Raw genomic sequence first — 72,089 nt, forward strand, 5'->3', positions numbered from 1 at the left:
TCTTTAGTTTCGTCACACACTCCTAAGACATACATGTTTGTAGATTAATTGGCTTGGTATAAATGTAAAATTGTCCCTAGTATGTGTCGGGTCGTGTTAATGTGCGGTAATCGCTGGTCGGTGCGGACTCAGTGGGCCGAAGGGCCTATTTCCGCGCTGGCACCCCGCCGGCTATGGGAGTAAGATCATTCTGTGAACGGAAGGATAGAGGCCCGCGGCGGCTGGAGGACAAAGAAGGGAGAGTTTGAACGTTTTTTCGCCTTCCATCACAGTGAGGAATGTGAAGCAGTCACAGTGGTGGATGTTTATGTTAAAATATATTTTGTGTGTTCTGTTGCATTTTATTAGTATGACTGTATGGCAAATCAAATTCCTCGTATGTTGCAAAACATACTTGGCTAATAAAGTATGATTGTGATTACCTCTAAACTAAACTAAAATTAACTAAATCGTTCAGTCCTCATTGCTGCAAATGGTGCCTCAGCAGGTTAGGAACTGCTCAACTAATGTAAGACCCTGCAATTCCTTTTGAACAATGTGAACAAACGCCATTCCTGCAGCTCGGCATTGCTGCAGCAGGACTGTGCCGTTCACCATTACATTTTGAAACATGGCAGGAACGTGCATGAACAGATGTGGTATCAATTTCCGATTTTCATATGTGTTCGAGAAGGAACTGCAGATGCTGGAAAATCGGACTGAAGAAGGCCCGAAAAGTTACCTATTTCCCTTCTGCTGCTGCACCCGCTGAGTTTCTCCAGCATTTTTGTGTACCTCCGATTTTCATGTATTGGCTTCAAAGTCCTGCTCCTTTTCATTGAAGGCAGGCTATAAAATCCTATAACTATTATGGCACAGAATGTTGTCATAATAGTTGGGTATTTTTTGAGTAATCCCATTATTATTACCTTTGCACCAAGCTTCCCTGTAAAATATCTTCCTTCGTGCCAATCATTTTTATGAAAACTCATTGACCCTGAGTTCAAAATCCTTGCACATTCAGCATCTTTTTAACTTCTGCATAAAAATACAAGTAAATCCACCGGTAGTCATTCGTCCTCACGTTAATTCAATGTTGCTGGTCCTTGAAAATCTACTAATGAAGAGAGCTTCCTCTATTTACCCTATACAAACGAGTCATAATCTTACACATTTCATTAACATTTGCTCATAATTTACTTCCTCTAGCTGAAGCCTTTTATCCACTATTTGAAAGCCCTCATCCACAATGTTTGACTAGTTACTGAAAAGCATTTCATAAGGAAATTCACTTGATGGTCTCCAGAGATGCTGCCTGACACACAGAGTTACTCCAGCACTCTATGTCTTTTTTTTGTAAACAAGCATCTGCAGTCCCTTGTGTCTTCATTTGATTCACATTATACTTTCTGTACATAAATCCTCATCTGAATCCCTGCTGTGTGATTATGCAGTCTAACAACCCTGAATCATTTCCTGGAGATTTTTCATGGCCTGTCTCTCACCAGTAAATTATCACAGGTGCATATTTCACCTCAGTACAGTAAATCAGGTCTCATCGACTAAGATATGTTAAAAGATAGTCTCAAACAGAGAAAATACTGGAATCGTTCAGAAGATCAGGCAGCATCTGTGGAAAGTGAAACAGGGTTAATGTTAGAACTGGGAAAGAGAGAAAAAAACATTGGTTCTAATTCGTAGAGAAGATGGAGAAGGGATGGACAGAACAAAGGAAAAATATGTAGGAAGTAACTGCAGGTGCTGGTTTACACTGAGGAGAGACACAAAATGCTGGAGTAACTCACCCTTTCCTTCTATACAGAGATGATGCCTGTCCCGCTGAGTTACTCCAGCATTTTGTGTCTATCTTCAAAGGAAAAATATGTGATGGGTTGATGCCAAGATTGCTATAGGGACGAGTTGTTAATGGAATAGTTAGAGGGTGACAGTGTGATGTGTTACAAATAGCAGGTCCGTATGTGCAAGTGGAGAGGAGGAAAGAAAACAAATGATTTTTTTTGAGCAAATATGGCCCGTTCTGATATAGATATGGATTGCAGGTCATCAGAAGTTGGATAATTTGATATTGAATCCAGACAGCTATGATGTATCCAGATAGAAGATGAGGTGTTGTTTCTCAAGCCTGCATTGGACCTCATTGTGGCAGTGCAGGAAGCTACAGAAAGGCTGGTCAGAATGGCAACGTGATGGAGAATTCAAGAGTCAAATGTTATTTGCTTCCATGGCTGGAGCAAAAAAAATTACATTTTTAAAGCTCAATTTCTTTAACTCAGAACTCCTATGACTGCTTGCTGTTACTATTTTCATTTGCAGGTACAGGATACCTCTCTTAGTTTGCACCTCTTACACAAAGCCTTTAGACTTTAGAGTTTAGAAATACAGCGTGGAAACAGGCCCTTCTGCCCACCGAGTCTGTCCCGGCCGGCGAGCACCACGCACTCGCATTAACCTACACACGAGGGACAATTTACAATTTTACCAAAACCAATTAACCTACAAACCTGAATGTCTTTGGAATGTGGGAGGAAACCAGACCATGCGGAGGAAACCCACGCAGTCACAAGGAAAACGCACAAACTCCAAAGAGACAGCGCCCGAAGTCAGGATTGAACTTGGATCTCTGGTGTTTTAAGAGAGCAACCTTACCGCTGCATCCTGTGCCACAGTAAAACCCTCCAGTACAGGTCCTTAAAGATACAGAGCCCAAGTTGCTCCTTTGATCAAAGTTTCCCAAGTCAGGTTCAGTTGTTAAACACCCACCACCACTTGCTCCAGCATGTTCAGCTCCCCCTTTAAGAGGTGCAGACTAGCTCTAAGCAGTGCAGGATAATTAAACTGAAGACAGTCGCTCCCAAAATTGCTCACGTCATGTTGGTCCCTGACCATGAACAGTGCGACTAATGCCAAAGTAGATGTGCTATCTGTATTGCAATCAACAAGCAGTGGCTAATTGTTTATCATTTTCCTTGTCCATGCTGTTGGAAACTGTAAAATATAGACCTCATTTCACAGTAGAGTTTCTTTCAATTAGTTGGTTAACAAAATATATAATTTCTTCCCCATTTCTATATGAGTAGATCCCCTGTAGGGGATGCTACAACTGCATCCAAGAATCACATTCCATTGTAATGGCATGTCGGAACTGTGTGGCCAAGTGTTTGGAATGAACAGCTGCTGCCATTTGTTCACTGCTGTCTGCAAAATCCATGCCAATATTGAAATTCTTCAATCATCTTCTCTGAGGCAAAGGGCTCAGGAATGATTTTGACCCTCTGTTGCAACCCCAATAAACCTTAAAGAAGGAGGTTCAGAATGGTTTTACTGAGTGGTGCCAGTCACTCATGAAATCAAACTCAATGGCGGTGCACTTAGACAACGGACAGTGTAGTTAACATGGATTGGATGCTTGGACTGTGATAAGGGTAATGGGTTCATCACGTTGAACTGTGCACAGTTCGTACCAAAATCCAATTTAGACCTTGTAATAACAAGGAACGTCCGATGCTGGTTTACAAAATTCGACACAAAGTGCTGGTGTAACTCAGAGTTTCAGGCTGCACCCCTGGTGGCAGCTTCCACAAAGGGAAACATCACCTATCAACATTCTCCAGGCATGCTGTCTGACCTGCCAGTTACTACCAGTCTTTTTTTCCAGTTTAGCCTCTGCAAGTTTGTTACCATCCCCTCGTTGCTTATTGTCTACTATGCATGCTTTCAAATTATACCTTACATAACCAAACCCGGGTAATCATGTATAGTCTTTCCGCTGACTGGATAGCACGCAACAATTTCTGTCATTCCAACATTCAGTGATAGGAGCAGAATTAGGCCATTTGACCTATCAAGTCTACTGCGCGATTCAATCATGGCTGATCTATCGCTCCCTTCTAACCCCATTCTCCTGCCTTCTTCCCATAACCTCTGACACACATAATCATTTTAGGGAACTTAGGTTATCTTAGGGAACTGATGTCTTGCAGAGATGCTACCTGACACACTGAGTTACTTTGTGTCTTTTTTCGTAAACTAGCACCTGCAGTCCCTTGTGTCTTCATTTCCAAACAAAAGAGGTATAACTTCTATCCCTGGGTTATGCTGACACATTATTGGACATTGTGTACCCTATTCCCATTTGTGTTTCTTATGCAGTTACCTGGACCCCAAAAAGACTGACCTGCACACAAAAGGAATCTCTGAACCTAGAGAACAAGTGAAATTTATCTCAATGGTATCTGAGATAGAAAGAGACAATAGACAATAGACAATAGGTGCAGGAGTAGGCCATTTGGCCCTTTGAGCCAGCGCCGCCATTCAATGTGATCATGGCTGATCATCCCCAATCAGTGCCCCGTTCCTGCCTTCTCCCCATATCCCCTGACTCCGCTATCTTTAAAAGCCCTATCTAGCTCTCTCTTGAAAGTATCCAGAGAACCGGCCTCCACCGCCCTATGAGGCAGAGAATTCCACAGACTCACAACTCTCTGTATTGCTGTTAAGATGAACTGGGAAATCAGACAGTCACATAACTACAATTAAGTTCAAGCAAATAATATAGTGATTGCTAATATTCAGACAATTGAATTATTGAGCCAGAGGCGTGAGTGTGAACCCCATGAAGAAGTTGGGAAATGTAAATTCAAGTACCTAAATAAATCTGTAATAAAAAGCTAACATCAGAAACTCATTTGGTTCAATAATGAACTCAAATGGTGGTGGGTATATGGAACAAGGTGTCAGAGGACGTGGTTGAGGCAAGTATTATAAGAGCATTGAAAAGACATATGGACAGATACATGGATAGGAAAGGTTTAGATGGATATAGGCCAAAATAGCACACTATTGGTAAACTGAGACTTTAATGTCAATGTTAGGATTATTCCAACAGGTTGATCCATTGTAGCTTAACAGTTATATTAGAATACATCACCTCATAAATACTGTTCCACCCCATCAAGGACCTCTTGACAAACTTTTGGGTGATCTGAAGAAGGGTCCCAACTGGAAATGTCACCTATTCATTTTCTCCAGCGATGCTACCTGATTCACTGAGTTACTCCAGCATTTTGTGCATATGTTAGGTATAAATCAGCATCTGCAGTTCCTTTTTATTACACTTATGGATGAGCTCGAACCTCCCACATTGGCTTCATCTGTCAGTTCAGAACCCACAGAACCAGAGTGCAAGTACATCATCCTCAGTCATGAAGGACCACTGGCTAAGAAGCTGATATCAAAACTGATTACAGTCTTCTGTAATTTGCAAAACTTCATTGCATCTAAAGGACAAAGTGAGATCTAATTGTTGAACAGAAACAGAAGAGAATGAGGATAAATGGACTTTGCAGGGAGCAACCAGGAAGCTCAGTGCAGAATACATTAATATATATGAGTACAAAGGAACTGCATATGGTGGTTTACACCGAAGAGATGCAAAATGCTGGAGTATCTCAGTGGGTCAGGCAGCATCTCTGAAGAAAGGGAATAGGTGATATTTCAGGTTGAGAACCCTTCATCAGACAGAGAGCCAGGGAGAGGGATACTGGAGGTATGGGAAGGTACAGAACAAAGCAGAGCCTGCATCGATGACTTAAGGAAGGTGGAGCCCACAATGATCCTGTGTTGGCTGGGGACAAAGTGATAACGAAGGAATACAAACGGTGAAATTAGCAAGAGGTCCAGTGTGGGGGAGGGACAGAGAGCGAGGGAATGCATGGGTTACGAAGTTAGAGAAATCATTATTCATGCCGAAGATAAACACAAAAAAGGTGGAGAAACTCAGTGGGACAGGCAGCATCTCTGTAGAGAAGGAATGACTGACGTTTCGAGTTGAGACATGCCGTTGGGTTGTAAGCTGCCCAAGCAAAATATGAGGTACTGTTCCTTCAATTTACATGTGGCCTCATTCTGACAGTGGAGGAGGCCCAGGACAGAAAGGTCAGAATGGGAGTGGGAAGGGGCGTTAAAATGTTTGGCAACTGAGAGATCGCATAGGCCAATGCGGACTGAGCGTAGGTGATAGTTGCCTTCAGTAATTCCTAGATCCGGCCTGCACAACTACTGACAAATTATCACTTAGAAGAGTTCCTGGTGGCTGCTGTGCTGTACAAAGGCAATCACATCATCCCAACACACATGCAATTGCACTCTAGCATCTGTTGATGCCATAACATAGCTCAGGCGATGAATGCAAGGCTACAGACCACTACTACCGGGCAAAATGTAGCTGTGTTAACTTTGCTTCTCCTATATCCTAACCACGTTACATCAATGTGCTCACACAGATCCTGCTTCAACATCTGTCTTGCTGCTGTGTGCTCCAGAGCCAGATGTTTTATCATACCACATCTGTTGCAAAAATGCTCCATGGAGAAAAAGAAAAGGATGAGGAGGCGGAGGAGTTGAAAGGATGTAAACTTACCAGGTTGCATAGGGGAGGTCCGGTCACACCTTCTGTTTTACTCACATCTCCATACGCCTGCAAGGCATCAAACCTCTGCCTGAAATATAGATAGAAGTTACAGAGGCTGTGTTTCACTTGGAACACTTTCAATGAACTTTGCTACATGGCAGAAACATACAGGCACACTTCATCATGACAGGCATTGCAGTGGGTGTAAAGATTGCCACCGCATTAGGTTTCCCTAGTTCAAGACATATGAAGTTATGTTTTGGACCATGCAATGGAATGATGGAGCTGATCTGGCAAAGGAAAGGACCGCATTTGCAATTGTTTAAAGTGGACACATAGTAAAATAAGTTTGGATTATCTTTCAGAGATGCTTTTAATGATGTGTTGGTTTTAACAATTTCTATTGTAGATTTTTCTGCTTTGATTTTCCTTTCCTTTGAACCTCTTTACTTGCCTTTTTAAACTTAGTTTAGTTTAGAGATTCAGCACGGAAACAGACCCTTCGGCTCACTGAGTCTGCTCCAACCTGCGATCCTAGTACACTAGCACCATCCTACACACTGGAGATAATTTACAATTTTATCTAAGCCAATTATCCTATAAACCTGTACGTCTTTGGAGAAAAGACGGAGAAAACTGGAGCATCTGGGGAAACCCCATGTGATCACGGGGAGAACGTAAAACTGCGTACAGACAGCACCTATAGTCAGGATCAGACCCGGGTCTCTGGTGCTCTAAGGCAGCAACTCTACCGCTGCGCCACTGTGCCACCCCTTGAGTTGACTAAATTAATTCACTGAAAGTTACACTTCTTAATCCTTGCATATTTTGAAGTTCTTCAATCTATCTGGATCAGTAGACATACATTTACAAACGCATGGGTAAAGGCAGGTCAGTTATCGTGACAATAATGGCAATAAAGTTGTAACTATCACTATTATTTTGGGGACTGGTCTAGTTTGCTCTTTCAAGCTATTCTAAATATATATTAGCAATCTCATCAATTAACCACTGTCTACACAGAGCAAAGAGTAGGCATGGCAGTGCAGTGGCAGAGTAGCTGCCTTACAGTGCTTTAGACTTGAGTTCGATCCTGACCAAGGGTGCTATCTGTACGGAGTTTGTACGTTCTCCACGTGACCGCATTGGTATTCTCTGGGACGTTCCAAAGACGGACAGGTTTATAGTTTAATTTACATTGGTAAGAGTTGTAAATTGTCCCTAGTGTGTAGGATAGCGCTCGTGTATGGGGATTAAATCAATGCCTATAAAATTAGGCCGCACTGTTGATATTCATCTTAATGCAGGGTAGAATAATTTTGTGCCCATTTGTGGCTCCCCATTTGCCTCCACATTTTTCATTCTGCCTAACACAATTATTCCAGGGTTAAAATCCCCCAAATTATGTTAGCTCCAGTGCAGCACACAGATTGGTTTGAAATGAGATTTACAACTCACTGAAAAAAAGTAGTTCTTGACCAACCACATTTTATTAATATGTTTAAGAAAGAACTGCAGATGCTGGAAAAATCAAAGGTAGATAAAAAATGCTGGAGAAACTCAGCGGGTGAGGCAGCATCTATGGAGAGAAGGAATTGATAACGTTTTGGGTTGAGACAATTTTTCAGACCTTCTGAAGAAGGGTCTCGACCCGAATCATCGCCAATTCCTTCTCTCCATAGATGCTGCCTCACCCGCTGAGTTTCTCCAGCATTTTTTGTCTACATTTTATTAATAGTTTTCCCTGAAGCCATACTACATTTAATAGGCTAACATTCAAACTGCAGTTTTTGTCCGACTGTGAGCTGTGGCTTCATATTAACTCAAATACAGCCTTAAAATGTGTGCATTCCTTAAATGGATTCATTTGCCCATGATGGACACTCTCATCTTTCTAGACTCTGGATTACTCCAGGCAGCTCCTGCTCATCTCTGCCACTTGTCATGTTTGACTGTGCATGGCTGCACCAGGGACATCAACCAATCTCAATAATCAATGAGAAGAGCCTATTATGTTTCTGCTCTTTGGGGTGAGTAGAGTAAGCATGAGCATTTGATTTGTTTCACTTGCAGGCATCCCCAAAATCAGGCACTCATAGACCATGGTCATCCTTTACAAAGACCTCCCGAGCAAAGTCCTTCCAACTTCTTGGGAACAATTTTCCCACCTCATCTCTCATCATTGCAACATTCATTCATTCATCAGCTGCACTCCCCTGTAGCTTCTGGGGTGCTACTTGCATTGTATTAATTCCCTTTGAGTGTTTGCTGCAAAGAATGAACCCACTGACTTACATCCTGACAACAGCGGCTCTTCAGTTGGAAATGTTGAGCCTCAGTGTCAAGTTCAATCTGCTGTTGCACAAGGAAATCCACTAGTATCATTCTGAGACCCTTGCTATTGATGTCATCATTTTTTATAGAACTTTCACAAATAGCATTAGGGTGACTCCTGACACTATTTACGACAAACAAACATGGCATACAGCAATTTCTAAATAGTAGTCCCTATTACTAGGTTAGTTTCCAGCTTTAAATTGACAGACTGCCTGTGAGACACCCATTTCTGGATGAACCAAATCTTGCTCCATTTGAATGGGAAAACCAAACTTGTTCGGGTGGATTCCAGCAAAACTTTTTATACTGTTACCACAGACATTATTCTCTTCTCCAACAGTTTACTAATATAAAATTCTGCTTACCCGAATTAAGTTTCAAACCTCATAAGATTATTCATCTCCACCTTTGCAATAATATGCATTTAAAGAACATTGCAAACTTTTCCATCTCCATTACTTCAATGTTGCAGTTTGCCTACTCCTTCTTTATCCTCAACACATTTCAAGTATCCAGGCAACTAATAGCTGCAATCCATTTGCTCATCATTAAAGTACTCACTAATCTACACTAACTCCTTGTGTTATACTTGGAATCCTTGTCCTTATCTCTAGTTTTCTACATTCTTTCTTCATCCACTATTTATGCAATTCGTTTGAGCCTATGGTGCCTCTGAAATGCCTTCTGTGCTTCATTCTTCATGCAACTTCCATTACAGGTAGTTCTGCTGATGGTTGAGTTCCTAAGAAATATCATGTTACAGAAAATCACACTGTAAAGACAATAGTGTCAATTTGAAAAAAGGGTAGAGAGTTTTGGAGTCACAATAACAAAACTATTTTTCCTGAAAGATTTTCAATAATAAAGGCATTTTAAATAGCAATAAGTTTATTTTTGTGACTGCAAACTAAACATGATAAAAGTTGCATGGAACATTGTTTAATAGATTATTGTTGCACAAGAGTTAATAGAAGCGCTTGCTTCCCAATTTCAATGGCCACCCACAATTAAAGCAGCACTTGCAATCTTAAGACAGTGTCTGATTGCTGTGGGGAGGTTACATGGAATCATTTTCTCCAAGACAGCCTTTTTTCTGTTTGTCGCTTTCCAAAGTAACTTTTAAGTGGTGCTCTATTTCCTGATCAAAATCACGCTGTAACCAATTCAACCCACGTAATGCAAATAATATCCCCTAATTCATCACTAACATCTTATCTAATTAATTATATGGAAATACGCATTATAGCAGAGCTACCTGCATTTCAGCCTTCTGGTAATTCCATTCTTCTATTTCTATGTTATCTTTACCCCTCTCTCCATGATTAAAAGTCTCCATAAAATATTAAATTCTTGACCAATGTCTCCATGTTCCTCCCAATTTATTTGTTCCTCCCAATTTCTTTTCTGATCGACATCTATTTTTTGTATGGCCATTTGTTAACAACCATAGACTATTTCGTTATGAATTAAGAATGTCGTCTTTGTTCAAAATGGAGAAATCAACCACAACCTGTACATAGAAATCTGATCATTAATCCAGACCTACGATTCATAACATCAGGTAATTTTATACCTATTCAGACTTTACACACTTTTCTCTATATCATTAAAATACATTGGAATTTTACATCTATGTTGTTTGCCTAAAAAAAATCAATCAAATGTCTCAATACAGTTCATTTTTTTGAAAACCCTTCCTGGGTTAATATATACGTTGCAAACATTTTTGATGAGGTTTCTTTGAAAGAATAAGAAATAAATTATTAAAGTACTAATGCAGACGAAGAGTAAAGTTGCTTACTTTCCAAATATATTGTTCAACCAATTTACCAATGATGGGAATTTCAAGCCAGCCAGATGACAGCAAAGCTGATGGTAGCCAATGTGAAAGATTTTGATAATTCTACACAGCTATCAGAATCATGAAAAGGATAAGAAAGCAACAAGCTTATATTTCTCAAATAATTCTCTGGAGTTCTCCCCTTCTTGCTGCTCTTTCGTGCAGTCTTTCAATCCACATGTCAACTGATACTCAATTTGTAGCACTCTTACCTCAGAAGATCAGGGTTCAGAGAATGAAGTCTGTAAATCCAGGACGTGTTGCCCTATTGTACATATTGCCTTCCCATTCATGTGGAGGTAAAAGACCCTGTGCCGGTATCGTGAAGAAAAGCAGAAATGTAATTCTGGTGTCTTGACCAGTATTTATATCCCATTCAATTCCTGGTCACATTGGTGTTTAATGAAGACCACTATGTACTGTTTCCACTGCATAACAACAGTGACTACATGTTATAAAGGATTTCATTTAGTATATTTTAGGATATATTCTGAAAGGGGTGTGAATAGAACTATATAAATACAAACTTTAAAAAAAATAGTTGTAACCAGATTTAACATCCCCAATGAATTTCATTATATTTCAAAGACCTTATTTTATATGTATATGTCCTAGCATTTCATTCACTATATAAATTATTTCAACACATTGTCTAGAGTTTGTCTAGACATAGTAACTAATGAGTCTGCCATCACCACAAGTCCCTTTCTAAGCTTGTTTCTGTTGTCATTACCATTTACTGTGTCTTTATGATGCAAACCATTGCAACGAGTGTGTAACAGTTAACATTCATCAATGCTATATTTGCTGATGTATAGTTGATCTGCACTGCCCTGGAAAGCTTTTATGGCATTCTACAGCTCTATAGCTGGCCTTACATTTTCCTCTTCAGCATTGCTGACAGGCTTACAGATTAGAAACAATGGGAGTTCTCTGCATTAAAACCCGAGGAAACTTCACTCAGCATCTCTCCTCTCGCTGATATTAGTGCTAGAATTCTTTAAAATTAATTCAGAAGAATGGATTTATGATCTTGGTAGAAACCTGACCAGTGGAAATCTTCCCTTTGTTCTATTTACTTCACCTAATTGTCCCAGCAAGGACTATTGCTCACATTTCAGACAATACTATTGCTTCAATGCGGGGCAAGTTTTTTACTCAGAGAGTGGTGGGGGCCTGGAACGCATTGCTAAGGGTGGTGGTGGAGGCAGATACAATAGTGACATTTAAGGGGCTTTGAGATAGGCACATGGAAGTGCAAGGAATAGAAAGATATGGTTCATGTACAGGCTGATGAGATCAGTTTAACTCGGCATCAAGTTTGCTGTAAACATTGTGGGCCGAAGGGCCTATTCCTCTCTTGTGTTGTCCCATGTTCTATATTCTATATTCTACTCCATTAAAAATATTCCACGTGTAATTTTATTAACAACTTTTTGTTATTTAACATAAATCAAATCATGGGAATATCATTTACTTATTTTTTTGTACCTATTTCTCAAAAATGTTTGTCAAGCAGATTCATCTTCCCACCAAATCAATACTAGTTGTTTCACGTTGAGTAGTCACAGCTGCTCCACCACACAACTGTGTAGGAAGGAACTGCAGATGCTGGTTTAAAACAAAGATAGACACAAAATGCTGGAGTATCTCAGTGGGACAGGCAGCATCCCTGGGGAGAAGGAGATACTCCAGCATTTTGTGTCTATCCAACTAACAAGTGGACTATTTTGAAGCCCTTTCATCCTTTTAAATGTGATTGACGGTAAGCCATTGAGTCAGTTACACCCTGAGCACAAGTTGCCACCTTTCACAACGTAGGAATGAATTATGTTCCTAACACCAATGAGGTTCAGAAATGGAACCTTATCAATTGCCCAGCCTCCAAACCTTAGATATATGCCACCTTACTCAGGGATATTGCTAGTCTTAACTGGCTTATCAAGTCTCTGATTCAAAAATGATTGGTTTAAATATGATGAATTGTAAAATAAACTAAAGGAAAATAGGGAAAAAAAAAATAAATGATTGCAAAGGTGTTAACTAGAAAAAATAAGTCCCATTTTGGTCTGTAAGGACACCTACATCTCCTCTGGTTCAAACACATGTTTTTGGCCATACTTTTAGTACTAAAACTAACCTGCTGGAGAGTGAAACTCATGCATGCAAACGGTAGATATTTAAAACTGTAAAATATTGAATATAACTTGGGTTTACACATCGTATATCACTTGCTACAAATAGTGTTAAAACTGGAAGCTTACGGTACAGCTGAATTAACCTGTTGTCTGTCAATAGTTATCTTATCACTGCGTCATTAAAAGGTAATTAAAAACTCACCTTGGGTTCATGTGGACATATTTTACTTTAAGTACTTGTACTCAGAAGATTGGATTAATATTTCTTCGCGATACTGTACATTGATTTGAATCATAAATGCAAGTTCTCATCAGAGAGTAGATTTTAATGTGCAATTTGCAATGTAAAGGTTTTGATTCAACCAGTCCTGAGTGAATCTTGTATTTCTTGATCAGATTTTTTTTTACACGTGTTAGTTATGAGCTGTAGGCCACAAGAGCTCCTTGTGTTGAGAATGTAAATGAAGTGCTGGTTACTGGGTTTTCTGCAGGGTTCTGATAAAGGAGCAACAGAGCCCCTTTCAGGTAGCTGAGAAATATACTCCCTCAGAGCCCAGTTGTTTTACTAATAGCAGCAACTGGGAAGAGTTATGTTAATATAAATAACTATGATTCTCTACCTGGCTGCCTTGGTACACAAACTCACTCACAGCAGACATTCCTTTCCCTTGGCCTTCTCTCTCGTTGTGACAGAATAAGCCTATGGGCTACATAGAAGACCTAGCTGATCTAGAAGGCTTGGAAAAGTTGACCAATGGATTTAATCAACTGTCAAAGCCCCAAAGAAGGTTCTGACCCAAAATGGTGCTTATCCATATTCTCCAGAGATGCCTCCTGACCCATTGAGTTACTCCAGCACTTTGTGGCATTCTAAAGCAACAATTAATAGTAAGATTAAACGAGAACTTACCAGTTTGAAGTTTGATCTGTATTTTATGAAGAGTTACGATGAGGGATTACGTGAAGAAGCCCGCCAGGACGCATGCGTGTCATTCTTCAAAGCAGCGGTGTGAAATCACAGATAACTGTAATGACTAAACATAGTAAGATTAGAGAAGAGATACCAGTTGAGTATATGATCAAGGTTGGGAGCGGAGGGCACGTAATCCCTCATCGTACCTCCTCATAAAATACAGATCAAACTTCAAACTGGTAAGTTCTCGTTTAATCTTACTATTTTACTTCGGAGTCACGTGAGTGACTACGTGAAGATTTTAAAGCTCTGTGATTTCATGCCGTGGAGACGAGTCCATGCATCACGTCTGCCTTGATGACTGTAGGAGGAATTGTGTTAACATAATTTGTACATGAATTCGACATTGAAATCATAAAATTTATGAACACAAAATTATAACCCCTTTTAATGGGTTTAAATTAATTTACAGAACTTAAAATTGTTTCTGCAAACGTTCCAGGTTTCATTACTGGTTTGTTGTAAAATAGTTGGAATGTTTTTTCCCCTGACCATCCTGCTGCCTTGAGGATTTGGTCCATTGGTACATCCAACTGTATCGCTGCCGATGTAGCTGCAGCCCTGGTGGAATGAGATTTTAAAATATTAGTATCCACCCCAGCCTGTGTTAGCACCTGTTTCAGCCATCTTGAGATGGTCTGGACCGTCACTCTTGGTGTGGTTGCTTGTTGCTGACCAGAAGTGCCTTCTCATTGCCTCTTATGATTTTCGTTTTCTCCATGTATAACGACAAATGTCTTACTATACAGAGACGGTCATCTGTTGGGTATGACCTAAATTGTATATTGAGGCCTGCTGATCCCTGTCTGTTCTGCTTTACTAATTCATAGATATGAAACGTAATATTTTCAGTTGAGGAAGTCATGTTGTCCAGTCTTAGTTTATGCAGTGACTGTACCCTCTGTGCCGTGACCAATGCCATTAGCATGACTGTTTTTAATGTCAGTCTGTGTAGGGACAGAGCTGTTGCTGGAGACCAATTCCTGAGCATCTTCAGGACAATACTTACATCCCATATTTGGGAGTACCTGGTTCTTGGGGGATTAGTATTAAAAATTCCCCTCATAAGTTTTGTTACCAGTGGGTGTGTCCCAACAGAGTAACGCTCTGTCCCCTGCCATAGGGCACTTCTGGCGCAGTTGATGGCACTGTAACTGAGCCCCTCATCATAGTGGAGGCCTGCCAGATATTCCAGAACAGACAGGATGTTCATGTCTCTGTGGGTGATGTTGTTTTTGTAACAATGCATCTCCTACTTCCTGATATAGACCAGATAATGTTTTTTTTGTTTTTTTTTTGACTGTCTTTGGGCCGCCGAGATCATGTTCACTGTTCGGTCCGTCAGTCCCAGTTGTAGTAGAGGTGTTTTTAAACTCTACAAATTAATAAGTTCAAATGGTTATGGCATGGGTGGCTATCCCTTGTTACGGGATGTAGCAATAAATCTGGTCTATGTGGGATGGTGATACATGGTTCTAATACCATGTTTAGTACCACTGGGAACCATGGTTGAGTAGGCCAATCGGGTACTACCAAAATACCAGACGCAGAGTCTTGTTGTATTTTCCTTAATACCCGACTGATGAGGCAGAAAGGAGGGAATGCGTAAATAAACAATTTCCCCCAATGCAGCGAAAATGCATCTGTCGCCGCTGCCCCAGGGTCTGGGTCCCATGAAACATAATTTGCTAACTGGTGGTTAAGTCTGGATGCGAATAGATCGATATCTGGTGTTCCATATCTTGCTGTAATATCAGCAAATACTTTTTTATTCAACATCCATTCGGTGTTTTCATTAAATTTGCGTGACCTGGTGTCTGCCACTAAATTTAGTCTTCCTGGTAGGTAAGTGGCTGATATCCAAATATCTCTCTGGATACACCATTGCCAAATTGTATTAGCCAGATTGTCACATGATGTCGATGTGTTTCCACCCATGTGGTTAATGTATGCTACCACGGTGGTATTGTCTATCTGTAGTCTAACATGCTGGTGATATGACCCAGTACAATATGACTTTAGGCCATGGAATGCACACAACATTTCCAGGTAGTTTATGCCCAGTGTGAGTAATAATGATGCCTCCTGAGCAGTCCATCTACCTCCACAGCTGGTGATGGTATTGGTGGCTCCCCACCCAAGTGCACTGGCATCAGTTTGTAGTACCATGGAAGGGTTACTGACAATGATTGGATTGGAACAAAGCCAGATGTTATCTATCCACCATTTTAGTTCCATTTTAGCTTTGATTGGTAGTTTCATAGGTCTGTCAAAGTGACCTGCATTGATTTTGAGTGCTTGTATTTTTGCTCTCTGTAAGTTTTGGTAATGTAGAGGTCCAAATTGTTTGGCTGGAAAGGCAGCCACCATTTTGCCAATTACTTTTGCTACCAATCTGATGGATGGTTTGCTGATGTCAATGAGGTTATTGCAAGCCTCTATTAAATCTCTAGCCTTTCCCTTAGGCAGAGTCACCGACATGTGAACTGAGTCAATGGTGAACCCCAAATAGTCCATAGTAGTGGAAGGCGTTAGTTTAGATTTAACTGGATGGATAATATATCCCAGTTTTTCAAATAACTGTTTTGTGGCTGTTACGGTTTGTTTGGCCAATTCCAAAGTTTTGCCCACAATGAGTATGTCATCTAAATATGCCATGACCATGTGTTTTCGTTTCCGTAGAAACGTTAGGGCTGGTTTCAAAATTTTGTGAACAGCCTGGGGGCTGATGATAAACCATTTGGCAGTGCTTTATACTGCCAGTGTTGTCCCATCCAGTTGAATTTTAAGTAACATCTGTGGTCACCTCGTATAGGCACTGAATAGTAAGCATCTTTTAAATCGATGCTGGCCATGAAGTAACCTTTGGAAATTAATTGTTTGGCAGTTACAAAGGTTTCCATTTTGAAGTGAATATATTGTACAAATATATTCAATTTTGTCAGGTCTATGATGATGCGACAACCACCATCTTTTTTGTTTTTGGTAAATATATTGGACACGAATTCTAATGGTTCGTGTTGAGTTTGCTCAATTACACCTTTTACGTAAAGCCGCTCCAGTTCAGCTTGCGCTTCTGATTTTTCTTTATCAGAAAGCACGAACATTCGGTTCGGTATATGTTGAACTGGAGGGCTGTACTTGTGTATAAACTCTATTGTATATCCCTGGGTACTGCTTAAGATGTAAGTATCGGTTGTTAACATGCTCCATGCATTCAGAAAAGAGTGTAATCTCCCACCAACCTCCATGCTCCCTGTATTTTGTAGGGAACCAGACCCACCTACCTCCATAGTTACCAGTGGCAGGTTTACTTCTTTTTATAGGTTCTTCGCTGCTGTTGTTGCGCTGGTGTCTGGATTTTTGGTTTGGTTGGCGTTGGAGGTCCGCGCATCTTCCAAGAAGGCCGGCCTGGGCCATGGCCTAAAAAAGACTCATGTTTTGAGTACCGGGCCTTCGAGCTTTCACCAGTCATTCTTGTTCTGCTGGTGGGTGCGTAGGGGTGCTGTCTTTGGCTGTAGTGGGTTTTTGATGGAGTCTCTTTCATCCACTGTGCGTGCAAATGCTGTTATCCCTGCTGTTAGGAGTTTCAATACTTTTTGTAATTTGACGTCCATACTTCTGACTCCTATTCCAATGTGTTTCCATATACAGGTGTTTACTATTGGAACATTCAGGGATATGCAGTTGCCCAGTGCCAGGTGTCTTGATGTGGTGTCAAGTACAGCCTGTTCTTGTAACTGGTTTAGAGACATATAGTCTATACTGGCAGCTAGCTTTGGTTCCAGATTTTGACCAGTCTGGTCTGGCTGTATGAAATTGGACACCATGTCCAGTAGATTATTTCGTTCCTGCACCCCTTGCACACTTGTCTTTCCTTCTACGGACCCCTCTTCCAGGTCAGCCCAGAACTGACCCGCAGTGCTCCCCTCTGATGAGGTAGAAGCACTGTGCAGCCCTTCAAGAGGTACTGCTGTGGGTTTATCATAGGGCCCACTGTGACCCAACTCCATCTCCCGGAGTCTGTCACTTTGGAGCAAATGCTCCACACACCGCTCCATCCGGCTCCAGCGCTCACGGTCGCTGGCCGCCCGCGGTTGTTCAAAGTCGGACTCCTCTGAGTCCATGACCTTGTTTGTTTTTTGTCTAGCCTTACCGCCCGGCCGCGTGGATCTGGCCGGTGCGGAGGCGACATCGGGCACAGCTGATCGCACTATCGGTGATCCAAGTGCCGCTGGCTGCTGCTGGCTGCCCGCTGCTCCGCAGTCCTCCCTCACCAGCTTTGTCGCAGGCCTTGTCTTCTTTGTTTTGTCCATGTTCCCACCTGTAGTTGGAAATGGAAACAAAAAAGACCGCAGAGTAAACTCTTACCTGCAAGTTGCGGCTGTTAAACTGCCGCTGCGGGGGAACGTCGTTCCACCGCGTCTGACGTTTCGCAATGCGTGTAGCGATATGACACGCATGCGTCCTGGCGGGCTTCTTCACGTAGTCACTCACGTGACTTCGAAGTAAAATCTATATTATGGTTGAGACCAGGCACGTGCCGTCAGGGGAGGCAAGGTAGGCACTGCCTACCCTGACTAAAATTATAACATGGTAATTACTAAATATAAATAGTAAAGGCATGGGAGAATTATGCCTATCTAAGAGATCGATCTCTTAGGTAGGCACAATTCTCCGTGCCTTTCATCCGCAGAGCTTGTAACGCTTGAAGGTCTGTGCAGCCCACGTGCCGTCAGCGCTGCTGGAAGCTGTCAATTTCAAGTGTGGCTGAAGGCAGCTGAAATTCTGCCTTTGCAGCACTGTGCATGCACAGCAGCATACTGCACATGTGCAGCGCTAGTTTCTTGGCGGGGTTTTCAAATATGGATCGGCATTATTTTAAGTGTATCTTAGGAAAGAGAGAGGGAAGAATGGAGCACGTGTACCAATGATGTAGTAAGTACATTTCTTGGTGATGTTTTTAAATACTATTTCCCGGGGTGTGGGGGTGGGGGGAGAGCTCCTTTCACAGCATTTGGGGAGACTGGCCTGGGGTAAAGTTGCAGGGAGGGTTGGAGCGTTGTGAAGGAGGGGATCTGGATCATACCAGTAACCAATTTGCGACGCTCCTTGCACGGAACCACTGCATTGTGGATGGGGGGAGAAGTAGCTCGGGTGGCTGCGAGCAGCCGCCGGGCTGGACAGAGGAACCGGCCGCCACTTCAGCACCTTCTGCTGGCCCCCGCTCACCTCTGGCAGCTCTCCGTCTAAAAACCTCTCTCCTGCTGCTCGCTGGCCTCAATCATGTCAGCCGCTTCCCACAAATCCTTAAATTCCGACAGTGCGATTGAGGTTACTCGGCTATGGGAATTTAAGGATTTGCAGAAAGCGGCTGACATGAGCGAGCGGCAGGTGAGAGGTGTTCAGACGGAGAGCGGGCCGGCAGAAGGCGCTGTAGTGGCGGCCAGTTCTGCTGTCGGGTTCCGGCGGCCGCTCGCAACTCCCCGAGCTGCTTCTATCCCCGGCTACAAGCGGTGGCTCCGTGTCCAAAGAGCTGCGGCAGCGGTGAGTGAGTGAGTTACTGGCATTATCCCCGATCCCCTCCTTCTCAACACTCCTGCTCTCCCCGCAACTTTACCCCTGGCACAGACTCTTCACACGCTGTGAAAGGAACTCTACCCCAAATTGGTCCCTTGAACTAGTGTTGTCATTCAATTAGATGACAACTGATTCAACTTTTCCATGTGCTCCCGTTTTTCCCACCATCTCTACAGCTGCCATCACCTTTCCTACCTTGTGTAATTACTCACAGCACATGCCTGGTTGAGACGGTTCAGCTGTGAGACTAACATGATAAATGGGAAAACTATTTTCACTAGTTGGTGAATTGGTAACTATAAAGTAGAAACAAGGAACTGCAGGTGGTGGTTTAAAAAAAAAAAGGACACACTGTGCTGGAATAATTCAGCAAGTCAGGAGGCATCTCTGGAGAATATGGATAGGTGACATTTCAGGTTGGGACCCTTCTTCTGATGCAAAGTGTGAATCTCAGGAAAGGAATGTGGATGGAAGATAGGGGAAGGGGAGAAAGAGCTATGAGACCAAACTAGAGGAATGGTGCCTCATATGCAGCTTTGGTTGTTTACAACCTAATGGTATGGTATGAACATTGAATGCTCCAATTTTAGGTAACTTCTAACAACCCCACCTTCCTCACTCCTTTCTCCCCCTTCTCCCCCCACCCCTCCCCTCCATCCTCCTTCCCTCATCACCCCTTCCCCCTCCATGCATATTCCTTCCTCTGGCTTCACAATTCACAACACCAATCCTTTTTCTCTCACACTTTCTTTTTTAGTCTCTGGCCTTGGTTCCAACCATCCGCCTATGGGAATAAGCTGGAGAAGCTCATGTGGCCGCAGCATGAATGTGCAAACACCACACAGACAGCACCCATAGGCAGGAATGAACCCATGTCTCTGGCACTGTGAGGGTCGCGGCTCTAATTGATGCAGCACTGTGCCACCCACATAACTATCCAGGAGAGTCCAGTTACACTTTCACCACAGACCCAAAAACTTTTTTTCAAGTATTTAGATATAGGCAAAGTAGATTGAAAGGTGCATTCTATAAAATCCTAGTGGGATCTGATCTGCAAGATGGATTTGTCATTGATACTTTTTATTTAATCATTTTCACTGCAGAACCAAAAGTAGAATTGCTGGCAGTTTTTGAATTAGAAATTACTGAAAAGGATGTGATTGTAAAAAGCAAGAGATTTATTTTCTAGGCAGTCTAAGAACATTCCAAAGAATTTTGATTTGAACATGATATGATACATTTTTTGGCATTTCTAGCCAAGTAAAATTCTGAACATACATAAGTGTAGTTTAAATTTTTTTCAATATCACTCCAGGCCAATTTCCTATGTCTGCTCCAAATCCCAGGAATTCATGCAAGTACAGTGATGGGAAGGCTCAAACAAAGCCAGTCAAAGTATTTATTTAGCTCTATCCTTATCACAAAGAGTGGTGTGGCTAGTTCAGAAGCAACTAATCTTCAGACATTAGCCAGTAGCCAAACATGCCCCAGGAAGTTTCAAGAAAAGAATTGAAACATTTACGAAGCTCCATTTTAATGACCTATTTGTTTAATCTACGTCACTAAACGAGCACTAAATAAACAAACTTACAACTACAACTCACATTTTAAATACTGTTGCACATATTTTTGCAAATATGGCTAAAAGCAAAATTTATAGAGAAATTTAAAGGAAGAAGGGCAAAAAGATTTGCAAGTTATTTTCTAAATGGCTGCAATGTTGATTGACTGAAATCCAATACTGCCAAAGGTTACTTCAGACTGGTATTCAACCTCAGATTATAACATTTAAATTGTATCCTGAAGAAGTCAGGCCAAAGAAATGGCACTAAGTATTTTATTGATAAGGAAACTGTATTTCTTCTATTTGTTCTTAGAAGTGCAATTTAAACCCTCTTATTTCATAATGTGTAAGAAAATTGTTGAAACCAACTTTTGCCCTTTCCATAGGTAAAGCCATTTATTATGTTTAGTTTAGAGATACAATGCGTAAACAGGCCCTTCGACCCACTGAGTCCACAATGACCAGTGATCCCCACACATTAACACTATCCTACACAAACTAGGGACATTTTTTAAAAAACATTTTATACCAAGCCAATTAACCTACAGACCTGCATGTCTTTGGAGTGTGGGAGGAAACCAAAGATCTCGGAGAAAACCCACGCTGGTCACGGGGAGAATGCAAAAAGCTCCGTATAGACAAGCACCCGTAGTCAGGATCGAACCCGGGTCTCTGGCACTGTAAGGCAGTAGCTCCATCACTAAGCCACTGTGCCGCCCCTGTTATAAGACACAGGCCCATCCCATGGGCGAGAGACATTAAATGAAAATCAAACCTCACCAGGGCCTGTACTCACTGGAGTTTAGATGGATGAGAGAGGACATAATTGAAACTTAGCAAATAGTGAAAGTCCTGGATAGAGTAAATATGGAGAGGATGTTTCCACTTGTGGGAGTGTCTAGAACCAGAGGCTTTAGCCTCAGAATAAAAGGACGTACCTTCAGAAAGGAAATGGGAAGGAATTTCCTTAGTCAGAGGGTGGTGAATCAGTGGAATTCATTACCACAGATGGCTGTGGAGGCCAATGTATATTAAGACGGAGATTGACATAATTCGGATTAGTGAGGGTGTCAGGGGTTATGGGGGGGTTAAGAGGAAAAGCTAGATCAGCCATGATTTAATGGCTGAATGGACTTGATGGGCTGAATGGCCTTAGTCTGCTTCTAGAACTTATAAACCTATGGACATGCAGTTAAAAGCAGGGTTTCTAGCAATCCCAAATTTTAAAAATGCTGAAATTAATAAACAGGTCAGGCTGCATTTTTTGGAGAGAGAAACAGAATGAATATTTCAGGGCAACATTCTTAATCAGAATTGGGGAAACATTGGAAATGTTTTTAGTCAATTACAGGTAATTATATAAATCTGGAATAAAAACTATTACCAGTAATGTTCATCGTGAAAATATTGGATTGACATTAATATCCCACTAGCTTGAGTAATATGTTCATACCCTCAGTAAGTGATTGAGTCTTAACCGTCTCTCTGAAAATGGCTTGGCAATGGCTTGTCAAGGGCAATCAGGGATTAGCAACAAATGCTGTCCTTGCAACTGACACCCACACACCAATAATGAATAAAATGAATGGAAAATCATGGTCAGCCTGTCAAAGAACCATACAATCTTCGAAAGTCATTAAGGTAATCTGAATTTGAACCTTAAATGCACTTTCATGGAAATATTTAATTAAAAAATAGAGAAACATAGAAATTAGGTGCAGGAGTAGGCCATTCGGCCCTTCGAGCCTGCAACGCCATTCAATATGATCATGGCTGATCATCCAACTCAGTATCCCGTACCTGCCTTCTCTCCATACCCTCTGATCCCTTTAGCCACAAGGACCACATCTAACTCCCTCTTAAATATAGCCAATGAACTGGCCTCGACTACCCTCTGTGGCAGTGAGTTCCAGAGATTCACCACTCTCTGTGTGAAAAAAGTTCTTCTCATCTTGGTTTTATAGGATTTCCCCCTTATCCTTAAGCTGTGACCCCTTGTCCTGGACTTCCCCAACAACGGGAGCAATCTTCCTGCATCTAGCCTGTCCAACCCCTTAAGAATTTTGTAAGTTTCTATTAGATCCCCTCTCAATCTCCTAAATTCTAGAGAGTATAAACCAAGTCTATCCAGTCTTTCTTCATAAGACAGTCCTGACATCCCAGGAATCAGTCTGGTGAACCTTCTCTGCACTCCCTCTATGGCAATAATGTCCTTCCTCAGATTTGGAGACCAAAACTGTACGCAATACTCCAGGTGTGGTCTCACCAAGACCCTGTACAACTGCAGTAGAACTTCCATGCTCCTATACTCAAATCCTTTTGCTATGAAAGCTAACATACCATTCGCTTTCTTCACTGCCTGCTGCACCTGCATGCCCACTTTCAATGACTGGTGTACCATGACACCCAGGTCTCGCTGCATCTCCCCTTTTCCTAGTCGGCCACCATTTAGATAATAGTCTGCTTTCCTGTTTTTGCCACCAAAATGGATATCCTCACATTTATCCACATTATACTGCATCTGCCAAACATTTGCCCACTCACCCAGCCTATCCAAGTCACCTTGCAGTCTCTTAGCATCCTCCTCACAGCTAACACTGCCCCCCAGCTTAGTGTCATCCGCAAACTTGGAGATATTGCCTTCAATTCCCTCATCCAGATCATTAATATATATTGTAAATAGCTGGGGTCCCAGCACTGAGCCTTGCGGTACCCCACTAGTCACTGCCTGCCATTGTGAAAAGGACCCGTTTACTCCTACTCTTTGCTTCCTGTTTGCCAGCCAGTTCTCTATCCACATCAATACTGAACCCCCAATGCCGTGTGCTTTAAGTTTGTAAACTTATCTCTTATGTGGGACCTTGTCGAAAGCCTTCTGGAAGTCCAGATACACCACATCCACTGGTTCTCCCCTATCCACGCTACTAGTTACATCCTCGAAAAATTCTATAAGATTCGTCAGACATGATTTACCTTTTGTAAATCCATGCTGACTTTGTCCAATGATTTCACCACTTTCCAAATGTGCTGCTATCCCATCTTTAATAACTGACTCTAGCAGTTTCCCCACTACCGATGTTAGACTAACTGGTCTGTAATTCCCCGTTTTCTCTCTCCCTCCCTTCTTAAAAAGTGGGGTTACGTTTGCTACCCGCCAATCCTCAGGAACTACTCCAGAATCTAAAGAGTTTTGAAAGATTATTACTAATGCATCCACTATTTCTGGAGCTACTTCCTTAAGTACTCTGGGATGCAGCCTATCTGGCCCTGGGGATTTATCGGCCTTTAATCCATTTAATTTACCCAACACCTCTTCCCGGCTAACCTGGATTTCACTCGATTCCTCCAACTCCTTTGACCCGCGGTCCCCTGCTATTTCCGGCAGATTATTTATGTCTTCCTTAGTGAAGACGGAACCAAAGTAGTTATTCAATTGGTCCGCCATATCCTTGTTCCCCATGATCAACTCACCTGTTTCTGACTGCAAGGGACCTACATTTGTTTTAACTAATCTCTTTCTTTTCACATATCTATAAAAACTTTTGCAGTCAGTTTTTATGTTCCCTGCCAGTTTTCTTTCATAATCTATTTTTCCTTTCCTAATTAAGCCCTTTGTCCTCCTCTGCTGGTCTCTGAATTTCTCCCAGTCCTCCGGTATGCTGCTTTTTCTGGCTAATTTGTACGCATCATCCTTCGCTTTGATACTATCCCTGATTTCCCTTGTTATCCACGGATGCACTACCTTCCTTGATTTATTCTTTTGCCAAACTGGGATGAACAATTTTTGTAGTTCATCCATGCAGTCTTTAAATGTCTTCAATATGTTGAAATAAAAGTTAAAATGGTGTGATATTTGACATATGCACATGCAAATGTAAGAATTTGTGCAAGTTGATGACAACAACATATTTATTTGAGGGAGTTTCAATTAATATAAAATGTGCTAAATGAACTATCATTTTCAGGTGGTTTTCCTTTCTGGAATTCCTATATTATTGAAGGGTTTTTAATTGATCAGAGACGAGTGTTGTGGAAAGATATGAAGGTGCTTGAATATTTACAAGCAAAAATTAAGGTGCATTTTGGAAGAGTGAAATGACACCTTCTGTGGTTATGTGGGACTAAGAGTGGTAGCTGAGGACAGAAGAACAGACAGAGGGCTGTGAATGGAGCAATTCCCTCCAAATATTTAGACTGGATAATGTATTCTATGACAGCATATTTTTTTTGTCTTTCAGGTTATTCATTTGAATGGTTTTGTTCTATTTGTAACAAAAAAAATCCTTCTACTGGAAACAGAGAAAGAATATTTAATTACGTATCAAGCACCTTTCATGTCACCGATGCTTTATGTTTTTTTAGAATGATGTGGGTCAACTTTGCATACAAAGTCCTACAAAGGTCAATGAGATGAATGTGTAGTAGATGTTCTTAGTGCCGCATGCGGTAGGGTAATTTTTGGCCAGAACACCAAATCACCTTGCTGTTTAGTTTAGTTTAGAGATACAGTGTGGAAACAGGCCATGCGGCCCAATGTGTTTGTGCTGACCAGCGATCAACCATACACCAGTTCTAGTCCTACACACCAGGGACAATTTACAGAAGCCAATTAACCTACAAACCTGTACTTCTTTGGAATGTGAGGGGAAGCCAGAGCATCCGTAGGAAAACCGCGCGGTCAAAGGGAGAAGGTGCAAGCACCGTAACGACAACACCCGTGGTCAGGATCGAATCCGGGTATTTGGCGCTGTAAGGCAGCAATTCTACCACTGAGCCACTGTGCCACCCTCAGTTCATTTTAGTACTGTGGGACCTTATGTAATCACATGAAAAAGTCGCTAGGGCCTTGGTTGAGCATCCCCAAATGTCAGTGCGTCCTTTGAATAGCGTCAGTGGATTGATTTTAAATCTACAATCACTTGTAATTGAATAATTTACAAAAAAAAAGGAACTGTATTATTAATCTGAAGTTGATATCTAACTCAAAAAATATTTTGAGCCAAGGCAAAGTTAGGCTAAATGTGATTTTGTTAAAATATATGTTGAAACTTAACATTTCCAGCATCAATTGAACAATGATGCCATTATTTATTAATCTGATCTATGCTGTAGTTTTAAACAAGCAATGCCATATAATTTATACATTGAATTTATTTCACTTTTGCTTAGATGTTCATTTTCATTATTTTAATTACATGGAATATGTCACATACAAGTAACTTTAGAGGAGATTAAGCTGAACAGAATAATATACAACATGTCAAATTTATAATGACTTGGCCTTAGAAAACTGAATTAATTTTACAAAGGCAAACAAAACAATTGAAGAACTCGCAATTGAATTTAAAATAAGGGCACTTGTTTCAACTTAGTCCTTTTAATTTCTCCTTTATTTTGCATCTTTTCATTTCCCTTTTAGTGTCAATCTCATGCTCCTCTATTAGTCACTTCCAATGTAATAATAATGTCATAATAGATGTTATTAGTTCTGCCTAGGAAGGAAGTGCATATGCTGGTTTAAACCGAAAATAAGACACACACGCTGGAGTAACTCAACGGGACAGGCAGCATCTCTGGAGAGAAGGAATGGGCGATGTTTCGGGTTGAGACACTTCAGACTGAGAGCCATGGGAGAGGGAAAATGGAGATATCAATGAGTGCAAAGAGAATGGAAGTTGTTAAAATGACAGATCATGGCAGATGATGATCAAGGAAATGTACAATGGTTCATTGTTGGCTGAGGGGAAAGTGACGAGGTATACAAACAGTAAAATTAATCAGGAGGACAGTGAAATTAGTTGGAGAACTAGGGTGGGGGAGGAAAGGTTTAGAGGATATAGGCCAAATGTAGGCAGGTGGGACTAGCGAAGATGGGGCATGTTGGTCGGCGTGGGCAAGTTGGGCTGAAGGGCCTGTTGCAGTATGCGGTATGACTCTAATATAATGTGATGAGGAATCTGCTCAGATTAGATTGTAGAAGGCTATTTTCTTTAGTGGAGTAGGCTTGAGGATTAGAGGTCACAGGTATAAAATAAAGGAAAAATTATGAAAATATTGATAAGATGCAGTGTGTGATTGGAATCTGGAATGTGCCGCCCACCAATGTGGTTCCTGTGTGGCTTTCAAGATGAAACTAGAAGGAACATGGTGAGGAAATACCTGCATAGCTACAGGGAAAAGGTTGGTTGATAGAACTGGAGAGTTGCTCTGGTAGAGATAGTGCAGACATGATAGACCAAATGGCCATTTGGCCATTCTGTCATACTAAGATAAGGCACATTTGCAGCCAAATCAGTTTGGTTCAGTTTGGCTGCAAATGAACCCAAACAGAATGGAACGAAAGAACTGTGTAGGAATGAACTGCAGATGCTGGTTTAAACCGAAGATAAAAGCTAGAGTAACTCAGCGGGTCAGGCAGCATCTCTGGAAAAAATGAAGAAGTCTGAAGAAGGGTCTCGACCCGAAATGTCACCTATTCCTTTTCTCCAGAGATGCTATCCAACCCGCTGTGTTGCTCTATCTTTTCGTGTCTATCTTTGGAAGAAAAAAACTGTTGTTTTCCAATCAGCAGCAGAGAACAGGGGAGTCCAGGAAGGGTATCTACTTGGAAAGGAAAAAAGCTTTCAAGACCGGTGGAGGATGGACATCAGAAGAGACTGGGGGCATTCAGGGGAGAAAGGGGGTACTGACTGAGTAAGAGAGATTTCAGCTTTTGGGAAAGGAAAGGGGCTAGAAGAGATAATCGGGAGAAAGTCAAGCGGGAGGCAATGGCCTTTCAACAAGTGAAGCTTTGAGTTGCCACTTTGGCGCAATCTATAAGGTTAAGCTGTAATGAAACCAGCAGGACTTGAAATTCAGTGGTCAGTGTGATGTGTTGAGCTGGGCCCATGTATCATTTATGGGTTGGAAGCAGAGTTATCACCATGGATATATTAGAATGGAAAATAAAGGGTTTTGGGGCGATCCTTACCAGAACCAGGCACAGTCTTGTATGAGGTTTGAAGAAGGTCTGAAGAAGGGTTTTGGCCCGAAATGTTGCCTATTTCCTTCGCTCCATAGATGCTGCCTCACTTGCTGAGTTTCTCCAGTCTACCTTCGATTTTCCAGCATCTGCAGTTCCTTCTTAAACAGTCTTGTATGAGCCTGCTTATATGTACCTGAAGGTAGAATTATGGCCACATTGAAGTCAGCCACATTGCATGCTCTGCTTAAAAAAAAGTAAAGAAACTGGTTAGCCAAGTAAGTGCTGATGCACTGCAAAAGGTAAACTTAGTTTTCACATTTTAAGCACAGCTATAAGCACATATTATCCAAAGCTGAGAAACAAGTAACTGCAGATACTGGAACCTTGACCAAAACACAAATGCTGGAGTGTTCATCATCATCAGTGGTCACTCGGAACTAGTATGACTGTCTTCTGTGGAGGACGCCTGTGTGTGACTTGGGGAAAGTGGTGCACAGACAGCCACCACACGATTCTTGACAGACCTGGGTCAGGATCCAGTGGCATGGAGTCCAAGCCAACCAGGGATCCTTTTCTGCTGCAGCCTTCATCCGCCTTCCCTGCCGTTGTGACGCTTCACTAAAGTCAGCCATCATCCTCTGCCTGTTCCATGGTTGTGGTCTTGGTTGGATTGCTCTTTGTCAGGGACCTCCCCCCTCGACCTTACCGCTATGGGTGGCCCTACCAGGAGCATAGCTCCAGACGGCATCGCTTTCAAGATCTCAGGACCACACAAGCTTCACCGGCACGGTGACAAGGTGACAATCCATGGAGTAAGCTGGAGTATTATACCAATGGCACGAGTGCTGGAGTAACTCAGGCAAGCAGCATCTCTGGAGAACATGGATATGTGACATTCCTGGTCATGACCCTTCTCCAGACTAATTGTAGGAGGGAAGAGAAAGCTGGAAGAGAGCTGGGGGTAGTTGCAGTCTACATTTGGAACCAGGACTGTTCAATATAATCGACAAAAAAAAACGTAGGCATGGCTTGGACCCACGTGAGTGAGTGCCCATGGCTACACCTCTCAACTTGCTGGAGTAACTCAGCGGGTTAGGCGGCATCTCCGGAAGGATCTACAGAGTTAGTCTGGCACGTTGTGCTTTACTATTCGAAGTGGGCTGGTTTGGAAAGAGTTCGAATGGCATTGTTCCCATTGCTCGGAAACCTTGCCCCTGAAAATAAACCCAGGGATCGAAATCTCTGAAATCCTCCGTTAAATAGGCGAGTTAACAAAGGAATGAATACATAACAGCATAATGTTATAACATAGAAACAAAGAACTGCAGATGCTGGTTTACAGAAAAATTGTTATACTGTATTGTAAGTGTAACAGCACGGGTAACAGATACACGGCGTGTTTGTGGTCATGATAAAAAATAATAAAAGAGCGCACGCCTAAAGGTGAAGCTGAAACTATTCAGTGTTGTGAATGGGAGGCGTCTGTGGATATTTTGTCCAATGAAACTGACGGTGCTTTGCCCAATGAGGAGTGATCCCAGACTGTACAGGCGGAGTTGCTGATGCTCCGATCAATCAGCTCCAAACTTTACCGAGTCCCGGCAGCCGACAGGCGGAGGGTACTCGCATTGTCTTTATGCTAATAATTCGCACCTCTCTCTCTCTCTTGCCCTCTGTGTTCGCGTCTCCAGAGCGCACTTATAAAAAGCGAGGATGCGTGGGTCAAGGATCGATTGAGTTTTAAGCTGCATTTGTCGCCACCGTTCAATCCGAGTGACTAGGTCGGTCATGAGTTGTCTGGATGTTATGTATCATAAGTCTTATGGAGCGCACCAGTACCTACCATCAGCAGCCGCAGCCGCCTACACCGCAGCGTATTATCACCATCACCACTCGCAGCAGGTAAGAGAGCTGCCAGGCTATCTCTGACTGCTAACGGATTGAGACGAGCTGGCCGAAGGGAGGGGGGGGGGGGGGGGGGGGGGGGGGGTGCGGGAGAGAGAGAGAGAGAGAGAAAAGGGAGAGGCGAGTTAGCAGCTGCCTTGTAAACTGGCTACAAGTCAGCTGTCACATTCCGCTGTGGTTTCTTCATTCCGTTTGACAACACATGACGCGATCTCTTTGATATGTCTGACAAGCTTGCGCTGAAATTCCCTGCATAGCAGTCCGCGGTCGGAGGGTGTGCTCTTCAAAAGTTTCAGTCGCAAGACCAAAAACACACTCAGAAGAGGGGAAAAAACAAGTCTGATTCATGTATATATTATTCCCGCCCTGGGGAAAAAAACTGCAACTTATCTTCCTCCATGTAAATGTATCGAGATGAAACCCCCGCTGGATTTAATGTATCGAAACGTCATTCTAAAATAATTGGTGTTTTTTTAAATATATTATTGAGGCGCTTATTGTGGTGTTCAGTGAAATTGATTAAAATACAACATAAAGAGGAGACGCAAGGAACTGCAGATGTTGAAGTCTTGACCAAATGCAGGATCTTAAATGTAAAATAAATTAATTAATTTGGCAAATCCATTATCAACGCGATGAAGAGTCACAATTTGAGTAGATTCGAAATGCATCGTTGAATTACAACTACGGTAACAGTGATAATCACTGCAGTCATTTTCAATGGTCACTGAATCACAACGGGGAATAAGTATGAAATCAATCAACAACCGTATCGTTGAAATCAACACACAACACAATGTCAAAAAATAAGCGATTGAGCAAGTCTAAATAACTGAATGGATAGTCCACATCAATAATGTGACCAGGATAACACGGAACTGGTGTTGTTTAAAATAGCAGAGTGATGCGAATAATATTATCACTTCACTGTACATAAAGCCACGTTAAACGTATTCAAGATGTGAATAGTTCTGGGAGCAGACACACTGGACTACAGTAGCAAACCGTGGGAAAGCGACACATTTTAAAGGCAATGATATTGGATATTATGGGAAATGATATTCTAGAAACCATAACCAGATATTTGCATTTAATTTGCATTGAAAATGAAAGGAGAACTGTGGCCCTGGAGCACTGGCGGTTTCGCGTTTTATTTAAAATGAACCCAACACGCTATTTCTCCCTTCGTGAAATGACTCGGTGCACACGCAATGCCGAGCTAAAGACTCATCTTGAACACTTCCATTATCAGAACCGGGTTAGTTGATGATATGGGGCTCAAGTGCATTCCCATTAAATAAAGATCCAAAGCATTTTTACCATCCGATGTATAAAGGTACAGTCATAATGCTACCCAGCATTTAGTTCCACTAAAACAGATCACCGAAATACTTTGTGTTTAAGAAGGAACTGCAGATGCTGGAAAAGCGAAGGTACACAAAAATGCCTTCTGGGTTTCGGCCCGAAACGTTGCCTATTTCCTTCGCTCCATAGATGCTGCTGCACCCGCTGAGTTTCTCCAGCAATTTTGTGTACCACCGAAATACTTTGAATACCGATGTAACCGCTTTAGCGGTTCTTCCTGTATCTCAATTACTCCAAATCTATGGCAGGTTCATACTATAATTTGAAGCGTCTCCTTGTAAATGATAACGATTATTTACTATAAGGAGTGTTCTGTCTTGTATACCCAAGAATTCAATGTCAGGTTTTTTTTTTGTTTGGACGTTAACGCCTGTAACTTGTTCCCGACGCAAGCAGGCCAGGGGAACTTTAGATAGCGGTTTCGTGGCGCGATATTGCTGGGTATGAAGCAGGAACTCTAACCCTGAACTGCCTTTGGTTTCTATGTCCCCCACAGCAGAAGTTAGCCCTGTATAGTAAGATGCAGGAGTCCATGGAGAACAATTCGCAAGGCAAAGAGAGCGAGAAGGAGCAGGCTCCCGAGGCAGAGTACATCAGTTCCAGATGTATTCTGCTCACTTACGTCCAGGGAGACGTGGGCGCCGTGGTAGATGAACATTTCAACAGAGCCCTGAGCCACTTCAACGCGGACAGCCCGAGCTCAAAGACCCGCGCTTCATCCAGCACCTTGTGGAAAGGTAGGGGAAACGGGAAAACCTCGAATCCAATGAATATTTGGCGAATATTTTCCCAAAGACGTTTTGTTGTTTAAAAATAAAAGAATACTCACCTTACAGCATCCTGGAATACTCACCGCTCGAAATCTATTTAACATTAGATATACACAAAATGCTGGAGTAACTCAGCGGGACAGGCAGCATCTCTGGAGAGAAGGAGTGGGTGACGTTTCGGGTCGAGACCCTTCTTCAGACCGGCCATCCATTTAACATTACTACAGGTGCAATATTCGAGAATGTTATTCAACTGATGGTGGTGGTTATAACATTCGGTTTTACCGACCACCATTTCACAACAAACTTCGTGTAGAAATCAGCGACAAAGTGAGCGAAATGTAATTTCGACAATTCCACTAATATTTACAAAAATCAGCTTCACGTTTCCAAGGAGAGAGGCAGATAGCCAGAAAATTAATTAGTTCTGGTGGTACAGCCCAGTGGTATGAATATTAATGTCTCTCACTTCAGGTAGCCCCGGCATTCCCTCTCTCTCTAGCCCTCCCCCACCCAAGTCGCACTAGCTTCTCATTTTCACCCCACAAACAGCTTACATAAACAGCCTGGTTCTTTTATTAACTTTACTTTTTTTGCATCATTGTTCTGTATTTCTCCACATCAGCGTCTACATCTCTCGTTTCCATTATCCCTAGTGTGAAGAAGGGTCTCGACCCGAAACGTCGCCCATTCCTTCTCTCCAGAGATGCTGCCTGTCGCGCTGAGTTACTCCTACTTTTCGTGTCTTTCTTCGGTTTAAACCAGCATCTGCAGTTCCTTCTTATACTGTACATAGTTCTGCTGGTATTGGGAAAGAGAATGTGTTTGTTTTCTTTCGACATTTTGTTTGTTTTATTCATTTCTAGTATGGTGCAGAATTTACATTTGAAAGGGGTTTTTTTTGCTGACTGTAACTAAACTCTGCAAATCCTAAAAAAGTGTTTTTATGTGATGCCTCTTACCCAGGATGTCCCTTGTCTTTCTATTAACACTCAGCCAATGGACCCGTTCTGTTTAGAACACCGAGGCGATGGCATTTACCGCCCCCCCCCCCCCCCCCCCCCCCCCTAGTCGCAACAGAGACAGAGTCCCCCATCAGCCGTCGCATTCAACTCCGACATTTTCGCCACCTCCAACGGGATCCCAACACTAGTCACATCTTCCCATCTCCACCCCCTTTCCCCCTTTTCCAGAGACCGGTCCCTCCGCAACTCCCTGGTTAATTCATCCCTTCCCACCCAAACCACCCCCTCCCCTGGTAACTTCCTCTGCAACCGCAGAAGATGCAACACCTTCTCCTGCTCCCTCGACCCTGTCCAGGGACCCCGACAGTCCTTTCAGGTTAGGCAGAGGTTCACTTGCATCTCCTCCAACCGCATCGACTGTATCCGTTGTTCAAGATGTGGCGCAACCGGTGTTTAGTGAAATTCTCCAACTCATGTAGAAACGAGAATGACAAAACAAGACATAGACTGCTGGAGTAACTACTCAGCGGGTCAGGGCTACTGGAGTAACTCAGCGCTGAGCTACTCCAGCACTTTGGGTCCTAAAGAGTACGTGATAACGATTACTATAGATTTTAGACCAGTCTAAGATCCGCCAATGAAAGATACGATGTGTTATTCCATGGCCATCACGTTGGTTTTGAATTCATTTCGTAGCAGTGGCGTGAAACATTGATGGAAGTGGCGAAGGGATATGAAGATTTTTTAAATCAATGTTGGTTTTCTTGGCTACATTATATCTCTAAAACCTTTTATTAGACTAGAAGTGTTTATGGGGGCTTGTATTATATGCATGTATGGCTTTAAGCAACATTTATGCGTTTATTCGCCTCCCTTAATATAAATGTAATAAATGACACATCATTCACTCTGACGAGCTTGTTCAGGATTCTGCAAGGAAACTTCAAAACGTATATTAAATGTCGATTTCACGGTGATTTTTTTTCCAGAAGGATTGACGGTTTCTGCAAATCAGAAGAACAGCTTCCCTGCTTCCTTCTGGAGTAGCACTTACCAGCCCCCCGCACCGTCCTGTCTGAGTGGCAACCATCACGATTTCTCCGCTGCGACCGGCGGCGTCTTTCATTCCCCCGATTCCATGGCTTGGCCTGGACATGGACTACACCAGGCGGGCGCGCCGCCGCCAAATGCCGAGGCGTGGTCCTACACGTTGGCATCGCAGGGGAGTCCCAGCTACCCACTAGTGCACGACGTTTACCCGCACATGCACCACCCACACGCCCACCATCATAATCCGCACCTAGACCCTCGGTATGGGTCGCTGCTGGTGCCGTCCGTAAGGGCAGCCCGCATTGCCGCAGCGCCGGCTGAGATCACAAAGACAGAGGCTACTGCAGCCGCCGCTTCTCCCTGGACTGGAGCCTTTCATGGGACCCTGGACATGGTGCAGGGGGTTGACACAGGTGAAGAGATTGTTTTAATCTTTTAGATCGACCGTGGAATGTATCAACATTTTGTGTAAGAAGGAACTGCAGATGCTGGTTTAAACCAAGGCTGGAGTAACTCAGCGGGACAGACAGCATCTCTACTGAGAAGGAATTGGCGACGTTTCGGGTCGAGACTTCTTCAGACTTTTCTCTAGAGATTCTGTCTGACCCGCTAAGTTACTCCAGCTTTTTGTGTCAAATGGTTTCATTTTGTTTTACGTCGTGTTATTTCAAATAATTAAAGATGACAACCCATGTAAGTCACAGTGGAATGTTAGAATGAGAAGCACTCACATTTCTTGAGTGTTTCTCACAACTCCCACAACTTCACCACCATTGCAAATATAGTCATTGGTGTTATGAAGGAATCGAAGCAGCTATTTTACACAAGCTTTGTTCATCCAAACGGCAATGTGATAGAAGGACTAGATAGATTCATAGAGCTGTACAGCACAGAAACAGGCTCTTAGGCCTAACTCGTCTATACAGATTTACAGATGCTGCCTGTCCAGCTGAGTTACTCCAGCATTTTGTGTCTACCTTCGATTTAAACCACAAATCGCAGTTCTTTTACACAATTTACCTAACCTAGCTAGTCTCATTTGCCTGCACCTGCCCCATTATCCCTCCAACCCTTTCCTTTTCATGTACCTGTTCAAGGATCTCTTAAATGTCCTAATTGTACTCGCCCATACCACTTCCTCTGGTAACTCGTCCCATGTGCGTGCCTACGCTCTGTGTGAAAATGTTTCTCCTTTAAAACATTTTCCCTTTCACTTTTCACATGTACCCTCTAGTTTTAGACATTTTAGACCCTGGGGAAAAGACTGTGACCATTCATCTTATCTAAGCTATTCATCTTATCTAAGCCTTCATTATTTTATAAACTCCTGGAAGATCACCCCTCAGCCTCTTGCACCCCTTCCAGTTTAACGACATCCTTGATATGATTTAGTGATACTGATTGAGAGAAAGATTGTCCATGATGATATACTATTGTTCTTTGAAATATTGGACTCTTTGTGTCTATTCAAGAGACCAGCCAACTGGTGGGATTTAACACATCATCTGAAAGATACCACCTCCTATAGCACTGTTTCAATATCTTATTAGAAAGCCAGTCTCGATTTTTGCTCCAATACATGTTTGCAGCAAAAATCGGAAACATGGAATGTAATTATCAAAGGGGCAGTATTATTTAAATATTTTCACAGAATAGCAAAATAATAAAGGATGCAGTCAATGATATAATATGAATCATAGACATTTGCTGCACATAAGAAACCCTATAGAGCACATCATATCTGTATTCATTCTTTGCTAATCCCATTGCTCTGATGGCTCTGCAATCCTTCTTCATACCATCAATTTTATCCAAATTTATGGCAAACCATGCCACAATCATCCTCAATTAGATGCATAAAATGTTTTTTTTCTTACTGTTGATTGTTAATGTTTATTTTAAACTATCCAACAAGGGTATTTCTGTATTCATACAACCTGAACATTGTCAGTATTTTAAAAGCATGTAGTAGATAAATTGATGAATTGAAATAGCCCCTGTATCACAATTATAGCTTCCCAATATTCACATCATTCTGATTACGCTGCACCAATTTAATTTCCTTTTTGTAATAATTTATCCAGTGATTTTCATCTATTATTTTTTTTGGATGTGGATATTCCTGGTAATGCCAATATTTATTATTCTTCTCAAACACAATTAGGGACAGGCGGTTCTTCTGGTGAAGGTATTCTCAAAATACAGTTGAGATGGGAGTCCTATGATTTTGACCCAGCAATGATAATAATAAAGTGAAATACATCTTAGAATGGTGTAGGAGTTGGAGAGGACACAACATGTGTCCTGCAGATGCAAATGCTGGTTTAAACTCAAGATAGACACAAAAAGCTAGAGTAACTCAGCAGTCAGACAGCATCTCTGGAGAAAATGATTAGATGATGTTTTGACTCAGTTTGAAGAAGGGTTACTCCAGATTTGTGTGTCTATCTCGTAGTTGGAGAGGTTACCATGCGCCTGCTGTCCTTCCTTCCTACTGGTAAATGTCATGGTTTTGTGCTGTCAGAGAAGCCCATGCAAGTAATTTCAGTGCACATTATAAACGATACCTCCTGCCACCACAATGCCCTGTTGGTGGAGGGAGTGGAAGTCTGGTGTGCGGAGATGTGAGTTAATCAAGCAGGCTGCTTTGTATTGGACAGTGTTAAACTTGTTGAGTACTGTCAGAGGCAGCACACATGCATTCCTGACGTACCCTGTAGACAGTGGATAAATGTTGGCTATATCACACCAGAGGCTACACAGCCTCTGACCTGTTCTTGTAACCACAGTATTTATACGGTTAGGTTAGTTGAGGTTTGGTGGCTAGTTTTGGATCATTGTCACATTTTAGTATGAAGCCCAATGTCCGAGTCCAAATGAAAAGAAAAAAATACCGCCATAAAAAAATGACTGGCCAATAGCATTTGCAATTCTTCTCCATTTTAAACACATTACATTTATCCTAGCATCTTACACACACACACACACACACAAATTGGATATTCTCACCAGAACTGTGGAGAGAGGAACATAGTTCATATTTCAGGTCCAGAATTTATTTATACCCTACCTATTTTTCCTGTTTAATAACTGACTTTCCCATCCATGATAATAGTGTGCACCCTTTTAACAAGCTTTCTATGAAACCACTAAGTAAATGCTCTCTGAAAATCCATTTAAACCACACCTCTTGTTTTCCCTTTATCGTCCTTTGAATCACAGTTCAAAGCTTTGCAGTATTAAAGAATTCCTAGTGACATGCCATAAGAAGTTTCTGAATGATTCACTTGAGGTTTACGAATATTTTCAGAACCGGTGGGCCAGATCCCATTCCTCCCACCTGCAATCACCAACCACAGTCTCCTCACATCAGCACTGACCCGGTCTGGATGATCAGCGCATTCTTGCTGCTCCAAAACATCCAGAACTCCAGTGGTTTGATATATGCAGTAGCAATGCCTGGAGAAGATCTACCCACAAAATTGCTTTGTAAGTTTTGACTGTTGACAAAACCCTGGCTGCAGAAGAAACCGATAAGCAATGTTCAATAGTCTTTATATCTACCACATAGTCTGAGACATTTAAATGTTAAATATATTTTTCAATGTTAACAAAAATATTTAAGTTAAATCATTAATCTGAGAGCGCCATAGACCCGGGTTCGATGCTGAGTATGGGTGCTGTCCGTACGGAATTTGTACGTTTTTCCTGTGACTGCATGGTTTTCTCTGTGTGCTCTGGTTTCCCCCCTCATTCCAAAGATATGCAGGTTTGTAGGTTAATTGACTTCTATAAATTGCCCCTAGTGAGTAAGATACAAAAGTGGGATAACATAGAACCAGTGTAAGGGTGATCGATGGTTAGCATATGGTCCAAAGAGTCTGTTTCCAGCTGTATCTCTAAACTAAGCAAAGCTAAATATTCCCCCCCCCCCCCCCCCCCCCGCCCATGCCTTCTACTGTATATCCCTACAATCCCCATAAATGTCAACGAGGGACCATATCATGCACCAGGTCCAGCTTGGTGCAGGATTCCAGAGTATATTTCCTCAGTGTGATGTTGCTCAATCTCAGCTCTGGCCATCTCAATCCTGAATCTTGCACATTTGACCAATTATGTTTTGAAAGGCTACACTTGCTGCTGCAATTCTCTACATCTCTGGCTTTTGTCCAACCATCTCCAAATCAAACTCTCCTCACTTGAATCCACCCATCACTTACCTGACTTAGTCCTGTCAAAACCTCTCTTCTTGCATTCACCCCCCATCCCCCGCAAATACAATCAGTCTGAAGAAGGGAACTAGCTCGAAGCGCATCCTCCAAAGATGCTACCTCACCTGCTGAGTTACTCCAGCATGTTGTGTCTTTTATTGTAGACCAGCATCAGCAGTTCCTTGCGTTAATAATTCTTGACAGATCATGTGCAATATCTTTTATAGCTACAGAATAATTTTGGTTCACGTTTTCTTTTTCTATCAGATAGCTTTGCCTGCCAAGCATATACCACAGACTTCACAAAACATTACACAACAGAGCAAAGTATCATTGTAACTGCTATGTTTAGACATTTGTTCTCATCATCATTTCCTTTGTTTTACCCATCCTTCACCATCTTCCCGCTAATGAAAACAAATTTGTTTTCTCTCTTTCACAGTTCTAACCTAAAATGTTAACTGTACCTCTTTCCATAGTTGCAGCCTGGCCTGCAGAGAAGACTGCTTCGTTTTTGCCAGTCCTATCTAGCCTTTAAATTCTAATTTTCACATTTAAATGTTCAGAAACTCATTTCACATTTTTTATGTTACCGGTTAGTCTTCATTTCATTATTCAATTTAGTATTAAGCAATACACGAATAAAAAAATAAAATGAATTTATAGGACTCTATGTTGCAGTATTTTATTACAGTTTAGAGTAAAATAGAAGTTAAGTCATCAATGACTTTGTTACTCAACCTCATAGATGGGTACAAACACAATATTCTGATGCACAGGTGATAGATGACAATGATGTGCCACTAATGTCAAGAGAGTGTACAAGTTGCTCATCAACCTTTTCTTATTCCAAGAAAGTTTAAAGCTTTTCATTTTAGGCATCAGTTTGAGAAGAGTTTCAAATATTTTACTTATTTTTATTTGTCCCAAAATGAATGTTGATGATTATAAGGTTATTGTTATTAAATTGGAAACTTATACTTCAAAGTTATTCTTTATATATTTCCATCTTTTTGTTAGGACGCCTACATCAAGAGAAAAGTAAGGAGCCCACTTGGTTCTAAACCAAAGTGTTCCCCCTTTATTCCACAACCTTTTAAGTTAAAAGTATCTACGTCATCTTGGTATTCGCCTTTTGTATGGTGGATCTTTCCCCGGCTAACGAAAAAATGCACCCTGCATTCTACTGGAATAAAATTGGGTGTCAAACAGACTTGTTCTGGAACCATTACAGTATCTTCAGAAGAATTGTTATAATGGAAAACAAAGGAGATTCTATTCTGAACAAACTGCCATTTTTTTTAAAGAGGAAAATAAAAAAAGAGTTTTCAAAGAGTGATGAAGTACATCAACAAGTATTACTGCCACAAGAAAACAGAACTATATATTTTCAGTGTCCAACAATGGGTTTCGTAGTATTTGATGTTTTTAGGGGGTCATTAACACAAGTAGAGTGAATATTTGCATTGTACATTTTCTGAGGGTGAAGCACTGGGTGGATTATTGTATTAGGCACAACTGAGAAAAAAAAACTTTTATTTTTGTGGTTTAAGAAGTATGTGAAGTGTTGGATTTTTTAAATAAATTTCTAATACAGTGATTGTTAAAAATTGTAATATGACACTACCAGGGATATCTTCATTTTTTCCTTACTTATTTAAATATAGTTAACCATTTGTGGACTGCAATGGCACTTTTATTATGTCCTGAGAAAACAGGTTTAAAGTATTTTCATTTCCTTTTGTCTGCCATAGGAACATGCTCAATGGCCAATATTTTTTTTGAGCATTTGCAGTTTAGTTTTTCTGTGAACCTGTTGATAAAACAAAGGAAATTATTTGGGAGGGGGCTGCTAGAGTATCTCTCTGGAATAAAAATAAACAAAGATAAAAGAGGACGGCGATTACTGGGGTGCGCAAGATTTGTCATCAAGATTCCGTAAATATATTTATTTTGAAATGTTTTTAAAAAAGCGATAATTTGACTTATTGCCAACATTTTTAGCAGAAAAATGAAAATATAAAATGTTTCGTCTTAGATCTAACTTTCTTTTCCATTAATTGCTTGTTGACAAATGTATCTGTACAAGTGAATTATTTTTGTCATGAAAACTTTTTCCTAAGAAGAAAACTACTCCCAGTAGCAACAAACTTGGAAATTACAGCTACTCTCCGACATAGAGGCGATAATGCAGCATTTTTCAACTTGGAAGGAAGTATTTTGTACTCGACACTCCACGCTGTCGGAGATCCAGCGGATGATAGTACTAAAAAAAAGATATAATGGAAAAGGTACTGCACACAAAAAGCTGCCAACGAGTTTAAAGCGTAAATATTCCGGAAGGAGCGGTGTTTCCGAGCCAATCCCCCCCCTCGCCCCGCCCCCCACCCCAGCAATGCGTAACGTGATAACGTGGTTAACTAACAAATTTGAAAATGTTATTGAAGAGAAAAGGCGTCTTTGGAAAAATAATGAATGGAGCCAGGATTCTGTGTTGAACATATTCGTTTCGAGATGTTACATATATTGTTTGTTTATAATGAAAATGCGTATTGAGTCAGGCAAAAAAAAAATGGGAACATTTTGTAGCAATTTTTTTCTGCGAATGTCAGTATTATTTGTATAATAAAACGCAAAACTCGTTACTTAAAAATCTTGAAAATATTGTTTACAAAAGTATGTGCAATCGTTCAAATGATCAAAGGAGATAACTGGAGAAACGAGTAACTGCAGATGCTGGAATCTTGAGGAAAAACACAAAGTGCTGGAGTTTCTCAGCGGGCCAGGCAGCATCCGCGGGGGATGTGGAGAGGTGACCCGCTATGTTACTCCAGCCTTTTGCGTTTTTCACGTGTTATAGTAACTCGCAGCCTAATGCTCAGCAAAAACTAATAAGCACATTATGCCATCCATACCTGTGAATGTCTTAGTTCCATTAAAAAAAAAATAAACATCAAACAACTATATTTGACACGCTATTTGCGCTCACCAAAACTGCACAATCAGGACGATTCTAGAAAGGTTCTAACCAGTATTTCGTCTTTATACAGAACCAATAAGCAATCCGATTCCCTCCGTGAGGCATTTTGAACCATCTGCCAAGATGTAACAAAAGCTTGTTATGAATTTGTTCTCTGTTGAGTTTTCCACAGCTGTTCGTGGTTTATGTGTTAACGGGCGGCATTCAGTTACAATAAACAGTGCAGACAGAGAAGATCAAACTATTAAATGTTAGGCACAGGTAGATTTAACCTCATGTTAAAAGCACCGTAATCTATCGAGTATACGGTTCAAAACAAAGGGATCGCAGTGACGGATTTAGAGTCTTTGGTTTACCCATTTCCAACATATTGAGCTTGTCGGAGGAATATACACGGTTGAAGTTTTTAACAACTCGTGATGTACAATATTCCATGTTTGTGCAGAGTACGTATTAAGGTCGGTCCGAAGATTAGCTCAGTCATAGAGTCATACAGCGGGGGAACAGGCCCTTTGGCCCAACTTGCCCACACTGGCCAACAAATCCCAGCTACACCAGTTCCACCTGCCCGCGTTTTGTCCAAATCCCTCCAAACCTGTCCTATCTGTATTGTATTTTAGCTAAGACAGACACAAAAGCGGTGTCAGGGGATATGGGGAAACGACAGGAACAGGGTACTGAGTGTGGGTGATCAGCCATGATCACAGTGAATGCCGGTGCTGGCTCGAAGGGCCGAATGCACTACTCCTGCACATATTGTCTATTATCTAAAAAGCTGGAGTAACTCAGCGGGCCAGGCAGCATCTCTGGAGAGAAGGATTTTACCTTCAATCACTCGAATTCACCAGCCAGTTTATAATACGTCAGTTAACCCCTTGATTGCACAGCTCACAATGACGCGCGTTTGCCATCCATACACGTGGAGGTCTTGCCGTGATTTGTTGCAAGGGAAACTGCGAGTCTACCAGAGAGGTCAATTACTCTCCAAACCCGCTGCCGTGACATTAATTTAACTCTCTGGAATATTTGTCCCTCTACCTTAATGCAACCACATCTCCTCTCTGTCAAGTAGATCAAACCCGCCTTCTGTTCTCTTTTAGATGGGGTTTTTTTTTCATTCCGATATCTTACCACTCGTTTAGTTTAGCTTAGTTTATTGTCACGTGTACCGAGGTACTGTGAAAAGCCTTTGTTTCGTGCTAACCAGTCAGCGGAAAGACAATACAGTAAGTACATGATTACAACCGAGCCATGGACAGTGCACAGATACACGATAAAGTGAATAACGGAAATAACGTTTACTGCTAGGTAAGGTCCGATTAAAGATAGTCTGAGGTTCTCGAATGATGTAGATAATAGTAGGACTACTCGCTAGTTGTTGGTAGGATGGTTCAGTTGCCCGATAACAGTTGGGAACAAACTGTCCCTGAATCTGGAGGTGTGAGTTATATACCTTCCCCCTCTCTATCTTGGCGTTCATCGCCCTATTTATCCCTTTAATACTTGTCCCTCGTGATATATTTATTCTTAGCTAAATCCTTACTTTATTCTGCAAACTGCTATTTCTTTCCTGCGTTTCAATCTATCCTTTCCCGAATTTTCCAAAGTAACTACACAATGCACTCTCGCCATTTGTTTGACATCAACATCTCGCCCCAGATACTTGGCGTCAATGTAGTTTGACCGGAGCTAATCTCAATGACACAGCTCTTTCTGTGAACATTACTGGACCCTGTGGCCGCGGACCGGAATCCCTGTTTCCCAACGTTTCCGCTCAACGACAAACATTTTAGAATCATATCAACGTGTTTACGCTTTTAAAAATCACCATAATTCGTCCATTGGATTTAAAAAAAAGGATGAATAACAAGCAAATAAACCATTAAAGTGATATTAGCGTCTAGGGCAAATGTGTGAATAGCCACAGACACAAACGAGAAATTGAAGAATAAAGTAGGATTAGTGTAAATGGACACGATGGCCAGCACTGGCTTGGTGGGCCGAAGGGCCTGTTTCCGTGCAGTATGACTCTAAGATTAAACATGATTATGAAAAATGAAATTCGTACACCATCTGTAGTGGAGGGGGGGGGGGGGGGGGGGGGTATGAATAGGGACTGGGCCCATTGATTTCATATTGCCTACATTGGAACTTCTTACGTTCGGGTGAGCTGGCAGCTTATTCCCCAGTTTCCCAGCAGTGAGCTGATCTTTCCTGGGCCAGGTTCAAGCGTGCACCGGGCAAGTTGGAACTGCATTTGGCAATTGGGCAATAATTTTGCGTTTCAGAAAATAAACATATAAAATATTGCTTACATCCCCTATTGTTTCCTTTGCAACATATTCCTCCTATCGGCTGCCACGTGAATTGTGATGTCATTACACCACCCTATGACTGAATGTAAACCCAGCGAGTGAAAGTGCGTCCGGGAAGTTCTTGCAGGGTTCTTTAGTAACTTGTCAGTTTCTTTGTTGAACTAAATTAAGGCGCATGTTGCAATCAAAAGCGCTTGAACAATTGGTTGGGAAGAAAGCCAAACTGTAAGAAAGACGCTGCCTAAAGTCAACTTGCTGCCTAAAGCCAAGGTTTACGCGGGTATCACACTCATTTGCTGCTGCATAAATGCATAACCATTTACAAATGGTCTCGTATCCTGAAAGTGGTGCACTGTGAACCACGGTTTCCTTTTGTGCGCCCTTGCAAAGTTGCACTAAGTGTGAGCCCGTAGTTTGCAAAGTCATTTAGTGGACAAAAGCAAAACTGGATGGTCATCCAAAACATACAAAAACTCTGAGAGTGGATAGTGCGCCTCGTTATCCTCTGCATTGGAATTTGCAGGGTTCCATATTCCACAAGAGTATCCATCACGGGTATATTTCAAGCTATTCCAAGTGCTAAAAAATCCAAAGTATTTCCAATTGTGTGTAGAGAAGTTGTCTTACCTTCAAGAGAAGACTCGATGCGTGAAACAGGCTCACTGTTCAGTCCAGAAGTCTAACTTCAGACGCGAACAATCACAAAGCGCGCGAGCTTTCCCTCGGAGAACAGAAGACCGAGACATGACATTGATTTTTTTTTAAATATTAAGAGTCCTGGGGATTTGATCAAATCATCTTCGCCACCACGAAACAGCAGAATATTACCCCCGAGGGAGTAAATAAATGGGGCGCAGTCCACCACAGAGTAAGCCCACACGTGGTCCGAGGAGTGAATAGCCTATTCTCATTCTTAATTCAAAGCAAAGAGCAATTCCGACACTTTCAATGGAAGTCACGGATTCTAAATATGTGTAAATGGTGCAGCTGCGTGCTGCAACCATGCACAGAGGCGCGCTTACAGCAGCTAGCTCGCATTAACGTGGTATTTTCACTGGAGCATACATCTGACATTAGTTCCCACCTCTGTCAAATTTAATGCAAGCTCTTTGAATTAATATGTGTGTGCGAGGAGCGTGCAACTAAATTGCTTTCAGATAGAATGGCGAGCAACTCCGAGGCACGGTATCACATTATTAGCTGGGGATGCCGCCTGCGGGTTAACCTGTTCTGCCCCATGGCTGGAGCCTGCTTCTTCGCCGATCATTGAAACATATTGGTAAATGAGTAGTGTGGCCACAGATGAGCTTGGTCACAGGTGGTTAAAACGCTGCCTTCTAACATCTCAACCTTCCCAATGAACTGCCGCCCGCTTGTCCAAGTTGTGACTGGTCAGCAAAGTTACAGTGTGGACAGCTAGTTTACACATAGTGTTGCTCTTGTTTGGCGAAGGAACAGGTTAACGCACGGTCGTTGTGCTGTCCCTTGTATTCTTTCTGTAGAGAAAACAATTAGAAAATGTTTACAATGCAATATAAAGCAAACGCAAAAGCCGGTTTATGGCAACGCTGGACACAAAATGCTTTGGAGTAACTCAGCGGGTCAGGCAGCGTCTCTGGGGGAAATGGATAGGTGACATTTTGCGTAGGGTCCCTTCTTCAGGTAGTGTACAACTGGCGAAAGAGTCGGATTCCGAGGGGATTCAAATCCAAACGCCACATTTATGTTTTGGAAAACTATCTGTACTGAAATTTGTGATCGTGCACATTTCCCCTTTTCACACCGTGGCTTTAACAATGGGCTCGTTCCGATTAGACAATCAAACGCCATAGGTTTGTAGGATAGCATTACTATAACACTAGGAACCAAACAGTTCCCATGGTGGGGGAAAAAACGATGTTACAAATATGTTATAAGAATGTCCATTAGATTAGATTAGATATCCTTTATTGTTATTCTGACCTTTCGGTCTGAACGAAATGCTGTTGCCTGCAGCCATACGTGTAATAATAACAACACAATAAACAATAAACACAAATTAACATCCACCACAGTGAGTTCACCAAACACCTCCTCACTGTGATGGAGGCAAAAGTCTTAGAGTTACTGTCTCTTTAGTGTAATGTTTAAGTTGCATCAGAGTGTGTAATTGATGGTATAAAGGTGAGCAGGAAAAACAGTGGTCTGAAACGTCACCCATTCCTTCTCTCCAGAGATACCGCCTGTCCCGCTGAGTTGCTCCAGCATTTTGTGCCTGTCTTCAGGGGAGGGGGAGGGGAGGAGGGGGGGGGGGGGGGGGGGGGGGGGGGAGGGGGAGGGAGGGGGGTTGTTTTTAGTAAACATAGAAATTAGGTGCAGGAGTAGGCCATTCGGCCCTTCGAGCCTGCACCGCCATTCAATATGATCATGGCTGATCATCCAACTCAGTATCCCGTACCTGCCTTCTCTCCATACCCTCTGATCCCCTTAGCCACAAGGGCCACATCTAACTCCCTCTTAAATATAGCCAATGAACTGGCCTCGACTACCCTCTGTGGCAGAGAGTTCCAGAGATTCACCACTCTCTGTGTGAAAAAAGTTCTTCTCATCTCGGTTTTAAAGGATTTCCCCCTTATCCTTAAGCTGTGACCCCTTGTCCTGGACTTCCCCAACATCGTGAGCAATCTTCCTGCATCTAGCCTGTCCAACCCCTTAAGAATTTTGTAAGTTTCTATAAGATCCCCTCTCAATCTCCTAAATTCTAGAGAGTTATAGTAGTTTCCGCTTACTGTATTTGCATCAATACGTTTAACTTCAGTCAGATCCCGAACCTCTTTATCGCCCACCAGTCGACACAGTTTAAAATAGTTTATATCTTCAGTTTGGAGGTACACAAAATGCTGGAGAAACTCAGCGGGTGCAGCAGCATCTATGGAGCGAAGGAAATAGACAACGTTTCGGGCCGAAACCCTTCTTCAGACTTACTGATTCTCTGACGTTTCTTGGATAGGGAAAAATTCAAATCCTTTCTTTTTCTTTCTCAGCGACAAGCTTTGCCAAGAAACACCTCCTGCTTGTTTCAGGTCACATTGCCAAAGCAATCCTCAACTGACAGCAACACGTATTGTGCATTTGCACTGTTGCCGCTCTATTCTGGAGCTCTATAGACATTCATTTGAGCGACAGCACAGACTCCCGCATTCTTCAGCTATTTTCTGCTTGACTTCGGGCTCAAGCTGCGACGCAGACTTAAGAAATTGAAATGCTTTTAATAAGATAAATGAAAAATAGGAAACAATGCAGGAAGCCAGACAAGGCATTACCGAATATGGGGGAAACAGAACCTGTCATCTTGGCTTTATCGGTTGCAGTTCCCTTTAGCTAAGTTATTGAGGCCACACCATTAGCCCCTAATTACAATCCAAATTTTATTTCTGAGAATTCTCAGTGGTTTATTCGTGGTGCCGATAGTCTTTTCTTATCGGAACATGCAGCCCCAAAAATAGCAAATAAAATATGAAAGACCACTCCCTAAATTAATCAATGGGTGCATTACTGCTTCAACTGTTGTTGCTGCGTATATATTTATATCAATGTCCACCACTTCTAAAGACATTAAACCGGGATAGATGAATGCACTTGGAATGAAAACCATTTAGTGTCAATTCCGAAACAATGAAGACATGTAATCAGCCTTGACTTGGTTACAATGAATCATATCATATAGAACAATTTATGTCTTATTCTTGATAGCCAATTCTCCTTTTAGGGCAAGTTTCTAAATACAGTACAGGTTTTACTTGAAAAAAATTGGCTCTTACTATTGTATCCTCTCAACTGTTTCTTCCATCAATTAGAGGGTTGAGATAATTTGGGATGTAGGTTTAGTTGATTGTTATGAATTCTGTAATCAAAGAACAACATTCCACTGGTACTATTTTTGTTATTATTGCAAAACAAAAAGTTTTTATAATCAAATCTGTTGAGCTACTCAAATCTATTGTGATGGCTGCAAATATGCTTCATAAATTTAATTAACAAATATTAATAAGATTTTGCATTTAGCAGAAGACCCATTGTATATTTCTACAATCACAATTCATATGGCCTATTATTGTGATTTCACAGCACAGTATTGTACCCCAAATGGCTCATAATTTTAACGATCTAACATCTATCTGCGTAACTCCATTTCAAAGCAGAAAAACATTTCAAATAGCTTTGATAATAATTTTCAAAACATTTAACTGGTTAATAATATCTCACTGAAATAAGTAGAAGTATTAAATAAATTGTTTAACTGTGCCCCATGTTCAATGGCTCTACAACTCATTTGTAAGGAATATAATGAATCATGTTATCCTGTTAATTATTTAGTATGTATTATACATTTCTTCATAATAATGTGGTAATTGTTGATTCAAGGTCTATTCAATTTTCAGTTTCCAACTCAAATTGTCATGTTATAGTTTGCTTTGTGAGCATATTTAGGTAGGTACACTAAATTAAATGTCAAATGTAAATAGTGGCATTGAACCAACAAAAGGTCAATGTAGATTTTAGACTTTAGAGCTACAGTGTGGAAACAGGCCCACCAAGTCCATGCCGGCCAGTGATCACCCCATATACTAGTACTATCCTAAACGCATTTACAGTTTTTACCAGAGCCAATTACCCTGCAAACCTGTACGTCTTTGGAATGTGGGAGGAAACTGGAGCACCTGGAGAAAACCCACACGGTCACAGGGAGAACGTACTAACTTCGTACGGCCAGCACCTGTAATCAGGATCAAACCCAGGTCTCTGGCATTGTAAGGCAGAACCCTACCACTGTGCCACAATGTAAAATAATTTAGTTTAGTTTAATATTGTCATGTGTACCCAGATAGAGTGAAAAACCTTTTGTTGCCTGCTATACAGTCAAAGAAAAAAACTATGCATGATTACAATTAAGTTGTCCACAGTGTACAGATAGAGGAAAAAGGGTATAAAGTTTAGTGCAAGATAAATTCCAGTAAAGTCCGACTAAAGATAGTTCAAAGGTCTCCAATGGAGTAGGTGGAAGGTAAGGACAGCTCTCTAGTTGGTGAGAGGATGGTTCAGTTGCCTGATAACGGATTAGAAGAAACTGTTCCTGAATCTGGAGGTACGCATTTTCAAACTTCTGTACCTCGTGCCTGATGGGAGAGGGGAGAAGAGGGAGTGACCGGGATGAGACTGGTCCCTGATTATGCTGCTGTCCTTCCAGTGGCATTGTGAAATGTAGATCGAGTCAATGGAAGGGAAATTGGTTTGTGTAATGGTCTGGGCTATGTTCACAACTCTCTGCAATTTCTTGCGGTCTTGGATGGAGCTGTTCCCAAACCATGCTGTGATGCATCCTGATAAAATGCTTTCTTTGGGACATCTGTAGAAGTTGATGAGGGATTAAATTGAACTTTTTATTTAGCTGTGAGTAAAACGATAAATGCGTTTCACAGCAATGTTATCAAATTAAGTTTAATAGTGACCTACATATGAAAATATGAGGGCTGACTATAAAATGCTTGCTCAAAATGATGAGCTCTAAGGGGCACTTCAGAGAAGAGAGTATAGTAGAGAGGCAGGGATGTTAAAGGAGAGATTCCGAGAGCTGAGCTTCTTGGCAGCTGAATGTATGGGTGACAGAGATAAAGCAATTAAAACTGCAGATGCAAGTGTTTCAGAGCCAGAGAATATTTCCTGAAGAATTGTAGGGTTTCACATTACAGAGAAGGTTTTTAAATCATGGTCGTGCTTGGCCAAGAAACAACATGGATTAGGACTACAATAAGTAATGAATGCGCAGAACTTGATATGATTTAAAATACATTTAGTATAATTTTGGATTTTAAACTTAGGGTAATACTAAGGGGTTCAATTCAATTCAATTCAACTTTATTGTCATTGCACAGATACAAGTATGGGTGCAACGAAATGCAGTTTAGCGTCAGTCCGTAGTAATAGTGCAATATAGAAATAAAAATACAATAAGCAAACAATGTGGACGGAGAGACTGGAGACATTGTTTGCTTATTCTGTATTTTTATTTCTATATTGCACTATTACTACGGACTGACGCTAAACTGCATTTCGTTGTACCCATACTTGTATCTGTGCAATGACAATAAAGTTGAATTGAATTGAATTGAATTGAATTGAATCCCTTAGTATTACCCTAAAATATGCCAAGAATCGTCAAAAAGCCACAAAGCTTTGGATGGGTTTCTTCAGCAGATGAGTTGAGCATGACAGAATTGTGTGATCCCATCAAGAGAGAAATAGGCATCTTTAGTGATAGTGAAGAATTGTGCACCAAGATTGTGCACTCTGTTCAATGGTTCTTTATTATCATGTGTACCAAAGTAGAGAGAAAAACTCTTTTTTTTGCATACAGATCAGTAAGATTATTGCAAGCCCTGAAACTAAAGAGGCAAAATATTTTGTGGCCTTCTGTGGAATGAAGAGAATCTGTTTTAGATGCATGCCTTTCATCAGATTCTTAAAGAAAGACACAGAAATATGAAAGTGGAAGAGACTACAAAAATATTTCTGCTTCCATTTCTGACTATATTATCTGACAACATTCAACTCATACTTGTTTATATCTGATGATCATTATTGTCCCCACAGGTGCTCATTGAGTTAGATCTCCAGTGTTACCTGAAGGCAAATATCCAATTCCAGCACACTTTTGGGGGACATTCCTTTGACAACAGTTCATTTTAATCTATTTACTTTTAATTATATTAGTATTACAGGTTAGAAATCCAGGTTAGCGATTAAGTTAAATTGTACACCACACATTCAGGTTAAAGCTACATCCACTGCAATCTTTGAGATTTAAATGTCGCTAAAGAATTTATAAAGGTCAATCTTCAAACAGATTTTCTACTGTGATCATACTTTGAAACTTTTCAGGACTCATGACATTTGGAAGATCATCAGAACCATTCACCATCACTATGGTTGGGTTATAGCCGAGACCATCCCTATGGTGACAGTGTAGGTTTTCTGAAAAATCTTTCTGAGAATCCAATTGTCCTTTCACCCTCCTGTACAGAGCAGAAGGCTTTTAAAACTTTTGTTTTGTTACCCTCTCAGCCGGAATCCTGATTTCAAAACAAGGATTGGTGGTTTACTAAAAAACAAAGCACGGTGGTCCCAACCTTGTAACCCACTTCTGCTCACTGATGATTGGACTTACTGTCATCTATACTCTTCTTTTCCAAAATAAATATAAATGTGCATCATAAGTAATCATAGATCTGTGACTAAGGAAAATGTTAAAATCAATTATTTTCTTGAATGTCCTTCGGGAAAAACTCTCATGAAGATTCTGCACTGTCTTATTAACCAGGTGCAGTTTTTGTCCATTTACAACTAAATCATCGTAAACCTTTTTCTAGCTTCACCCCTGTGGAAGTTATCTTTCAATAACAGGTGTGCTTTTAATCATTTTAATTGGTTTTTATCTAATGTCAGTACAATTTGCAGATAAACTAATATAGTCATACGATGCTCAACATTTCAAATGTTGTCAGCAATTCCCGAATTATCGTTGCATGTTTGATAAAGGTGCAGTGTGTGAGAAAATAGCATTGAAAGATATTTATAGTATATTAAATGTGGCTGGAAATAAATGCAGTAATGACTGCAAAAATGTATTTGTTTGACTCAAAATCATTTCTACAAGTATTTCCTCTATCCAGCGTCTAATTGGAAGTCTTAAGGGAATTCCGTGAACTGAGCTGTCAAAACATAACATGGATTTTGCTGCATTCCTGTATAATTAGACAGATGACTATGCTAACAATCATATACACAATGCCAGCTGTTTTAAGCTTAATGCTTCATAAGCATTACCATCCTTTCAAGGTACTAAACCATATGGCAATCAAAGGAAGTTTCCATTTTTTACTTAAGCTATACCTTTTATACAAACGCTGAAACCTTGTTAGGTCTGAGTGAACAATTTGAACCAATTTGTTCTCTTTTAGAAACCTATGCCAACAAATCCATCATACAGGTATGTCTGCCACAGAGCATATTGTGCCTATGTTTGTGTAACTGCATACAGTAAAAACACAGATTTTATATTAAGGATGGGTGAAATGCGAGTATCAGTCATATTTGGAAATAGTGTAAGTAATTGCAGCTGCTGCATTTTATTGAAGTTGTTGCCTTTGACCAAGTAATCAGTCGAGGCTCCACTTTGTGGCAATGAGTATCAAAACTTCAATTGCATAAAATATCAAGATCTCATTCCTGTCCTAGGGTTAGCCATCTGAACATGAGATAAGACTTTACAAATTAACTTCTTTTCAGTAACTAAATACTGACCTATTTTAAAAATCAATTTCTACAATGCCATTTTTCATGGAGCTGTACAACTGGCATATTCATAGTTTATCATATTTCCAACACTCTTGCGGATGTTATACCGATGTTTTTGTGAATATTTCTCGAAAACACTTAGCAATGAAATTTAAAAAAAAACAATTTTACAGAATGTAGCCACAACTAATGAATAGCACACAGTTCCAATTCGGTTACAGTATTGATCACTGCTATTTCTTACCACTATGGGGGTGAAATATGGATTGTTTGATTGCTTCATTTAAAGAAAAGATCATGCTAAATATGATAATTTTTTTATGTTGTATTAACTTTGAGTGTCCATAGAGAAAAAGGCAGATTATTAATTTGTACAGGTAGTCTACGCATTTTCTTTCATTTTCATTTTGCCGTACGTTAATGAGTGACAAATGATATTTAGATCAGACAATGATAGAACCCGATTGAGTAAACAGGTACCACTGAAGACTTGATCACCAAATGTCCAGACAGATCACACTAAAGATACAGTAAGTCACAAATGGTCTAAGGTTAAAAAATAATGTGCAACATTATGTTCAGGTTCAAACAACACACTCTGCTGGATTGAATATTTGCTGCATTTAATTACATTGAAGAGAGTATTGTAAAATCATTATTATGTTTTAAATATTCTAATTACATTTTTCCTCTTATAAAACAATGAAGAGGGCTCTTACCATCATTTGGTACTGCTTTTTAATACGTCGAAGTGTGCGCAGAATGAACAGTGCATGCCAGGCTGGATATTTTATCAATGATATCGCCAGTGGTGGAGGAGGCTATCTTTCCCATCAATGTACATTTACATTAAGCAAAAGGAAGCCATCTAATGAAAGGAGACCAATTTAATTTGTCAAAAGAACAAAATAAATAAATAAACACTAAACTAATAAGTTACAAGGGAGATAAGGTGTTACAGAACTAATAACTTGGAAGCCACCAAATTGTTCACACTGAATTTAGTGAAAATCTTGTCAATAGGAAGGCTTCTCATTTTCAAACGTTTTCATGTTTTTTCAAAGTTTTGATTCACATGCACTGTATGAAATGTCAGATTGCTATATATCAAAATAAGCTTACCAATTTAAAAAAAATGAATATGGAAATTATTATAATTAAGCTTTATTTTAATTTTTTTATGCGTACGTCATGCAACATGTCCAAAAGTTCAAAGAACGTAGAGAGTATAGTTACATTGTAACTGCCAACACCCGGGTAATTCATTTTCAATTGACTTTCTTGTGTTATATCACCAAGTTTGGATTGCATTAAAGTCATCCACAGGAATATCCTGCCTTGGGAAACGCAGAAGACACAATCCTATGAATACTGTAGGTGATTGTTATGATTAAAGGCACCACAACGAAGTGGCACTTGTTGTTTTCTTCTCTAATGACACTGAATACTGACAGTTGCCTATGAAATTATCATTTAATTGTACTGGAGATATAATTCAAATGTGTACTTAGGCTGGGATAAGAGATAGCACTTTTAAACTCTCTCTGCACAAATATTCACTTGGTCTTCCACAGCTGCATCATTTTTTTCCATTTTCCTTTTCATAATGGTACATGTAGATGGTTTATGCATGCAACCTATAATGTAGCTACCTCATCACCATTAACCACGCCCCATCATATTAGTATAACTGTGATATCCTCCCTTTGTTTCCTCCCACTTGGTCCCGATACGCCTGAAGGCTGGATGCAGTCAGTGCTGGGACGTGTGTGCCATGTGCTTTAATAAACACTTAGTAAAGGTTACAGTGTGTCAGGTATCAACCTTTACATGGTGTCAGAAGTGGGATACGAACCCACGCCTCCAAATGGAGACCAGAATGTCGTCCACAATAATCGCGCAGGGCAGACCTGCAAACAATTGTTCCATAGAACGCTGGAATACCTCACTGGCGGAGTTGATGCCGAACGGCATCCGCAAAAATTTAAACCTGCCGAAGGGCATACCGAATGTCCCCTGAGTGCCCAGTGTTGGGTCTCCTCCACCTGCTCTTCCAGGGTTCGCCTCTCCGGCCCTGTCGTCCCCTGTCAGGTCTTCACTCTCTCCGACTTCTGCTCATTCTACCCCTTCTGCTTCACCTGGTTCACCTATGCCTCTCGGTTCCCCTTTCAAGCTTGGGTCTCCACCCGCCTTCTCTCTCCCTCCTGTTCCTGTTCCTGTCCCTCCTCCTATTCTTTCGGGTGGGGAGGGTGAGGGTGCTGTGCGCACTCGCTCGGGTCAGATCGTCAAACCTCCGGCTCGATACGGAGACTTCGTGTAGCTTTGCAGGTACTGTATAACCAACCTACCATTGCCGTAACTTATTTAATTTGTAAGGGGAAGGATGTAGATGGTTTATGCATGCAACCTATAAAGTAGCTACCTCATCACCATTAACCACGCCCCATCATATTAGTATAACTGTGATATCCTCCCTTTGTTTCCTCCCACTTGGTCCCGGTACGCCTGAAGGCTGGATGCAGTCAGTGCTGGGACGTGTGTACCATGTGCTTTAATAAACACTTAGTAAAGGTTACAGTGTGTCAGGTATCAATCCTTTACAGTACACAAGCTCATAAATGCACATGTGCATATCCACACACAGATGCATACATGTGCATGTGCACACACACACAACCAAGCTGAGTAGTTGAAAGAACTTTTCATTTAACCACGTCAATGTTTATTCCCACCTAAGTGTCAGATCAATCAAGTTATTCAATAATTTTTGCCTTGATATATGCTCTAACTCTCCTGTCTTTATCCCATTCTTAACTTACAGCCTGAATGTATCATTTATTTGAAATAGTGGTATTTAACTGTTTTGGGGAAATTATTGTTTTAATGCAAATGTGGAAGTACCAAGACTCCAAAGCCCACAAAGTAGTGCTGCAACAACCCCATTTGACCTGCATTCAATTCTGATCCCTTGTGCTGCCTGTGTGGAGTTTGCATGTTTTCCCAGCACACTGGGCTTTCCCTGGGTGGTACGGTTTATTTCCACTTTCCAATTGATGTGCTGGTTGGTAGGTGAGTTGGCACTTGTTAATTCATCTCAATTGAAAAATGTGTTGAGTGGATGAACGTCAAGGTGTGAGGTGTTCTTCGGCATGTGTGAGAGGACTGGTTCAGGGGAGTGAGGGTTAGGGGGTAGAAGTGCGATTGATGGGATGGCTCTGCAAGTCAAAATAGACTGAATAATCTCCTTTCTAAGTCATAAAAATCTATGAAGACCATTCTACCTTCAAAAAAGTGAAGCAAAAGAAGAAAATAAATGATTGGCTTTTTACGTAGATACAATGATTTTTTGACTGAATCAAATTGCACTCAGAAGCAGTGACAGAGCATGAAAATCCAGAAAATCAGTGTCTGCCATTAAAACCTGGAAGACACAGGAACTGCAATGCTGGTTTACCTTAAAAGACAGAAAGTTCTGGAGCAATTCTGTTGATCACGCAGCATCTCTGGAGAGCATGAATAGGTACCATTTTAGGTTGTGATCCTTCTTAAACCCTGGTAACCATTTGACAACCCCATCCCTCCCCTGTGTCGCTTGCAAACACAATACATCCTTATCCAAGGTCATCAAACTATCCTTGCTCACACAGGCGTACTACACTATATATTGACAACGGCATTTACAAAAAAAAGGGCAATTTCAGCTGTTGATCTCAGCAGGGAGATATCTGGACTAATGTGATGTTTTAAGCTTCATCCAAACATTCCAGGTGAACTGTCAGCCATTGGACAAGCACAATCAAACACCTTGATATTGGAGCCTGGAACCTGGAGACTCGTGTGTAAGACTGACCATGAAGCAAAAAACAAAGAAGTGAGGGCAGATTTGGGGATGGGTCCAGTGCAGGTAGTAGGAGCATATATTCTTGTCTCTTATAAAAGCATGGTTTATAAGGAAAAACACATCAAGGGTCATCAAACCAAGGCATCAGCAGATATGAATGAGGAGACATCTAGACTGTTCCTCTCTCCATAAACGTTGCCTGATCAACTGAATATTTCCAGCGTTCTGTTTTATTTCAGATTTTCAACATCTGCACTATTTTATTTCCATCTTATACATGAGGCCCCAAGCTCCAACCTTTGAGGCACAAAATATTTACTGGGTATCGGAATTTAACTGAAATACGTACTACAATATGCTTTCCGCCCATTCTAACACTGCATTCTATTTCAAGACCTGCTTGAAAATCTCTTAGGACATGTGTTGGCTGTTTCCCAGTGTGAATTGAACATTGCCCTCACTGCATTTTGGACAACATGGAAGATGATGACGAATAAAGCTCATCAATTTCAACCAGGGTAATTCACCTCCACTGCGGGAGGGGAAAGGAGTACACTTGGAAAACAAGTTATTCATCAAACTGTATCTAGAATAAAGGATCATTGTCAAACAATCATTCTAAATAAAAAATAATAAATAATGCTTTATTAAAAATACTGAAGTATCCACAGAAGTATTATTTGATTAATAATTTCTAAATAACATCTAAATAGTCAAGAGCAGTGAGGTATTAAGATATCAAGCAGCTGTAGTAAGAATTAAATTACATTCAATGGCCCACAATGAATATGAGACACTGAATCATAGGTTTTTAGCTGTACGAACATAATGACCGGCTTCATTCATGTATTGTAAACCTACTCGGTTCTGAATAATCCATTGGCAGCAGTCAATGGTCATAACATGAAGTCAAGACCATAGTATGATCTTTGGTCAAGACCATGAGCCCTACAGTGGTGCTTCTGTAGCAAAACACGAACGAACACTGTTATTTTATTTACATATTGTACAGTTAGGATGCATTCTAAAACTTCTAGACTGTCAATTTAATCCATCAATCCAAAACATAAGTTGCATGTAGAAAATCAGAAGGTCTTTTAGTAGTCAAAAGTTGAACTTAAAAATCAGATTCCAATGTTATCAGATGGAGACTGGCTCCGTTAAGTTAGTAGCAGCTGTCAGGGCATTATTTCAAATAATACTGGCTACATCCACCTTCATTTTTTTTACTGAGCTCTTTCACTGATTCCAACACACTATCTGGGGGTTTGCTTCATTGAAAAATCTTCCTGCAATTTTGATACCACTTCTGTTGGTAACAGTGCATTTTCTCACCTCACTGCAGTGCAGGCATTGCAAAAGTCATACTACTTACGTTAGATTGTTTTCTGATATTATAGAATTGTGCTAAACTATGTGTAACATAAATACAGCAGATGTATTTTCTGGTTGCAGCGATCAAGTTGTGTGTAAGCTGTGTAGTCTATTGTTCTTGCACTGTATGTGGTGCCTCACACACACAGCTGGATGTTTCTATTCTGAAAAGATGCAATCTTTAACTGTTGTGATGCCCCAGATCATCTAATTACACAATGCTTATGTCAGATCATTCATCTTCTGCACTTGTAATGTTAGAATAATTGATAGCTCCCTCTTGCAGTGTATTTGAATCATTTCTCACTTTAAGTAAATCGATTTTTAAGCAGCCATCAAGGGTGTGGCAGTATATGACTTAGTGAAGTTCATTACTATCTTCATTGGTTACTGATGCAAGTCTTAGACCAGTGGAAACATCATCATCGCATCTCTGTTTTTCACATCCCTCCCCTAAGACACAAAACATAAAGCATGAAAACAAAATATGCTAAAAATACATGGCAGGTTATGAAATAAAAATACAGGGTAAACATCTAGTTATACCAGGAATGAAAAATAGAGCAGTTGTTGGAAGTCTACTATTCCATTAGTTCATGTCACTATATAATAAGCTCTCGTGTATACATTTGGGCAGAAATTCTTAATGTAACCATTCATTAAACTATGTAGGAAGGAACTGCAGATGCTGATTGATACCGAAGATAGACACAAAATACTGGAGTAACTTAGCAGGTTAGCCAGCATCTCTGGAGAAAAGAAGTAGGTGACGTTTTGGGACAGAACCCCTTTTCAAACTGGTTCATTAGAACTGTTTGCATTTGTAAGTGAGCAATATAGATCACCTACATTGACTTAAAACTCACCAATCAAATTTACTTTTATGCTTAATCAATACTTCTTAGGCATAACCAGGTTAAGCAGAACATGCAAGAATGACTTTGTATAAACAACGTTTCCAGGGGATCTCAGCACGCTCCCAGCACCAATCACCGTTTGTATGCATGTGGGCTGAATAAAATCCTTAATAATTTACATTCCAAAAACAAGACTACTCAAGAAATAACTGGCACTTTAGCACTTAATTATACATTACTGTCTATTTCCTGTGAACTATGAAAACCATTAAAGGTCAAACTTATAATAAACACTTGTGAAATTAATTGTTCTGCATGCAGAAATTTTTGCATAGATTATGATGTTAGTCAATGTTCAAATCTGAATGTGCCTCGTCCTACACTTAGAGGGCAGAACATGTACAAGATGATGGAAGCTCACTCTCGGTTTATTCGAGGTGATCGTCAGCTATTTTCAGACTCTTGTCTGACTGATGCTTTATGCTGCTGCTATGATTCCATGAGAGTTTGAAGATGTATGCCAGAGTATGTGTGCCCCTTCACTTCCTGAAGTCAATCACAATCTCCCTTTGTCTCGCTTGGAGAGACATGGAGGCCCATCGAGTCCGCGCCGACTAGCAATGACCCCGTACACTAGCACTATCGACACACTAGGGAAAATTTACAATTTTCAGAAGCAAATTAACCTACAAACCTGTATGCCTTTGGAGCTCTTGGAGAAAACCCATGTGGTCACGGGGAGAATGTACAAACTCCGTATAGATATCCGCAATCAGGAATGAACCAGGATCTCTGGCGCTGTAAGGCAGCAACTCTACTGCTGTGCCACTGTGCCGCCCAAGTAATATGCATGCAGCATGTATGAATATCACTTTAGAGAAACTGCATAGCAACACTGATCCAAGCTGGATTCAACAGATAATCCACCCCCTTAACGTCCAGTTGCTCTTTGGCCATAGGTAGTGAATGATGGAACATATGCCTAATGCAGCATTGTGATATCAACATTATACAGCAAATCACTGGCATGCTGATATGATGATCTAGACAACACCAGAAATACTTGGGAGACCAGATATCAATGTCCATATGCTGCACTACTTTGCTACCATGAAGCACAACCTTTATCAAGTGCAATGGAGGTGCAGTTAGGAAGAAGACAAACTAGACAATGTCTATTTGCCTGGGCTGTCTGATGAAAATCTACGGCAAGCTCTAGTCCAACTTCAGTTTCCCAATCAACTCTTTACTCTGTCATTGACCATCATAGTCTCAATTCCACCACAATACAGTACATGAAATAAAAAGCCTCCTCATTGTAAGCACCTCAAACTAAGAAGGCAATGCACTGGTGGATTTGCATGGGGAAGAGTCCACTCTACACACGAGGAGCAATTTACAGAGGCCAATTAACGTAAAACTTGCTTTTGTTTGGGATATAGGAAGCAATCGGAGCACCCGGAAGAAGCACGTGGTCACAAGGAGAACATTCAAATCCCACACAGACAGCATTCAAGGTCAGAATTGAACCCGGGTCCCTGGTTCTGTGAGGCAGCAGCTCTACCAGCTACTGTGCCACCTCTTACTTATTCAGAATCTATCCACTACTGTCTTTAAAATATCTAGAGACTTTGCTTCCATCATTTTTGAGGGAAATAATTCCACAGATACATGGCCACTCTACAGGGGAAAAACCCTCAACTCCATGTGAGACCCTCTATATTTAAAAAATGATCACAAGTTTTAAATTCTCCAGCAACAAGGTACATCCTCTACACATTCACCTGACTAGATTCCTCAGGAACTTGTATGTTTCAATGAAGTACTCTCTCATTCTTCAAACTGTCAGTGAATAAAAGCAAACCTGTCCAACCATTAACACTCTCTGAACTGCCTTTGACATGTTAATATCTTTCCGTAAGTAAGCAGATCAATAATGTGCAGTGTTCCTGGTGGGCTTTCACCAATGCCTTTTAACTCTGAAGCATAAGTTTCCCCATTTTTTGTATAAAACTCCACTAGCAATAAATACTAATAGGGCAGTCCCACTGTACGAGTTAATTCAAGAGTTCTCCCGAGTTTCCCCTGATTCGAACTCGGAGAATTACGGTAATAGCCACTCGTAGGTACTCGCCGCTCTCGTGGACATTTTTCAACATGTCCACGAGAGCCCCGAGTTGAACATGTTGAAAAATCTTCACAAGTCTTCCCGAGCTTACCGCGTTTCTCGAGTACCTGCCGTTAGCGTTACGAGCCGCTAAGAGACGTCCCGAGCTCCGACGTACCCGCTACGTACATTCTACGTGCTTCCACGAATTTGATTTTTTTTTTAACTCGGGAGAGCTCTTGGGTGAACTCATACAGTGGGACAGGCCCATAACATTCTGTTAGCTTTCCTAATTATTAGCTTATGCCGAATAGCAGCCTTTTGTGAAGGAGTTCTGTTTCTCTCTTCACAAATGCTGGATGGCCTGCTGAGTATTTCCAGTATTTTCTGTTTTTCTCTTTGATTTCCAGCATCAATAATGATTTGCGTGAGAAGGAACTGCAGATGCTGGTTTAAACCGAGGAAAGACACAAAATGCTGGAGTAACTCAGCGTGACAGGCAGCATCTCTGAAGAGTAGGAATGGGTGACATTTCGGGTCGAGACCCTTCTTCAGGCTGATTTACTTTTTCATTTAAAACTATATTTATCATTTTTTTAATTGGTAACGGGAACCTTTCTGTTGACCCTGATAGCACTTCCATTCAAAGGCTCAAATAACATATTTCCCTAAATCCCCATCAACACTAAAGTGATATAATATGACGTTCTAATAAATCATAACCCTTTTTTTAAAAATAAAAGTGGAATATCTCTGTATAAAATTGAATGGGACATTTGTTTCACAAAAGTAAAGAGTGAAACTGATGTTTTTGCTAGTTTCTATGGGATCTCTGCAGATTGTGAATATGATGGTACACAAAAAAGCTGGAGAAACTCAGCGGGTGCAGCAGCATCTATGGAGCGAAGGAAAAAGGCAACGTTTCGGCCCGAAACCCTTCTTCAGACTGATCGGAGGTGGGGGGGCGGGGAGAAGGAAGGAAAAAGGAGGAGGAGCCCGAAGGCTGGGGGATGGGGAGGAGACAGCGGGAGGGCTGAGGAAGGGGAGGAGATAGCAAGGACTAAAAAATTGGGAGAATTCAATGTTCATGCCCCCAGGATGCAGACTCCCCAAGCGGAATATGAGGTGCTGTTCCTCCAATTTCCGGTGTTGCTCGCTCTGGCCATGGAGGAGGCCCAGGACAGAGAGGTCGGATACGGAGTGGGAGGGGGAGTTGAAGTGCTGAGCCACCGGGAGGTCAGGTTGGTTATTGTGGACCGAGCAGAGGTGTTCGGCGAAACGATCGCCCAACCTCCGCTTGGTCTCACCGATATAGATCTGCTGACATCTAGAGCAGCGAATGCAATAGAAGAGGTTGGAGGAGATGCAGGTAAACCTCTGTCGCACCTGGAACGACTGCTTGGGTCCTTGAATGGAGCCGAGGGGGGAGGTAAAGGGACAAGTGTTGCATTTCTTGAGGTTGCAAGAGAAAGTGCCCGGGGAGGGGGTGGTACGGGAGGGAAGGGAAGAATTGACAAGGGAGTTATGGAGGGAGCGGTCTTTGCGGAAGGCAGATATGGGGGGAGATGGGAAGATGTGGCGAGTGGTGGGGTCACGTTGGAGGTGGTGAAACTGACAGAGGATTACTTGTTGTATGTGACGGCTGGTGGGGTGAAAGGTGAGGACTAGGGGGACTCTGCCCTTGTTGCGAGTGGGGGGGGGGATGGGGAGAGAGAGCAGTGTTGCGGGGTATGGAAGAGACCCTGGTGCGAGCCTCATCTATGGTGGAGGAGGGGAACCTCCGATCCCTGAAGAATGAGGACATTTCAGATGCCCTGGTGTGGAACACCTCATCCTGGGAGCAGATGCGGCGTAGACGGAGGAATTGGGAGTAGGGGATGGAGTCCTTACAGGAAGCAGGGTGGGAAGAAGTGTAGTCCAGATAGCCATGGGAGTCAGTAGGTTTATAGTGGATGTCGGTCAGAAGTCTATGTTGATGTTGGGTTTATAGTTTCCTTTTAAAGGCGTTTGCTCAGTCAATGTATGATTAGACTCACATATTCACAGATAGCCAAATGTTATATAAAAATAAAGAAACAAATTTCACATGGCTCCATTTAAACAATGTCCTTCTGTTCAGAAGATATAAAGCAATTCAAGCCTGTTCAATGCCCTGAGGTGATTAGATCAAGAAACTGAAAGAGATAGATACGAATGATAGATAAGATAGATTTATTGATTAGTAAATTGCATACTAAATAGCTAAAGTTGTAATTTAATTTCATGCATGAACGAAGTTTAGCATAGATAAACCATCCTTTATCACTATTTTTTAAATGAATGTTTTATTCTGTAAACTGGAAGAATAAAGATTCAATTTATACAAAACACTGCATATTAACAAGACTCAACCAAAAGAGTATTCATTATAGTTTAGTGTGGTACAATATACTGTGTTCTCTCTTCTGCCTTATTCTAAATGTCCTACTCGAAGAAATGCTTGTTTCAGAACCTGTAAGAACACTTCAAGATTCACTGAGCACCAAAGTTCACACATTGAATTGCATAACCCCACCCCCTTCCCTTTCTCCCCCCGCCCCCTTCCCCTCTGTCCCTCTTCCACCAGTCCCTCTACCCCTCCCTCCCCACTCTTCCACTTCTCTCCCCTTACCACACCCCTCTCCCTCCCTCACCCCTCTCTCTTCCCCTCCCTGTCCCACCCCTTCCCCTACCCCTCTGTCCCTCTTCCACCACTCCCCCGTCCCTCTTCCACCACTCCCGCTACCCCTCCCTCCCTCCCCACTCTTCCACTTCTCTCCCCCTTCTCTCCTCCCCCTCTCCCTCTCCTCACCCCTCTCCCATCCCTCTCTTCCCCACCCCTTCCCTCTCTACCCCACCCCCTTCCCTCTCTCCCCCGCCCCTTCCCCTCTGTCCCTCTTCCACCACTCCCCATACCCCTCCCTCTCCCACTTCTCTCCCCTTACTGCACCCCTCTCCCTCCTCCACCCCTGTCTCCCCCTCCCTTCCCCTCTATCCCCACTTGGTCTAGTATTTAACTAAAACTCTCATCTTGTCCTCTTCCGATTTGCGTTGTTTTCAAATTTACGCAAAAACGGGACGCGATACCACTACAATTCTTCGCCACCCAACTCGGCATTCTCCTGTGCTGCAAGTGCACCAAGTTTTGTTCTGATCAGTGGAATACTACAAAAGTTATGTAGGTTTAAATATCGTAAAAACCACCCCTACTGGCACCCGCTGTCAATCACCGGTGGCGAGGAGAATAAAGCTAAAGGAGCGGAGCGAGCAGAGTGTGGAGAGTGAGCTCAGTGTGGAGTGAGTGCAGGATGCTCCCCACCCCACCCCACCCCAACCGGCCCCCGACAGCCCCTGCCTGAAGGCGCCTCCCTCCCCCAGCTGCAGAACACACACCCCCACCGCCCCCCCTGAAGCTGTCCTGTCCCCAGCTGCAGGATGCCCCCCCACCACTGATCCCCGCCTGAAGCCGTCCCCGTCCCCAGCTGCAGGATGCTCCCCACCGGTCCCCGCCTGAAGTCGGTGGGGTGCGGCAGCAGTAGGCCGCGGCAGGGGTAGGCAGCGGCAGGGGTAGGCAGCGGCAGGGGTACGCAGCGACAGGGGTAGGCCACGTTAGCGGTAGACCATGGTAGCGCTCCCTCCCCTTCCTCACCGACCCTCGACAGCCCCCACCTGAAGCCGTGACCCTCCCCAAGCTGCAGGACACTCCCCCCACTGGCCCCCGACAGCCCCCGCTTGAAGCCGTCCCCCTCCCCTGGCTGCAGAATGCAACAAGAGACACAACAAGAAAGAACGAACGGAATAAATCTCATCTTTAACATTTATATTGTTGTTATTATAAGAGTTATTCACATTTTAATCTTTAATAAATACCTTATCCACTTGCCGTGCCCGTCAGCTGTGTCTGCGCAGTAATGCCTGCGTGGTCTACGTCACGCCGCCAGAGAGCCGCTAAGAGTGGATGGGGGGGTTAAGGGGGCAATGGAGTGAGTACGTGGGGGGTGAATGGCAAGGGGCGGAGCGGGGGGGGGGGGGCACAGGGGGGGGGGGGGGGGGGTGTAAGGGGAGGAGGGGGGATCAGGAGCATCAGATCGGGGACCCATCAGCCGCGCCTGCACAGTTGGGGGCTATGGGTGAGAGGCGGAATATTGCGTTGGGGGACCAGGCCTCCCGTGTGAGAATGGGACCCAACGGGTCCCAGATAGTCTGGTGTATTCCTGATCCTTCCACTTGGGATTAAGGGTGACCTGTTTTTAGTGTTGCAGATTCTGTGTTTACTGATGAAGTCAATGCGAGACTTGCAGACTCTGCCACAGGTGGTAGTTGACAGGGCAGATGGTGACTCCCGACTGGAGCTCTCCCAGCATGTAGTAAAGTATTCCATAACACCACCTGCCCAAGGCTTACTTTAGTTAAGGACCTTATCATTTCCCCCTTCCTTTTAAAGCAATTAAACAACTTCAGGCTCATTTCAAGACCTGGCCAGGAATGCTCGGTTTAGTTTTAATACATCCAAAGTATTCTATCAATACAGTTAATTTATTTACAATATATTTTCCAATGTTTTTCTTTTGGTTTTCAAACCCTTAAAGGCTTCTAGAAATGGGATATGAAACCTTTAATTACACTGCATACTTTGCAAAATTTCTTCCAACCCAGCCCACCAGCTCCTGCATTCCTTCACCACCAGACCTTGCATTCACCCCCTCCAATCCCTGTCCTCTCCCCACCCCACCCCCATTTCCCTATCCTCGTACAGTTTAGGATCTGTGAGCACTTGCAAAAGCTGCAATGAAAACACTACTCTTGGCCAAATCACTAAAATAGAAACATTACTTGCATTTTTCAAATAGTTCCTCTATTCATAAGAAAATATTAGGCATAGTGCATCACTTCTGGAGGCAATGGAACTGAATGCAAAAAATATAACATTACTTTTGCAACTCATGAATCACAAGGTTTTTACATCTGTTCAGCGTGTCCTGCTCTTCAATGATTTGACTGTAGTTATGCCATGTGCTTCCAGAATTCACAATGAGATCACTGTCTTCTGGTGTGCGGTTGGTGGCAGCCTGTCAAAACTCTACGTTTATTTTCAGGAAAAAATTAAACAAAAGTGAAGGCCAAAATTCACAATATCTTTGCCATTCGTCAACATTAATATGAAATGTTAAAGACGTAGAATCAACTACAACTGTTTACTTCTTTCGCAATTGGCTGGCCTGAGGTTGCTGTTGTCGGTGGTATTGGTATCAGATCATGATTGAACCCACTTTTTAGCAGACACTTTTGCAACCCCTTGTCTATTATTCACAGTGCAATTTGATACCCTTCCTCCAATTTAACATTGGGCCCTTATAAAATGTATTTTGGTTTGTTGTAGGGGAAACAAGCTGGTCACTATTCCTGAACTTTTGGAATTAAGTGCTTGACTTCTGACTGTGATATATAGGCTGAGCTTTGCTGACATTCCACAAACTCCAATAACATCCAGAGTTTACTGTTCTTTCTTCAAAGGCGCTCCTTATGCAGCCATACTAATTTGATATTGGACTCTAAAATCCAGCAGACAGCAAACAGTTGAATGGAAGTGGTCTGGGCGAAATTCAAACTCTGGTCTCAGACAGAGGTTGAAACACCACTATGTGAATTTACACTGCCACTCGTTCAATGTTAAACCTGGTCTGGGTGCGGAGTTTGAAACATTCTAATAGAAATTAGCATGGAAAACATTTGCCTACAAACAAACTATATATTGCAAAACTGCCACTTGTCAATTTGATTCTACAGTGAAAGGAGAAAGTAAATAATTGCCATACTCAATTCAATTGATAATTTTTCATAAAATATCAACTTGGCAGTCCAATTTAAAATAATATCCCTTTATTGATACAGTGGAGCAGGTGCGCTCGTTTAGGATAATACCATGGCACAACCAATCTCAGATTTCATTGGTCAACTTACTTAATGCAGAGTGGTTCCATTTTTTACTGAACTTAAAAAGTACGAGTGAAAAGTCCTTTATTTAAAACCAAGAAAGATTGGTCAGCCATACAGTAAGTCAAGTAAAGGAATGAGAGAAAAGCTATCAGTCGAATGGTTAGCCATTCTCTTGAACTGCTGTAGTACTACTGGTGAAAGTACTCCCACAGCGTACTATTTCAGGATTTAGACCCAGCAATGGTAATGGCTCAGCATTCTATTTCAAGTTTAGGTTGGAGTGCGATTTACAGCGGGACCTGCAGATCGTGACCTTATCATGTTCCTCACGCCCTTGTTCTTCTTGTTTGGGCCAGGCATGAGTTTTGGAATTCAGCTCTTTGTTCATGTTTAAACCTTGGCCGAGGATAATATCTGGAGCTGAGCAGTCGTGACTGAATTGGGCATCCGTCAGTGGATTATCAGTGAGAAAGTGCCACTTGATAGTGCTGATTTCCCAATTAAAAATGCCCGTGAGATTCTGATCTCGAGGGTAAAACCTACATGGAAACCCTTGCGGAGTGTCTTGATCTCTCTCCAGTCATGTACAGTATCAGCAGAAGTCAGATGTGAGCCAAGCTGGATGCTGGTTTGATGCAATCAACCAGAGTGTTGAGTTTTTATTCCTCAGGGTCTTCCCAGCTACCCACATGGGACTTGGTAAAAACCAGCATTGCCTGACACAAATGGAATCCAGATTGTCACCAGGACTCCTTGAGGAATGAACTTGTGGTGTACACTTTGGCATCAATCCATAGTAGATATCTGAGCAGTGAGAATTCTTTCACAACTTTTCCAAGTTTGCAGAACACCAACAAACAGGATGTTGGAAACCCTTCATGATAACATTGCAGGCCTTTGTCAGCGTCACAGTCTCCAACTCTGAAAGCAGCAGCTCTAACATACCTGCCAGGATACCACTATAAATATCTAATTCCAAAGATGATTTCTGCTGTCCCCTTGATTGGGAAACATGTCAGAACACCTGCATTCTTTTTTTGCTCATTAGTTTTCTGCTGACAAATTCAGCATGTTATGTGACATTTGCAGTACTACAATTAATTAAACTCCATTTGAGGCCAAAATACTATTGAACATCAATATTTTGGAGTTGAAGTTCCAGCCACTATCACTTCCTCGGGCAACTTGGTCTATATACCCAACACCCTTTGTGTGAAAAACTTGCAACCTGCTCATCCAATCCCCTTTAAATATTTCTGCTCCCAACTTAAACCTATGGCTTCTAGTTTTAGATTCTCCTACCATAGGAGAAAGACTGTGACTATCCCCCTCATGATTTGATAAACATGTGTAAAGGTCACCCCCTCAGCCTCCTTCACCGCAGGGGAAGGAATCCTAGGCCATCCAGTCCCTTCTTATCATTTAAGTACTTCAGTCCCAGCAACAACTGATAGATATACCTAAAAATCCAATAGGATAATTGACTATAGAGAGGTTAAAGATGGTATGAGATTAAATGTTGCAAATCAAAAGAGGCAGCCAAGGAGGCAGAATACATAGATAAGGTGAGGAAGAGTAGAATTTGAGAGTATGTTAATAAAAAACATAAGATAGACACAAATAGCTGGAGTAACTCAGCGGGACAGGCAACAGCTCTGGAGAGAAGGAATGGGTGGTGTTACGGGTCGAGACCCATCTTCAGAACATAAACATAGCCTATCAGATCTGTAAAAATGAGACAGAGAAGACCCCAAAGCGGACACAATATTTCTTAATGTGTGAGCGTAGAGACAGAGGGGTGTAAAATGAGGGTAGAAGCAATAGGTAGCAAGGTGAAAAGTAACAGTGGCAGGCAGACAAAACCAGGGCAAAAATCAAAAAGGGCCACTTTTCAACATAATTGTATAAGGGGTAAGAGTGTTGTTAAAACAAGCCTGAAGGCTTTGTGTCTCAATGCAAGGAGCATTCGTAATAAGGTGGATGAGTTGAATGTGCAGATAGCTATTAATGACTATGATATAGTTGGGATCACGGAGACATGGCTCCAGGGTGACCAAGGCTGGGAGCTGAACATCCAGGGATATTCAATATTCAGGAGGGATAGAGAGAAAGGAAAAGGAGGTGGGGTAGCGTTGCTGATTAGAGAGGAGATTAACGCAATGGAAAGGAAGGACATTAGTTTGGAGGATGTGGAATTGGTATGGGTAGAGCTGCGAAACACTAAGGGGCAGAAAACGCTGGTGGGTGTTGTGTACAGGCCACCTAACAGTAGTAGTGAAGTTGGAGATGGTATCAAACAGGAAATTAGAAATGCGTGCGACAAAGGCAAAACAGTTATAATGGGTGACTTCAATCTACATATAGATTGGGTGAATCAAATTGGCAGGGGTGCTGAGGAAGAGGATTTCTTGGCATGTATGCAGGATAGTTATCTAAATCAACATGTAGAGGAACCAACGAGAGAGCAGGCTATTTTAGACTGGGTATTGAGTAATGAGGAAGGGTTAGTTAGCAGTCTTGTTGTACGTGCCCCCTTGGGCAAGAGTGACCATAATATGGTTGAGTTCTTCATTAGGATGGAGAGTGACATTGTTAATTCAGAAACAATGGTTCTGAACTTAAAGAAAGGTAACTTTGAGGGTATGAGATGTGAATTGGCCAAGATTGACTGGCAATTAATTCTAAAAGGGTTGATGGTGGATATGCAATGGAAGACATTTAAAGACTGCATGGATGAACTACAAAAATTGTTCATCCCAGTTTGGCAAAAGAATAAATCAGGGAAGGTAGTGCATCCGTGGATAACAAGGGAAATCAGGGATAGTATCAAAGCGAAGGATGATGCGTACAAATTAGCCAGAAAAAGCAGCATACCGGAGGACTGGGAGAAATTCAGAGACCAGCAGAGGAGGACAAAGGGCTTAATTAGGAAAGGAAAAATAGATTATGAAAGAAAACTGGCAGGGAACATAAAAACTGACTGCAAAAGTTTTTATAGATATGTGAAAAGAAAGAGATTAGTTAAAACAAATGTAGGTCCCTTGCAGTCAGAAACAGGTGAGTTGATCATGGGGAACAAGGATATGGCAGACCAATTGAATAACTACTTTGGTTCCGTCTTCACTAAGGAAGACATAAATAATCTGCCGGAAATAGCAGGGGACCGCGGGTCAAAGGAGTTGGAGGAATTGAGTGAAATCCAGGTTAGCCGGGAAGTGGTGTTGGGTAAATTGAATGGATTAAAGGCCGATAAATCCCCAGGGCCAGATAGGCTGCATCCCAGAGTACTTAAGGAAGTAGCTCCAGAAATAGTGGATGCATTAGTAATAATCTTTCAAAACTCTTTAGATTCTGGAGTAGTTCCTGAGGATTGGCGGGTAGCAAACGTAACCCCACTTTTTAAGAAGGGAGGGAGAGAGAAAACGGGGAATTACAGACCAGTTAGTCTAACATCGGTAGTGGGGAAACTGCTAGAGTCAGTTATTAAAGATGGGATAGCAGCACATTTGGAAAGTGGTGAAATCATTGGACAAAGTCAGCATGGATTTACAAAAGGTAAATCATGTCTGACGAATCTTATAGAATTTTTCGAGGATGTAACTAGTAGCGTGGATAGGGGAGAACCAGTGGATGTGGTGTATCTGGACTTCCAGAAGGCTTTCGACAAGGTCCCACATAAGAGATTAGTATACAAACTTAAAGCACACGGCATTGGGGGTTCAGTATTGATGTGGATAGAGAACTGGCTGGCAAACAGGAAGCAAAGAGTAGGAGTAAACGGGTCCTTTTCACAATGGCAGGCAGTGACTAGTGGGGTACCGCAAGGCTCAGTGCTGGGACCCCAGCTATTTACAATATATATTAATGATCTGGATGAGGGAATTGAAGGCAATATCTCCAAGTTTGCGGATGACACTAAGCTGGGGGGCAGTGTTAGCTGTGAGGAGGATGCTAGGAGACTGCAAGGTGACTTGGATAGGCTGGGTGAGTGGGCAAATGTTTGGCAGATGCAGTATAATGTGGATAAATGTGAGGTTATCCATTTTGGTGGCAAAAACAGGAAAGCAGACTATTATCTAAATGGTGGCCGACTAGGAAAAGGGGAGATGCAGCGAGACCTGGGTGTCATGGTACACCAGTCATTGAAAGTAGGCATGCAGGTGCAGCAGGCAGTGAAGAAAGCGAATGGTATGTTAGCTTTCATAGCAAAAGGATTTGAGTATAGGAGCAGGGAGGTTCTACTGCAGTTGTACAGGGTCTTGGTGAGACCACACCTGGAGTATTGCGTACAGTTTTGGTCTCCAAATCTGAGGAAGAACATTATTGCCATAGAGGGAGTGCAGAGAAGGTTCACCAGACTGATTCCTGGGATGTCAGGACTGTCTTATGAAGAAAGACTGGATAGACTTGGTTTATACTCTCTAGAATTTAGGAGATTGAGAGGGGATCTTATAGAAACTTACAAAATTCTTAAGGGGTTGGACAGGCTAGATGCAGGAAGATTGCTCCCGATGTTGGGGAAGTCCAGGACAAGGGGTCACAGCTTAAGGATAAGGGGGAAATCCTTTAAAACCGAGATGATAAGAACTTTTTTCACACAGAGAGTGGTGAATCTCTGGAACTCTCTGCCACAGAGGGTAGTCGAGGCCAGTTCATTGGCTTTATTTAAGAGGGAGTTAGATGTGGCCCTTGTGGCTAAGGGGATCAGAGGGTGTGGAGAGAAGGCAGGTACGGGACACTGAGTTGGATGATCGGCCATGATCATGTTGAATGGCGGTGCAGGCTCGAAGGGCCGAATGGCCTACTCCTGCACCTAATTTCTATGTTTCTATGTTTCTCCTGATTTGAATGCCTAGAACTACAGTTCAAGGTCTCAATATAAATGGTCAACAATTCATGGCAAGATGAGAAGGAAAATCTTCACACAGGGTCGTGAATGGTTGTACAGGGTAATTCTCTCCCCAAGGGGATTGTGAAGGGATAGTCACTGGGCGCATCCAAAACAACAAATAGAAATGTAGAAATTAAGGGAACCAAGAGATAGAGGGCTACTACAGGTAAGTGTGACTGAGGTTCTTGGTTTCTTGGTCCTCCAAAATATTCCAAATGGAATTTAAACTGGAGGTGGTGAAGGGAGGGCTTAAGCCAGAAAGGGTTATTGGGAAGAAAGAGCTACTTTAAATTTAGTTGCATTTGGTTGGGTAACTATAGTTGGGTGGAGATTATTCCATGCTTTAATTGTGCGGGGGAAGAACAAATTGCTGTACACATCTGTCTTTGTAGCAGGGATCACAAATTGCATCGAATGCCCTTGTCTGCTCCTAATTGGTTTTGGTTTGGTGTAGGTCTTGTAATCTATATCGAGCTGACCATTTAACATTTTGTAGAAACAGGTCAAACGGTGAGCTTCACGTCTGTCTTGGAGAGGGTTCCACCCCAGAGAATTCAGAAGTTTGGTGACACTCGCTTCTCTCTCATAGGTGTTAGTAACAAATCGAACTGCCTGTCTTTGGACACGTTCGATGGAAGAAATGTTTTTATTTGTGTATGGGTCCCATGCTGCAACTGCGTAGTCCAAATGAGGTAAAAGATCAGCTATTATCTTGTTGAATAGCAAAGTAGGCATGGGAGTCAAATGGCTTACAGCTGCTTCTAATTGTTATGTCCTTGTTTTCTTTAAATTGCATAGGTGGGGAGATCATTCCCGCTGCTAAATTTTAGATTCTCTGTGAGTTTGATTGCAGCAGCAAGTTCCAGTTAGAATTACTTGCATTATATCAGCATTTTATATCAGCATTAAGGTTTACCTAATTGGTCTATTGTCATCAAGTAAGAACGCAAACACATTAGCACTAAAATCAAAATGTGGGTAATGGGATCATTGCCACATATGCGCTCATGTGTGATACACTCTAAATAACAACCAAATTCATCCCTTAATAATGAGGAAGGGTCTCAACCTGAAACATCACCCATTCCTTCTCTACAGAGATGCTGTTGGACCCACTGAGTTACTCCAGCTTTTTGTGTCTATCTTCGGTTTAAATTAGCATCTAGAAACATAGAAACATAGAAAGTAGGTGCGAGAGTAGACCACCAGGTCCGTCGAGCCCGCACCGCCATTCGCTCATGGCTGAACACTAAACAGACACACTTACCCACAAACAGTAGACACAAGACACAGAACACAAGACACTACCCTCCCCTTTATACCGCTATCACCCCTCTCCACCCCAAGAACCTCGTGATCTCCTG

The 72,089-nt window shown here is 41.8% G+C and overlaps 1 protein-coding gene across 3 annotated transcripts; it reads left to right on the top strand.

Moving 5' to 3' along the window:
- Positions 1 to 29,359: 29,359 nt before the first annotated feature.
- On the top strand, positions 29,360 to 40,724 carry vgll3 (vestigial like family member 3). 3 transcript variants are annotated; one of them, XM_033032612.1, is made up of 4 exons: positions 29,360 to 29,707; positions 31,572 to 31,812; positions 33,800 to 34,273; positions 39,092 to 40,724. In XM_033032612.1, exons 1-4 carry the CDS (start codon positions 29,594 to 29,596, stop codon positions 39,133 to 39,135), a joined length of 873 nt encoding a protein of 290 aa, XP_032888503.1. In that variant the 5' UTR covers positions 29,360 to 29,593; the 3' UTR covers positions 39,136 to 40,724. The 3 variants fall into 3 exon arrangements, with proteins under 3 accessions (XP_032888503.1, XP_032888500.1, XP_032888501.1); XM_033032609.1 differs by lacking the exon at positions 39,092 to 40,724 and adding an exon at positions 37,171 to 37,603; XM_033032610.1 differs by lacking the exon at positions 39,092 to 40,724 and adding an exon at positions 37,171 to 37,603 and having other exon boundaries at positions 31,575 to 31,812.
- Positions 40,725 to 72,089: the final 31,365 nt, after the last annotated feature.

Source organism: Amblyraja radiata, chromosome 14 (genome assembly GCF_010909765.2).
Source record: "Amblyraja radiata isolate CabotCenter1 chromosome 14, sAmbRad1.1.pri, whole genome shotgun sequence".
Lineage (NCBI taxonomy): Eukaryota > Metazoa > Chordata > Chondrichthyes > Rajiformes > Rajidae > Amblyraja > Amblyraja radiata.

Excerpts from the sequence above, each read along its gene's own strand:
- vgll3 (XM_033032609.1), top strand. The coding sequence starts at position 29,594 with ATGAGTTGTCTGGATGTTATGTATCATAAGTCTTATGGAGCGCACCAG. Across the intron at positions 29,708-31,571 it reads ACCATCACCACTCGCAGCAG|CAGAAGTTAGCCCTGTATAG; the intron begins GTAAGAGAGCTG and ends TGTCCCCCACAG. Across the intron at positions 34,274-37,170 it reads GGTGCAGGGGGTTGACACAG|AACCGGTGGGCCAGATCCCA; the intron begins GTGAAGAGATTG and ends GAATATTTTCAG.